Below are 72,089 nucleotides of genomic sequence, written 5' to 3'. Positions count from 1 at the left end.
TTAGTCTGCTTGCGATTGCTCTTGTATGTTTTTGTTTGTCTGTCTTGCAAATTGCTGCATTGTACATGTCATATGTGTGCCTGCTTATGTATGCTGCTATTGTCTGTCCCTGCTCTGTTGCACTTCATTCTGCTCTGCTTATTGTTGCTAATGTACTTGTCCTGCTTTTATTGTTGTTTATGTCTTTGTCCTACGTTTATCTTATGTTTTAAACTGAAATTGTTGTTTTAAACCTGCGTCTTGATTTTAGGATGCCACTTTACATCTGGCCAGGGACAACAGATGAAAACTAGCCTCTTGGCTAATTCTGGCATATTTACAGCAATGTTCATCAATATGCACTGTCCCTGACAAATAAAATGAATAAAAAAAAAATAATAATAACAAAACTCCTTGTAAGTTTACTATTATTATTATATTTATATTATTATACGCCAATTTTTCTTTTGTTCTTCTTCTGATGTCTTGGTATCTCCTTTTCACTTCATCCACTGTTCGCCTGTTTTTTCCAACAGCATTAACTTTTTCACCGATTTTCTCCCACACGGCGTTCCTTTGCACGACCGTCAGATTCCTTTGCTGCAGCTCATTGAAATGTTTATTCGCTTCCTCTACCAACACTTCTAATTCCAAAGGGTCCAATTTCACTTTGCGCTTTCGCTCTCTCAAACTCGCCATGCTGAAAACCATGAAACACGCTAAACCCTCATTTAAATAGGCGTTTCTCCAACACGTTTGCACCTGTTGTCATTAACGCAATCACTCTTAGTAAATCACCCGCAAACCGCGGTTCAACCCCACACGCAAATTTCCAGATTGCGCACGCAGATTAGTACAAGCAATTTGGGATCTTAGTAGATCCGGCCCTAAATGCAGACAGCTCGACACTAGCTTTTAATCCTTGAGATCCCCAGTTCATTCCTACAGTGTGAAATATATATCAGGTCAGGCAATACAACTGATGCTGTAAAAAAATTAGGTTACCACACTGTTTGACTTGATGTCAGAATATCACCTTTCAGGACATTGCTTGATGAAATTACACATTTGATCAAATTAATTAGGCTGATTGGTCACCGAATAATCTTTTACATCGCTATACACCCCTGATTGTCTTTTTCTTTTTTCTGTCTGTCTTAGAAAACACAAAGAGGAGGAGTTGGTCATTTGCGGAGGTGCACGCTGTTGAAAAGACACTAATGGCCTTCATAAACTCTGGTATAGTACCAGGACAGTCGGAGTGTGTTGCCTGTATTAAGGCATCACCAGAAGCGCTTAAACAAAGAAGCTGGACGGCGGTAAAGTTCTGTGTTAAAAATCGTATCACTGCCATTCAGCGTGAAAGTGCAAGAAGAATTTACTGAATGTGTGTTGACACGTGATGCCCTTTGCACTAGTTCTTACATGTTCATATTTATAAAATGAAACCAAACAATTTTAAGTAGTTAGCTTGACTGTCATTCTGTGGAAAAGACACTGGTGGCCTTCATACAACCAGGAAAGTTGGACTGGGTTGCCTGTATTAAAGGGGACCTATTACGCTTTTCGCGAGTTCACTGCCCCGCTAACATTATGGCGTTTACCCATTGTTTTGGGGGTAGTCACACTGAGCCGTGGCTTGAGTCGAGTTGGTACGCTGTGAGTGTTTTTACATTACACCGCACGGTTCAGTAAAATAAGTTGTTTACCTGTTGGAGGTGTGTCTGCAGCTCTTATCAAACATTACTGTGGCTGTTTCTGTTTGTATTATTCCCCCCTGCGTTATTTCTAACTGATCCGGTGAACAAAGAGCTTCACATATCTCCATATCTCGTTATGTCGACAGATTTTTAGTGTAGCTTTTAATGGTGGTTAAAGTACCAGGAAAGTTGGGCTGTGTTGCCTGTATTAAGGCTTCACCAGAAGCACTTAAAACAAAGAAGCTAGTTGGAGGTAAAGGTCTATGTTAAAAATTGTATCAATGCCATTCAGCGTGAAAGTGGAAGAAGAATTTACTCAATGTGTGTTGATACATGTGATGCTCTTTGCACTTGTGACTGGGGATGAATGTTTTACTGCAACTAACGATTATTTTCATCATCAATTAATCTGTTGATTATGTTCTCGATTAATTGATTAGTCGTTTGGTCCAGAAAATGTCAGAAAATGGTGAAAAATGTGGATCAGTGTTTCTCAAAGTCCAACATGATGTCCTAAAAATGTCTTGTTTTGTCCACAACCAAAGATAGAGGACTAAAGAGACCAGAAAATATCACTCTCTGGTTTCACATTTAAGAAGCTGGACTTTTTCTTTAAAAAAATCCTTAAAAAATTACTCAAACTGATAAATTGATTATCAAGTTTGTCATACCTGGAGATCATTTGACAAACCGGTATTCAATTTTGAAATTATTTTATTTGCAACATGTTCAATCATACTAAGTAAAAGAGCAGCAAATATATATAAGTGAAATCATCTTGCTCAACTTTTGGCTATTGAAAGAATCTTGTGTCGTGTCAATGAATTGTATGGTGTTAAGGGTAACAGTGTGCTGGGGTGATAACATCTTTAATGTTAAACCAATATGATCAGGTGGAGCAGCAAGCCTCATTTCTTAAAGAGGACAGGTAAATTATCCATCATGTTTATCAACTGTTTAATCATGTGTTTGCCCAACAATTCTATTTTAGAATCAGAATCTGGTCTATATTTGAAGAAAAATCTGGCAACGGACAGTCTGGATCATTAGATCCAGTGTTTATTTAATCTAATATTAAGGTTACAATCCAACATTAGTTAGATTAAATGCTTGTCATGAATTGTGCCTTGCCTAACAGTGGAATTGATTGTTTGCCAATACACACAACATGACTGGTCCCCAGGGGGGGCAAAATTCAGGTTTAAAATTTTTGAGGGAGTTTTTGATGTTTCAAGTCATTTTCATGTTAACAAAAAATTATAATGATTTTAGCAGTTAAAATCGTGTCTCTAGACCCTTCAGAAAAGGTGGATCTCACCGGGCTGCATTGGTCATTGGACCTCACGGTGTAGTAAAAACGTGTGTGTGTGTGTGTGCATGTGTGTGTGCTTGTGTGTGTGTACTTCTACAGCTATCTTTGGTAGGACCAATTTTGAGACCTTGGGAGTGAGGAGATTTTGGCCAGTGCTAAATTTTGGTACATCCCCTTTCTCCTGGCCACGTTATTGATCATGTAGGCAGTGACTGGATGGTCTGTGGCCTAAGGTGAGGTCAGGGACGCTCTGTCTCACAAATAGAACATGCTTCATTTCCCTCTTATTACAGGCTATTAGTGGCCCAGGCATAAGAGATGCCACATTTGTTGCCAGGGACAGGAGGAAGATAGATGCGCATCTCATGTTGATCCAGCCGCACTAATGCCTCCCATTAACATTGAGCCCTGTTTGTTCCACAGGAGAGCACTGCCAGAGTACACAGTGATGTAGCAACAGGTGGAGCAGAAAGCTTTACTAAAATGGAAAAGGAGTATCAGATTAAATGATGGGAAACAAGAGCATGGAATTAATCCCCATTGTTTCAGGATCCTCTTTAGAGGCACTCATTTTAAAATAAATGTGGATCATTTGTCTTTGGAAGAAGCTTAATTGTATAAAGAACATAGTTTTTCACATTATACCACAATAGTGAGAAGATCTCTCTCTTCCAACAAATGTTTCTAGGAGGAAGACTTTTTTGCTTGTTTTGGAATCCCCAAGAAGACAAAGACCTTTAATACAATGGGGATGTGGAGAATAAACAACATGAATAGGGGAAATCGTCAGCAAAAATGTTGCATCATTAAAAAGATGAATGATGCAAAGAATGACCAAGCCACTAAAGAAAAGCGAGGAGTGTGGTATCTGCCCATGGTGTTTATCATCCCCAACAGCCAGACCAGATAAGTGCAGTATTCGACCCCAGTGCTAAACATAGTTGTTTATCTGCGGTGCCAAAATCCATTGTAATGTACTGTAATTCTCTTTTATTTGAATGCTGAATGAAGAGAAATGTAATTTCAGAGGAGATCGGGGAATGGAAAATACACTGGAGGATAACTAAGAAGTCTGGTGAGTGCTAACTTTGTTAAAACAGACACACACACAGACACACACACACCCTTGCTGCCAGTTATTGCTTGCTATCTTGTAGCTAATGTCTGGTAAGGTATTCTGGCTGTTTGGGGCAAACAGACCTACGGCGTCAAACTCAGGCAAATGACTTTCCTGGTTCAGTTCAAGGTGAGTACCGACCGCGAACCACAGCTTCCAAGTGCTGTCGTCACATTCACGTGACCTCCATGTACACTCAATGATCGCATCAGAAACAACAGAACACAGATCATAAGCTTAAAGGAACAGTTCACCCAGGAATGTAAATCCAGTCATCATCTCCTACCTCCATGTTGATATAAAGTCAGGTGAAGTGTTGTAGTCCACAAAACATTTCTGGAGCTTCACAGTAAAACAGAGTTGCAGCATTCTGCTAAACAACTGAAGTAGCTGGAGACTCGTTTTAAAATGGAAAAAAAACAAAGAAACATCAGATGTCTCCATACAGCTTGTCTGCCGTAATCACAGTCAGATCTGAAGAGATGTTATTTAGATGCTTTATTAACCTCAAATCTTCACTGTAGCTGCTGAGATAAAAGTGTTAGCGTGCATGAGCTCGACCGCACGTCCAGGGTGTAGATAAGGTCTTTTTAAATCAACATTTTTAAATCGTTCTCAGGTGTTGTTCCTGTGGTGGACTGACACATTTATTTGAACGAAGTATTTACAACAAAAACACCACAAACAAAGAACTTTTTGAGTATTTATTCTGTCAGTTTATTAAGTAATACAGTTCTCTTGATCACATGGACAGAATCTTCAGAAAAATTCAAAACTTCACTGATAAAATAAATTCATACAATATAAAAAGGAATCCTTCACATTCATGTTAATACATGAACTCTGAGTGCAAATTCTAAAAAACATTCAGGGGTTCGTTTCTGCTTTTTGTTTTCAAAAAACACAGACATCACCAGCGTCATTACAGAAATGATCAATCACTGAATCAAATCTGAATCACATCGGAGCATCTAATTTGTCTGAGATTGTTGTCACAGCTCGGCTCAAAAGGAGGAAAAAAGCTCCACTTTGTGTCGTTTAAAAAGGTCCAGTGTGTTGGATTTAGTGCCATCTAGTGGTGAGGTTGCAGATTACAACCAACTGAAGACCCCTCACCTCACCCTCCCTTACGGTGGCCGCTAAAAACACTTAGAACATGAAAGTCCCTCTGTAGAGTCAGTGTGTGGTTTGGCTGTTCTGGGCTAATGTAGAAACATGGCGGTGAACATCCATTCATCCATCCATTCTCTACCGCTTATCCGGGGCCGGGTCGCAGGGGCAGCTGTCTGAGCAAGGACACCTAGACTTCCCTCTCCCCAGACACTTCCTCCAGCTCCTCCGGGAGGATCCCAAGGCGTTCACAGGCCAGCCGGGTGACATAGTCACTCCAGCGTGTCCTGGGTCTTCCTCCGGGTCTCCTCCCCCGGGTGGGGCATGCCTGGAACACCTCCAGATGCCCGAGCCACCTCCGCTGGCTCCTCTCGATGTGGAGGAGCAGCGGCTCTACTCTGAGCTCCTCCCGTGTGGCGGAGCTCCTCACCCTATCTCTAAGGGAGCGCCCTGCCACCCTGCGAAGGAAACTCATTTCGGCCGCTTGTATCCGGGATCTTATTCTTTCGGTCACGACCCAAAGTTCGTGACCATAGGTGAGGGTAGGAACGTAGATTGACGGGTAAATCGAGAGCTTCGCCTTACGGCTCAGCTCTCTCTTCACCACGACAGACTGATACAACGACCGCACTGATCCGCCTGTCAATCTCAGGCTCCATCCTTCCCTCACTCGTGAACAAGACCCCAAGATACTTGAAAGACAGGGCGGTGAACATCCACAGATAATTCATATTGTTAGAGCTGAACATGTTTCTCCAAAATGTTTGGACACGTCCAGAAGATGTTGGAGTGATGTGTCCGCACACTCTCCAACACTGCTGTTGTGACTGAGATCATTTACTTGTAATGTGAGGTGAGATGAAGGAGCCAATCAAATTCTTCCAGACAAATTTTCTCCACCTCTTCGAGCATGTGGTTGAGTGCTGTGTTTCCCACATTGAACGCTTTTCCTCCTGTAATATTTCTGTTTTTATACTTGATTTTAATTGTGTTTTTTGTTTTTTCCTCTTGCTTCTCTATTTATGTACATCCCACATGAATGATGAGAAATCTTTAGCTAGGAATCAAAAGGAAATTTAAAGAAAATCGGGAATGAGAAACCATCTTGGTCTTTTGCTCGAACAGATGCAAAAATGCCCTAAATTTACTTTGAGTGTGACAGAAGGAAGTAATCTGATGTTTAGTGGTTCAAATAACTTCTGACTCTGATTGGCTGACCTTGATATTCTTACCCAACCAATTTCACTCCTTGTGCCTAAACCTCACCAACCGACGAGAACTGGCCATTCAGATACGGAGAGTCATTACTTTGCCCTCCTGAGAACAATATTTTGCTTCCTCTGGCATATTTTGATGTAATGCTGTGTTTAATCTCCAGCTGCAGTGCATCATTGATCTCCTGGGTTAGGGTTAGGGTTAGGCAGGACTTACATTGTCAAGATCTCAGGAAGTTCAGCCTTCGCTTCCTCGAGTGAGGACTGTGACTGTGAGCCTGCTGCCCCTCCTCCGACGGATGATGACGTCATCAACATCTGACAAGACTGCACTCCATCTCCCACATTTCTAGCATCAGGTGTGATCCTGGTTCGGCCTGCAACAGCCCAGCGCACACTTCTGGAAGACCAGGAGAGAGCAGTCAGGTGAGCTGATGAAAATTAGTATCATAACCTGTGTCATACTTGGCACTTTACTGGTTTTTTCACTTCTGGTTGGACGCTAACTGCATTTTGTTGTCTCTGTACTTGTACTGTGCACAGTGACAATAAAGTTGAATCTAATCTAATAAACCAGCTCTGGGTTCAGACAAAATATGGGAGACCACACCAAGATTTCGTTTAATTAACAAAAGAGTTTATCGTACCAACTAAACAACTATATACAAAAATAAAATAAAGTATGTAGGTCAGTATTATCAATGGTGTTTGAAGTGTATGGATGTGTGTGTAAGTGTAGTGCAGTGTAGCAAATACATCTAACCAAACAATGATGACTTGATAGCCAGGTTACATAGGGAGGAGGAGCCCTGATGTGGATCAGTTTCAGGTGAGGCATCTCCTCAATCCTCACTCCTCCTCAATCACCTGCACAGAAATGGGTTAACACACAACAAACTGGACAGGGGTCATGGTTTGGATTTTGCAATGAGCGCAAAAAGGTAAGGGGATTGTGATCAGTGTACACTGCAATCGGGGTACCAGAGCCAATGTAAACATCAAAATGTTGTAACCCCTAAATTAAAGCCAGGGCCTCGTTCTCAATAACTGAGTAATTCAACTGACAAGACTTGAACTTTTTTGAGAAAAACCTACTGGCCTCTCCTTTTTTCTTTTTTTCCTTCTTTTTTTCTGCACAGAACCAACAGAACACCAGAACCAGGGTCAGTTTTATACCTCCCAGAAGTCCCCTTCTGTTCTCACTCAGAACCCGCCACCTAAATACACCTGATTTTATTCATCAACATCCATGATTATTCCCTGAGGAATTAACAAACAAACCAAAAATTGGATAAATAAAACCCCCATCTCTCAACCAACCAACCACCTGTCCAACCAACCATCCAACCATCCAACCAACCTTCCAACCAACCAATCAACCACCCGTCCAACCAAACACCCATCCAACCAACCTTCCAACCAACCGACAATTTTCCTTCTTTTATAAAGGTCTAATTTATATTGTTCAAGTTCCAACTGTCTGTGCTGCATTCTTCTTTCATGGTCAAACTTCAACAATAGGAGTTCCTTCTGTTGTTCAAATGTTAAACCTGCAGGGGTCTCAACAGGAGAAGACATACTGGGTTTAACCAGATCACCACCAGACAGGATTCCTTTTTCCACCATTTTACTTTTCAAAAAGATTTTCACATTTTTTTGTCACTTCGATATTAAAGTGCTCAGCAAGCTTCAATAATTGGTCCTTCGTACATTGCTCCAATACTTCCTCAATAAAATCCTCTACTAAAGATCCCATTTTGTTCACTTACCCAAAAGTAGAGGCCAGTCAACAGTGCATGGTCCAACTTCAGAAAATGACACAAAAAAAACGAGTTCAATCCCCCAACTATCTCACCCAAACTAACTACCTCAACCCTAGTCTTCGAGCGGTTACTTGTGAGTGGTTATATATACTATATATGTATATATATATATATATATATATATATATATATATGTATATATATATAATAACGAATAACCACTCGCAAGTGAGTCTTTTGCGGAAGATGGCGAGTGACTCTGCTGTCCTGCCATTGGTCGGAAGTTCGTTCCACCACTGGGGAGCCAGAGCAGAGAAGAGTCGCAACTTCGCTGAGCAGCCTTTGTTTGCTCTTAGCGATGGCGGTACCAGCCAGCCAGCTGATGTAGTAGAGTGAAGTGCTCGCGCTGGGGCATGTGGTCTGACCAGTGTTTGGAGGTAGATGGGTGCAGTTCCGTTGACGGATTTGAAGGCCTGCACCATCGTCTTGAATCAGATGTCGGCCACAACAGGAAGCAAGTGGAGGTCATGGAGGAAGGGGGTCACATGAGAGAATTTGGGTAGATTGAAAACGAGGCGCGCTGTAGCGTACTGGATAAGTTGCAACGGTTTAGTCGCAGAGGCTGGGAGTCCAGCCAAGAGCGAGTTGCAGTAGTCCAGGCGGGAGATGACCAGCGTTTGGACCAGGAATTGCGTTGCGTCCTTTGTGAGGAAAGACCAGATCCTGCGGATGTTGTAGAGGGCAAATCTGCAGGATCGGCCACCGTGGTGATGTTGGGGGTGCTGGATAGTCCGTCGTCGAGGATTACGCCCAGGTTCCTCGCAGTCAATGAAGGCGACGCTGTGACGTCCTCGACAGTGACTGACAGGTCCATGTCCCGGGATGAAGAGGAGTTCAATTTTACTAAGGTTGAGCTTGAGATGATGCGTAGTTGTCCAAGCGGAGATGTCTGCCAGACATTCCGAGATGCGTGTTGCAACATGGGTATTGGAGGATGGGGGAAGGGAGAGGAACAGTTGGGTGTCATCAGCATAACAGTGATAAGAGAATCCATGTGATGTGATTGCAGAGCCTAGTGATCTAGTGTATAGTGAAAACAGAAGTGGTCCTAGTACTGAGCCTTGAGGGACACCAGTTTCCAGAAAGCAGTGTTTGGACAATTCCACGTGACCTGAAAAGTGTGATTTGTCAGGTATGATTTGAACCAGGTTAGAGCAGAGTCAGCGATGCCAAGTTCGGCCAGAGTGGAGAGGAGGATTTGGTGGTTAACTGTGTCAAACGCAGAGGATAAGTCGAGGAGAATGAGGACTGCCGAGTGTGTTCTGTATGTAAGGTGGCTGTATTAGAAGGACCACATACACAGTGCTATATTTCTCAGGCTACTTTATTAGCCTAACTCCATCTTTGTACAGGTACATGTCAACTCCTCTTCTCCTCCCTCCTCCCAGTTCACAACCAAACATACTCTGCCCCTAGTGGCAGGCGGACACAACATTCCCCTCTTAGTTGAAAGATTATGCCTGATATCTTTTAAAGACTAACGTAACTTAAAAGCACTTGGCAAAACCTAGCTTAGTGACAACACTTAACTTCATAACTTCAGCTCTTGTACCATTTTCGTTAAACCAACCAAACATTTTTTTAACACATTAGAAACAGAAAAAATACCACATTTTAATTTCTTAAGTGGCTATTTTTTTCCCCGCTGATGTTGTACAGCAGGGCAATATAAGACAACACAATCTGTTTCCTGAGGTTTGAGCCATCACTGAACTTAACTAAACAGTGTCATAGGTACAGCACATTCTCATTTCACACATAAACAACTGTGCATTTGACTCAATTCTTAACTGTCCTAAACCCAGATAAAAGTCTATCAGCCACGCAGAGTAGCAAGCCGAGTAGCCACTCTAGTACTCCTTCTTAGAGTCACTGGAGCAGTATCAGGTGGTCCTACTGTAGGCGGTTCAGGACCCACAGAGCAGCGAGTCAGCCTGGAAGCATTCCACTTCTTGTTATCGCTTAACAGGAATGTATTTGGTCCAATCTGCCTCTGAATGGACAAAGGTGATGTGAACTTCGGAGTTCCTTTAGGGACATGGTCGGGCTTTCTCACTCTCACCCAGTCTCCAGGTTTGAATGCGGGTGTTTTCGCACCTCGACGTTTGTCAGTGTACTGCTTTGACTTGTTCTGCTGTTCTTCTACTGTGCTTCTCACAGCAGTGCACTTGTTGCTTTTATCCTGAACTGGAAAGATATCCAGCTTAGTTTTCATCTTTCTGTTATGCAGTAGTTCAGATGGTGAGACACCGGTGGTCGCATGCGGTGTTGCACAGTAGTCATGCAGAAAGTCGGTTACTGCAGTTTTCCAGCTTTTCTTCATCTGCTCTGCAGCTAGGATGCATTCCTTCAGCACTCTGTTCCATCTTTCTACCGCCCCATTGCACTGTGGGTAGTAGACACTACTGCGCAGGTGACATATTCCTCTCTGTGAAAGAAAATCAGCAAAGGCACTAGAGAGGAACTGTGGCCCATTATCAGTCACAATATAGCTAGGATTCCCTTCCCTGCTGAAGATGGACTGCAGGGACGAGATGACAGCTTCAGCAGTGACACTCTGAGCAAATGCCACTTCTGGTCACTTACTATAGTAGTCGATTAACGTCATTGCAAACCTACAGGAGGCAGGGGCGTTCTCAAAAGGACCCACAATGTCCAGTCCCACTTTCTCCCAAGGCTTATCTGGCAGTTGGATCGGCTGGAGTGGAGCAGGAGTTGTTTTAGCAGATTTATCATTGAGCTGGCAGGTAAGACATGTGGCAATGATGGATTCCACCAGCTTGTCCATCTGAGGCCACCAGTACAGTTCACGTAGCCTCTGTTTGGTGCGCACGATTCCTTGGTGCGTGTCATGTGCCAAGAGAACCACAGTAGCATGCAGGGACACTGGAACGATGTAGCGATGCTCACCTCTCATAACCAGTGTGTCAGATGCAGAGAGTTCATTACGGATCAGGAAGTATGGTGCCAGGGTGGGATCCACGTCTTTTCTGCATTTGGGCCAGCCCTTGTCAATCTGAGCACGTAAGAGGGTGAGTTCAGGGCATCGTGCAGATGATGTAGTGAAGTCACTTACAGATAGGGTTGATAGTACAGATGCCACCATCTCAGGATCCTCCATTTCAGCTGTCTGAGCCAGGAGTGGCAGACGCGACAGGCAGTCTGCAGCCTGGTTCTGTGATCCTGGTCTGTACTCAACATTGTAGGTGAAGCAGAGCAGTCGAGCTGACCACCGTGCCACTCTCATGCCTGCCCGGCCAATTCCTTTGGTGGCAAGCAGCGTGGTCAGTGCCTGATGGTCAGTCCTTAGAGTAAAGTGGCGTCCCCAGAGGTACGACCTCCACTTTTCAACTGCCCAGACGCACGCCAGAGCCTCTTTTTCCACTGTAGAGTATTTTCTTTCTGCAGCAGTGAGACTTCGTGACGCAAATGCTACAGTGCGTTCAGTCTTATCTGGTTGTACCTGGGTCAGCACACCACCCAGGCCGTAATCTGAAGCATCTGTAGTCACAAAAGTAGGAAGAGAAGGGTCAAATAATGCAAGCACTGGACTGTCCAGCAGCAACTGCTTCAGTTCGTGAAAGCTGCGGTCTTTATCCACAGTCCATTGAAAACCGGAGTCTGCAGCCTCTCTCAGCAACGCTCTCATCGGCTCCACCACTGTCGCAAAGTTCGGGAGAAATTTACTGTACCAGGAGATGAGTCCTAGGAAGGACCGTAGTGCGACCAGGTCATGTGGGGCTGGGGCGTCGCGGATGGCTGTGATGTGGTCAGTGTCCGGCAGGATTCCGTCTTTGGAAATAATGTGGCCCAGAAATCTGAGACTTGTCTGTCTGAACGAACATTTTTGCATATTCAGTTTCAGGCCTGCGTCGGTCAGACGTTGCAGAATTGCATGCAGGTTCCTGTCATGCTCCTCTCGAGACGGTCCAGTAACAATGACATCATCGAGGTAGTTGCGTACTCCGGGCAGACCTCTTAGTACTGTTTCCATCATCTTCTGGAACGCGGACGGAGCAGAGGCCAAGCCATAGGGAACACGACAGTAGCGGAAGAGTCCTTCCTGCGTAATAAAGGCAGTCAGATCACGACTGTCTTCATGCAGTGGTAGTTGGTGGTATGCTGAAGCCAAATCTATGGTAGAAAAAACTGAAGCACCCCTGAGCTCACTCAAAAGCTCTTCGATGTGTGGCAGTGGGTGACTATCAGCAACAATGGCCTTGTTAGGTTCACGGAGATCGATGCATAGTCTGATTTTGCCTCCCTTTCTTGTTGTCACCACTATCGGTGATATCCAGGGTGAGGCGTCTATGTGTTCGATTATGCCTTCCTTCAGCATCATGTCAAGTTCATCAGAAACAGTTTGACGCACAGCAAAGGGGAGACGTCGTAGTTTTTGCTGCACTGGTACTGCATCCTCACGTACCTTTACTTTGTGCACAAATCCTGCAATGCAGCCGACTGATGCGGGAGCCGTTGTAGTTTCCTTCTCAGGTGCAGGTGCAGTAGACGAAGCCTGATCAGTGGTAGCAGGCGCAACATTGTTAAGTTCATGAGTGAGTGTCCAGTTCAACGCTCTGATCAGGTCCATCCCCAGCAGAGCAGAGCCTCCTCGTACCACATAGAGAAAAACAGGAGCAGTAGCAGAGTCCATAGAAACAGTAGCTTCCAAACATCCAAGCACTGGAATATCTTCCTTTAAGTAGGTGACAAGCTCAACCTTTGGTTGAGTGAGGGGGCATGCAGGAAAATGTTTGTTGTATAAAATCTCAGGTATGATGGAAACTGATGAGCCTGTATCCACCAGCAGGTTACATTTTGCAGTCCCTCCTGAAGCAATCTGAATATCCACATTGCATAGTATCCTGTCAGTAGCATTAGCATGGTCTGAGCTTGTCGTTAGCACAACTACTTCAGGCATCACCTCCCTCACTTGTTTAGCAGAGCGGCAAACTCTTGAGAAATGTCCAGTCTTACCACAAGTGTTGCATTTTGCTTGGGCTGCCAGGCAATCAGCTGCATTAGCCAGGTGTGTGGTTGCTCCACACCTGTAGCAGGTCCGCTGCTTCTGCTGCGCTCTCTGTGGTGGTCTGTGTGTAGTAGGATCAGAACTGCGCTTGTTGTCTCTCAAGCGACGCGGCTTCTGCTGCGCGCTTGCATGCACAGCTGTAGCACCCTCTAATACACTGGAAGACTGCAGGCCAGGGCATGCTCCACCTGACATGCGAGTGTAATAGCAGAGTCCAGAGTCAGGGACGTTTCCATCAAAAGTCTCTCTCGCACCGCCGGTGCGTAAGCTTTTTCAACGAGCTGGTCTCGCAGCATCTCGTCCTCCATTGTAGCATAAGCACAGGTAGCTGCTAACTCCCTTAGCGCTGCCATATACTGAGGCACAGTCTCGTCAGCACGCTGTGCTCTCTGCCTAAAGTGATGTCGAGACACGACAGTATTCACCTTTGGCACGAAATGTCCTTCCAAAGCCGTCATGGCTGCATCGTATGTAGTGCCGGTGTCTGGAAGGGAGTAGAACAAACGTTGTCCTTCTGTGCCGAGGGCATGAATGAGCAGGGCCCGCCGTCTAGCCTCAGGCCAGGCATTGCCGTTAGCATGTACGGCTAACAGATAGTTCTCAAACACTTTCCGCCATGTAACGAACGGAATAGGCGGCTCTCCATTGCAGGGCAGGAACGGTGCAGGCATGGGTACAGACATCGTCGCCAATTGTTCTGTATGTAAGGTGGCTGTATTAGAAGGACCATGTACACAGTGCTATATTTCTCAGGCTACTTTATTAGCCTAACTCCATCTTTGTACAGGTACATGTCAACTCCTCTTCTCCTCCCTCCTCCCAGTTCACAACCAAACATACTCTGCCCCTAGTGGCAGGCGGACACAACAGAGTGGGACGAGGCTCTGGTGTCACGGAGCGAGTCACTGTGAGGAGGGCCGTCTCAGTGGAGTGAGCAGTCCTGAAGCCTGACTGATTGGGTTCAAAGAGGTCGTTTTTGGTTTTTTTTTAGACTCTGAATGGGTAACGAGTGGATCAGGGGAACAATGAAAGTTTGGTCAGCAGTACGAAAGAAGCTGAAACTGTCGAATTCAGTAGGCAGGGCTACTAAAATAGCAAAGAACCAAGACTTTGTACCATCTACTATGGATTCAGGATTTAACAAATGGGCTAACAAGGGGCTAATATATATTGATCAAATGTTTCAGGGACAAACATTGAAATCATTCACTCAACTCCAAAAAGAATTTAACTTACCAGCTAATGAATTTTACAAATTCCTACAGCTAAGAGATTATCTACAGAAACACCAGGATTGGGAGAACATTTGCAAGACCCCATCTAAATTAGAGGAAGTATCAAAAAAAGGGGTTATATCAGAAATATATAAAGCACTACAACATGAATCTAATGATAACAACTTTGATATCAGAGAAAAATGGGAGCTGGAAGCCAACATCATAATATCAGAAGAAGAATGGGAGGAAACATTTAAAGAGGGACACAAACTAACTAATAGCCCAACATGGAGGGAATTCGATTGGAAAGTGAAAATGCGCTACTTTAACACTCCCTTTATTACATCAAAATATAGCAATATGACTGATCTTTGCTGGAGGGAGTGTGGAGCTGTGGGTAATTTCACCCATATATTCTGGGATTGCCCAAAATTACAAGATTTTTGGGAGAATATTCAGAAGGAAATTAAACAGATTATGGGTATTAATTTCCCCATGGAACCAGCACTGTATATTTTGGGTATAATCCCTGACAGTATGACAGACAAGAGCTCTAAATATTTACTAAGAATCTTGCTGCTGATAGCAAAAAAGACAATAACAGCTTCATGGTTGAAACCACAGCCTCCAAGTATAGCGCAATGGAGAGACAGGGTAAAAAAATTATTTATCATGGAGAAAATCACAGCAAGACTACAGTTGAAAACAGACATGTTTGATAAAAGATGGTCATTATTAAAACAAGCAATGCCTAAACTCTAACCATCTCCACCTTTTTTTTTTTCTTGTTTTAATTTCTCTTTGGAATGTTGTTTTTATCGTTTGTAAAGTATTCGTTCTTCGTATTGTTTTTTTGGTTTTTTTCACTCGTAAAGAATATGTACTCTGTACTGTTATTTTTCCCATTTATAAAAGTACACGCATAAGTACAAGAGTACGGACTGAGATTTACAAAGATATATTCAACGTGAAAAAAAAGAAAAGACTTTATTTCAAGAAGTTCAAGCAGTTGTAACTGAATATAATATACATCTCCTCAGTGTCTGTTAAGTTTGTGTTTGTATGTATGTATATGTCAAATAAAAAATAAGTTAAAAAAAAAAGGTAATTTTTTGAAAGGTAGGAGGACAGTTGGTTGTATACGGCACGTTCCAGGGTTTAGAGAGGAATGAAAGAAGAGATACAGGTCTGTAGTTGCGGATGTCAGCTGAGTCTAGGGTGGGTTTCTTTAGGAGTGGCTTTAAGTGCCAAGTGAGGGAGGAGTTGATCAGGGTGGTGAGGAAAGGCAAGATGTCGTGTTAGATGTTTTGGAGAAGAGTGGAGGGAATCAGGTCGATTAATACGTTTTATGTTACATCCATTAATGGATTAACTTGGATATCTTTAACAAAGGCAAACTGTATTTAAATGTATGACATCACAAAGGATCTGAATCATAAATTTTTAGTGTATGAAAAAGTAGCTCTGACTTAACATGTGCACTCTTAATCTGCAAGTAGGGCTCACAGCAGCAGGAAATTAGGAACTTTGCAGATGAAGGGAGGATGCCTACAGAAGATACAAGAAGCGTACATGATGGGAGGAAGAACTTTCAAGTAGAGACGGTTCATGTTTGGGCTGGGCAATATGGCCAAAGCTGTTATCACGATATGTCTTTTTTATATTGATCGATGTCGATAATTATCACGATATACAGTATATTTAACAATAATAATGTTGAATTGACAGTTTTAAGAGTATTTTCTTTAGGACAGAACCCAAAACAAACCAGAAGGTTAATTATGGCTTATAAAATACAATTATTTATTGTCAGAATGAATAGATGACAAACATTCAACAGAACCAACCAACCAAATGGCTTTATGTTAAACACTGAATAAATAAAATGATGAATATTTTCAACAAATTGCTTGTTTCAAACGTGTCTCAAACATTTTAGAGGTAGTATACTGAACTGAACATTTATTAAAGAAAATAAAATGAAAAGGTAAATGTTGAAGATGATTATGCAACTGTATTCTTTGAATATTGCACATTCTTGAGCGTGCAGGTAGTTGTTCAGTTCAACTTGAATGCCTCCTGTTCTGTAAGACCTGATCGGATGTGCGACCAGACCACATATCAATGGTGACATCTCTGAGCTGCTCCTCCAACTTTACCCTACACTCTTTTTTCAACCATGCTTATAGGCATCATATCTTTAGCTATACAGTACGTAATTGCGCTGGTTCTGTCTTTGTGTCGCTTCGGTTTCTTTTCATATAGGTAATGGCTGAAAAAGCAGCGGCAACTGTTGGTTTTCGACCGGAAGTTTGACCAGTAGAAGCAGTGGGGCTGGGGTGTTGGCTACTTGAGGGGAGGCTGACGCTAGCATGATAGCGCTAACTCATGCTCTTGGGGTACTGTTTGGGATGGTACCTTTAGAGATGATGGAAGAGGTTGGTGGTGTTTCCAGTTCTTCTGAGGACTGGTCGCCGACACATTTAGCACCAATGGTGGTCTGTCAGACCTCAGGTAGCAGAACTATTTCCAAATAACCAAAGTGGTGTGACCTTTCTTTGGTACAATTTCTTCGTCTTTGTCAGTTTCCTCGCACTCGGTTTCGCTAGTCTGACCGCTCATTGTCTTGTGTTGGCTCAACACACAAGTGGTCACCGTCATTCTGAGTTGTTGTGAGTGGGAGGGGCTGGAAACAATAAATGTCATAAATTTTTCATCGTTGCTGTGGAAAATTTTATCATGAAAATTATCGAGATCATTTTATCCCCCAGCCCTAGTTCATGTTATCAAAAACAAATTGGACAGTTGTCTTGATCATCACCTGTCTGCCTACAAGGATTTGACGGATATATTTGGTGATTTATTCATGCTATAAAACAAGAAGCATCAGTTAGATCACAGAACATACCAATGCACTACTCTATCCATCTCACTTAAACAGCTGCTTTGCAAACAAGTTTATACAGTGGAGAGCATTCTTGAGTGAACAGGATGAGTTGCCATCAAAGATACCGAACATCATTGTGGATGTAGCCTTTAGGTTGTTTCTCACTTTGCAGGTGACAAATGAGAAAGGGAGCAAGAAAGGGGCCCAGGAGCCCCTGCATTCTTAATCCATACTTGTGTTTCTTTGTTTGTGAGAAACAGGGCCAGCAGACGACAGTGCTGATGCAAAGCAGTTTGTCATGCTTAATTTCTATGTGGAGGATGGACTTGTCTTATGCCCTAGTGAACCTGAAACCATGGACCTCAAACAACCTGCTAATGTACCAAGAAATGCTAGCTTAGTCAAATATATGTCTGCACAAAATAGTGTCTAACAACAGCACCATCATTCAGGCATTCCCTCTAGCTAACCTGAGCCAAGGATCTGAAGGACCTAGATTGTTGGACAGCTGGAAACACAACGCTGTACCTTCATGGTGTCCAAAGAGGAGAAGCTTTTAACCAAAAGAGGCATTCTCCCGATGGTTAACAGTCTCTGTGTCTCCTTGGGGTGAGGGAGGCACATCATGTGAGAACCCTCTGGCGAACAGTATGATTGGGATGCTCCACTTCAAACATTAAAACAGCAGCAACTGAGCCTCCTGAGGGACTCAATGAAAGATCTGAAGCAGCTACACATCCCAAGATCTTACATTGCTTTTTCCCTGGCTACAGAGACACAGTAGAGAGAGCTTTGTGTCTTTTAAGATGCATCTTACCCAAAGCCACTGTTAGCCTACTTGGAAACAGTCTGTACAGCAGGGGGAAAATGGGATTGTCCGGGCCAGCTCCATGCCTAGCTCACACAGTCCCTAGTCTTCAACTTTGTGCAGCTGTTTTGGCAGTTGAGATGGCCGACTTCATCATAAGTCAAGACTTCTGACTGGCAGACGTCTTCAAGACTGCTACATTCAAACACCTCATGAGAATGTTATGTCACTGTCCACAACAGAATCACAAAGATCAGAAAGCCTTCTCATCTAAACCAATGGTACCACATCAACTCTGATGATAATCCTCCAGACCACAGGAACCAATCAGTCAGTAGTACAGTTCTCAAAAGCAGCAACTATTTTGCTGGCCCATTGTTTCTAACAAAACCTCAGTGACAGCACATTACTCAGACTGAAAGACTGGGCTAGTACATACAAATATGGATCAAGAGATTCACCCTGAGGTGAGAACTTAGAGTCTGCTTGGATCTCATAGGTTTGAGAGGTTGTCCACTTGGAAGTTTCTAAAGAGGGTAGTTTCCAAACTAATTAAGAAGACAATAAATGTCACAAAAGGTCCCAACCATGTGAGAAGCAGAGGAGTTCAAAGTGCACAAGCAACAACAAAAATCATCAAGGCTGCACTTCATAAAGAGTTCCCTAGACAAAGCCTACATTGTAAGTTGATTATTCTGTCTGGAAAGAGTTGGATTTTCAGCAGCAGATCCTCAACACAGGTGTTTTGATGAAAAACACCCTCTGCTCTTACCAAGAAACACATGCTACATGTCGCTACATTGCCAGTGCGACATCACAAACATGTTGCGCATCATGGGCACCTTTTCACAGACGGGGTTAAGATGGGGCTGGACTGTGGCTAACTAAGGGAGAGCGCCTTGTATCTGTGATACGTGGTTAATTTGTAAAAATAAAAAAGCTCTAATTGGCCTTACCCTATCATATGTGTTAGACCTCCTTAAAAGCTCTGAGCTCGTCAGACCTCAGTTCAAAGAATCATGAAGCTGCCTTAATTTTTTATGGTCTTAGATGCTGGAATAGCTTGAGTCCCTAATTTCTTTTAAATATGGTCTTCTAAAGCATTTATTTTTTCTGTTGTCTTTCAATAATGTGCTCATCATCATTACATAATACTTTTCTCCCTCTTCCTCTCTTCCTCCTCCACTCTTCTTCTTCTCTTTCTTTTCTCCTTAATCTTCATGTAAAGCACATTGTGTTTTCCCCTCAGCATGAACAATGATATTTAAATAAAGCTTGCATTGCCTTGTCAATTACAGCCGGCTGTATGCTGTCGGAGATGTGTGGATGTTGCAGTGATTTCATGGCCAAGAGGTCCATAAAAGTCATAAATGTGTTAATGTCCTGTAGGTGTCTAAGATGTGTCACAGTCTCAGTTCAGCAGGCTCCCAGTGACTCGGGCTAAAATAAGACACCGCTATAATGGCAACTATGTTGTTAAATCTAAATCGGTAGATGTGTATTTGCGTGGGCAGCATGTTTTATAACAAGGAAAGTGAAAGCATGGATTTGAGGAAAAATGCTCTGCGCCGAGGGGAACCGTAATGATAGGGCCGCTGGCTGGAAGATGTGAACGCTGTCATCCACGTTGCACGCCAACCTCTCGGACACAGTGAGCCTGCCAAAGATGCTTGGTCAGATAAATGTGGGCCATGTCACATTACTTTGCTGTGGCAAGCTTTTTTACATGCAATTACAGGCATGCAGAATGGGTTTGCTCAGCATTAAGGAAGCTTATTTAGGTCCTACAGAGCTCAGTTAACTGACTTCCTCTGTGTCGCTCCTCTTAGACTATTTTCAGGATGGAAATGGCTTTTTTCCAGATGGAGCGTGACAAACGACCTCATAGTAGCAGGTCTGTGGGCAGGACAAAGGCAAAGGGGAGAAAATGTATTGAGATATGCCGGCAAGGCCCATAATGTGCTGCGGGTGGAGAAACTTGTTTCCTGTGTCTTTTTTCCGTCAAGCTGAGGGATTTTTGCATCAACATGTGGCTCTAAATAGCTTCATATTCTTTCTTGACTGACATTTAGTTTCCTTTGAAATACATCTTCTCCCTTTGTGAATTTGCTGCATTTTTTTTCACTTGTCCCGTCCCTGCTTTCCTTTTCTTGGAACTGGGCCGTAAAATCAAACTGTATGAGCTTGTCCTTGAAGCAGCAGGTGGCCTGATCTATCAGATGACTGAATGTCCTTTGGGTCAGAGTGTTTCTGTTCCCATTATTGCCTCTTTAAAAACATGCCGAGGACACTCAACATTGTGTGTTATAGAATGCTGTAATGAGTTACACCTTTGTTTGTGGCAAATCCTCTGTCTGTTTATCTGACAAACTTTTACATGTAAGATGTTGATGAAGGTTCTCAGTCATCCAGGTCATGGTAATTCTCAGTGCTGTATCGTAGTCAACTGGACTTGTTTCAGTTTGTTGAAGATGTTTCACCTCTCATCCAAGAGGCTTCTTCAGTTCTAACTAACTGGAGGGGAGTTGTAGCCTTTTAAACTCTGTGTGGGAGTGTCCTTAGAGAGTCGTTAAGTACATGGGCCATGGTTAGGGTTGCTAAGGCTAGGTGAGCCCATGTGTGAATGGTTGTTAAGCTGTCTGGGGAGGGAACTCGGTACTGCATTGTAGGTGGGTGATAGGTAATGTCGTAGGCCACCTCCTCTATGGCACAACACAGGAGGGCCAACTCCTCAGGTCAGGTTTCTGCTGTCTGCTTACTTATCTTATTAGTGTGCTCTAAAATAAAGTGGGAGATAATTATTTCTGAAAACAGTGTTAAAACACTAGTGTGCACTAGTCTAATGAAAAAGAAAGGCCCAGTTAAAGGTATAGTTGGTAATGTTGGAGAGCTAGCAAGATTTGAAAGTGGCACCTCGTCTAAGCTCCACCCCCTTCTCCCCCTCCCGTCAGTGCTCCGTCCAAAGCCCCGCCCCCACAAACTTGAACGCGCATCAGACAGTCCGTCAGCAGGGCAGAGGAGAGCCGTTAGCATTGGGCTAATACAAGCTACAAAAGTAGCTAAGTTGGCTAACGTTACATATTTCATGAAAATAACAAATCCCCCCGAAGCAAAACAAATAATTACCTGTCCAACAGAAAGACAGCAACCTCTGCATCACTTCTGGAAGTGCTACTTTAGCTGCATTTCCTCTGCCATCGTTCTCTTGCTAACTGTGCTAACTCTTCTTCTTCTGCTGTTGTTTTATGGCTGTTGGCAAACAACTGTTAGGTGTGCATTACCGCCACCTTCTGACCTGGAGTGTGTATCTCCTTCTAACTCCATATGGAGTGTGCTGAATATATCCGGCAATGGTGACACGTGAGGAGTGCGCGCAGGGAGGAGGGGGGGACAGAGGGGGGTGCAGGCAGGACGAGACATGAAGGCATCTGATTGGTTCTTTCAACTCGGACCGAGAGGGAGGGATTGGTCAGAGTTTTTACAGGCCTGCAGCTGCCACAGAGGTCTGATTTATTTCGTTCCTTTTTCTGAACACATTATGTATGGACTACTCTCAGGATGGGAAGACCATTTCACCCAGTATAACAAAAAGTGTTTCTGAACAGGATTACCAACTATACCGTTAAGGACCAGACTGCAGCTAATGTTAGCCAAACCACCACCTGTGATGGAAGCTGAAGAACATGAACCATCCTTGCTACAGGTTACATTCAACCCATTGATGTTGGAAATGGATTGGGTGAAGAAGAGGAAAATATCATTGGACAAGAATACGGTTTTCTTAATGGTTCTAATCAAAACTAGGAAGCAAGGCCTATGTGTGATATATGCGGCAAAAAATGTGCTGCATAACACACATAGGCCAACCAAACAAAAAAGACATTAATACTTCACTGCAAGTTGGCAAAAAAAAACACTTCCAAAGGATTTCCTTCAACAGGCGGCTCAGGAGATTAAATCATTGACTGAGGTTCTTTGTAGAGATGTGACCTAAAATGTAAAAACCCAGCAGGCCTCCTGTGTATGGTGCTGCCACTGAGAAGAAGCACCACACTATAGCAGAATACTTAATTCTGCCTGCTGCAATAGACATAGTGCAGTCTTTGATGAAAACTTTGCAGAAAAAATTAAATGCATCCGCTGAGTAACTACACTGTTTCCCCCAAAAATGTGATATTTCAGAAAACCTTGAGGAGCAGCAGGAGTTTTTCCAATCCAGCTGATGAGAGCACAGATGTCTCCAATTGCGCAATTTTATTGCTTTACATAAGTTACGTGTGGGAAAATGAATTTGTGATGGACTTGTTATGTTGCGTGACTATTCCTCCTGGTACCACTGGGGAACAAGTATTTGATGTACTGAATAATTAATGGTTACAAAGTGCGGGCTGGATAGGGACAGTTGTAAAAGCATAACAAGTGACGGAGCCGTGTTTATGACAGGCAGAAGCAGCAGAATTGAGAAAAAAATGAAGGAGGCAGCTGGAAAGGACATTGTGTGGAATCATTGTTTCAGTATTGCCAGGCATTGACATGCAAAGGAATACCTCCTGAACTTTACAATGTTCTTTTTTAACTTAATTATAGACAACGCACTAAACATCAGCTTTTTGATCAGATATGCACTGACATGGGGTTGGAACACATGCACTTACTGTTTCATACAGAAGTACGCCGGCTCTTCAAAGGCACAACATACCAGAGTTTATGAACGTAGAAATTAAATGAATGCTTTCCTGCTCGAGAAAAGTTCCCTCTTGCCAAAAAAAGTAAGTAATTAAAACAACAGTGTGTGTGTTCACTGTAGTGAACCAGTGCCACAGTGTGCGTTTTTAATAGAAATAATGGAGCTCTACTTGTCAGTGGCACACATTTGTAGGTCTGGGATTGGATGACAGGAAGAAAAATATCAATTTTCAGCAGACTTTAATTTTTACCATGACATGATGAATGTTTTGCGCTCATTTGGGTTAATGCTGAACTTATCCACCGCATGTCTGAGGTCAGATGCTCTGTGGTGGTCAATCATTTTCAACGCTTTTCTCATTTGGAACATTTCATCCAGTATGTGTGGTTAAAAATGTGTTGTACTTTAGTCCTCTTCGTTCTGTCTGAAGCCACGTTGGGTTTCCAGGATGGGACCATGGTGCCGTCAATCACACTCACACTGCTCTCATGACTCTGCTGAAATGCTTTGGTTATTTTGGTTCTAGTTTTCATACCATGTGCGAGTCACCGCACTGTGGGTGGAGGCCCTGTCAGTGTATGGTCAGTCTGACACTCTCCCAAAACGAGACACACCTCTTTTTCCATGTCCTTATGTGACCCAATGACCTCACACAAAAGACACATACACACACACACGCACACACACATTTTCACTTGCTCTTTCACAATGTAATACACACCCACTGACCTCTAAGCAGTTGTCCATGTCAGTCCTTGCTTAGATCCAGAGCTCACTTCAGTTAACGACGATAAAAGAAGAATAAAACCTCCTCCATGTATTTATGATGTGACTGTAGGAGGAACCGATTTACTACTGCATCACATCCCTCAACATTGTTTGAAGTGTTAAAGTAATCCCTCTGGTAACCTTAGTGAACCAACCCTGGTGACACTGCTGAAAAAACATGGTCCTCCAAGAAAAACTCTTTGTTCATCGTGTTATTTATGCGCTGCACAACCAGCACTCTGAAACACTTGTCTGGCTCCACTCTCTGAGTTTAAATCCTCTAAAACGACTGTCTGCCCCCAGAGCTGCTCTGCTTCTAGAAAACATTGTGAAAGTCTGACCCTGACCTTGAAATCAGGTCTTTTGAGCATTACAGCACTGTTACATGTACATATAATGATGTATGATTTGTTATGTTCGGCGGCATAACCCTGCTGCTGTGTGGAGAATATTCTATATTAGCGATGGTCAGGCCTACTCTTGCACTTGTTAAACCTCATTCTAGCTTCACTGCTCTCTCTGGTAGTGTACGTGTGTGTTACTGTAGCTGAGCTGTTAATTAAGGGATTGCAGCATCAAGTTAAGACTGTCAACTCGTCAACTCTTGCTCTGTGTACACAGGCTGTGACAGTAAGTAGGCCCAGAACGCCTCCTTCTGGTTAACACAACTAGTACAGGACAGAGTCAGTGTTGAGGGTGGTTTCATTAGATTCAGAAAATGAGTACATTACCCTTTAGAGATCAGGGGTAGTGTAGCAAATTCAACTGCAGCATGTCACTGGCTATAGGCTATATGTGTATGTTACAGCCCCAGTGTTGTGGGTGTGTTTGTGTTGTGCTTTCACTCAGGTGTCGCCCTCTTTCTCCCCCTCCTCCTTGCCTGCATGTGGAGGTCCACACCTGATCCTACTCACCATATAGGCCTGCTGATATAAGGTGCTGCTGGTGCCAGTGAGCTGGGGCGGCCGTGGTGTGTAGGAGCCAGGGTGACTGAGCTAATGACCGTAGTTTTTTTTGTAAATAAATCATTTTTCAGTTTAAATGTTTCTTTTCCCTCTTTACTCCCCTCATCCCCCGGCTTTACAGGGACGTAACAGTGTAGCAAGTATGTGTGCAGTTAGAGGATTTACTTTGTTATTTATCCATTCATCACAGCCTTGGCTACGTTTCACTTATTTCAATTGAAAAGAAACCTAGGATACGTACATACAGTGTGCGTGTGTGGCGCAGGAATTACCGTTGGGCCTGAAGTAACGTGTCGTGAAAATGTCACACCACCCTCTGTCTCACTACTGGCCCACAACAAAGTTTAGTGGTACAGCTGAAATAGATCAAGTTATGACTGAACACCAAATCGGGAGGAAACAATAGAAAATGAGAAATAAATCTTCAGACACATAAGTATGAAATACATTAGTGCCAGGATCATTATAAATGACTTAAAGATGACAGCTGGCTTCTGAGAGAGGAGCAATATTTCCATAGGGAGAATGGTCTCATATCAGTGAAGACCAGCCACTCAACACCTCGGAAAGTTATCCTGACTATTATTGCATGGAGTCTAAATGATGGATGATGGAGGGACTGGGATTTAACTTCCATCACTCACAGTTACAGTGTATTATATTCATGGTACTTGTGGGTTATTAAAGTTCTTTACAAATTACTTGTTCACCATCCACTTGATTACTCTTGCCTCCATAACTTATATAAGATTCAGCTAACGTTTGCTGTTTGATTGTCTCTTAAAGTATCACTATCTAAGATGCACTATTGTGTCTATCAAACATTTTTATCAGAGTGTGTATGTCACTGCACATTTCCATTCTAGCTTCGATGTAGCGCCCTAATGTGCTGACTAAGGCTAAGGTCAGTGCCACCACACACACACACACAGTAGTGTAATCACTACTGTACTAATGTTACACTTGAGTGACACAGAGTTGATTACTCACCCTGGTCAGCCCCAGCTGTAAAAGTCTGAATGTGGATAGCAACACGATCGGGTTGACAGCTATTGCTGCTGGAACCTGCAAGGCCCTCTCAGAGGTAAAAGAAAAAGGTCCACTCCAAGCTGCTCCCCATAACAAATACAATTCAGAGAGTGAGGGGGTCACACAACTGCACTGTAATACTGATATGGTTAATACTGCAGACATGTTTAATAAGTGTTCTGTTTTCTGTTAGGCAGCTGTCTCTTTGAACCAGTTATGCTCTTTGCCTTTGTAGGGCAGCATATATCACGGTCCTACTGTGGCAGTCTGGGTTTTTGTTGTTTTTGTGTTTCTCCCCCTGTCTGCCTTCCCTCCTCCCCTCTCCCTCACCTGTACTTTCCCTGTGTGTGTCTGTATCTGTGGGTGTGGCAGCAGTGTTGGCAGTAGCGGAGAGGCCCGCCTGCAAGTCATCATCTTCTCATCATCCTCTGCTATATAACAACGGTCTCATCTCCACTCCGGCGACAGATTGTTCCAGTATATACTGTTTATTCTGTTCCACGACTCCTATCGTGTATATCCACTGTGCGCTCATTCTACATGAGCTTGCCATCTCATGGGATTTTCTTTGTTCTACTTCATGTACGGAACCTCCAGTGCCTCTCCACTCTGGCTTCCTGCTACCTGAGTTTCTCCTGTGCTGCCCCTGGACAACTCTGCCTGCCTACCTGCCTGCCAGCCTAGCTCATCCACTAGCTGTTTTTGTACCGGACAGCAACACGCCAATTTGGCTGTCCTTTTTGCAGCTAGATCCGCGAATTTAGACAGACGGCGGTATATTGGGGGTCTGTTTTGGTCTGCCTATATGACGCCTCGGAGGGTACACTTTTTGCCGCCTCCATTGCTATGTAAATCCAAGGTGTCTGTGCCGGCAATTGCGTGACATGGGCGGATGATGATGTGCACTGTTGTGCGACCCACAGCTGGGAGTTTTAAAAGCAGGAAACAGCTGATCACAGCTGTCACTTCATCACTTCAACCGCGGACGTCAAGTTGAGCAACTGGAAAGCCGCTGAGATCCAGGAGATGCTAACCATCACAGCCGAGAGAATCGTCACGTCACATGTTTACACCTACCCCAGTGGCGGCTTTTTTGCAAAGGAGGAATATTACACCTCCGTTTCACATAGACAAGACGGCAGTTTGCAGCCTTTACCTGGCTGCAAATGTAGCCCCCCCTAAAAGGGGCTACTGTTTCCCTCCACGAACTCTCTGTGCTGGTGACCAGCATGAGGAGGAGGTGCCAGGCTGTTGTGGCTGTGTATGGTTCTTCTGCACGCCACTGAGGCTCCTGTTTGTTAAATTAATAAATTCTTAAATTGCCAATATGTCTTGTTTCTTCAGACTTTAATCATCCAATCCACCAAACGACACCAAACACGAGCCAATAGCAGAATAAGCTGTTTGGCAGAGAAGATTTGGCAAATTTTTCATGGGCGCAACCCACATACTCGGCTCCTGCTGCTCATCCCACAAATGCATGTTCCTTACAAATGTGGCACCATTTAAAAGGGAAATAAACAGGCTTTCCAACGGTATAAGATTTATTGCCAAGAAGCATTGCTACAATAAAGAAATAATCTACCAAACACAAATTTCCTTACTTTTTGTGCAATGTTTATATATATATATAAATATATATATATATATATATATATATATTCAGCTAACTTGGTGAGTGAATTGTCATGTTTTACTCAGTAATGTTGTGGAACCCATATAGTTGATTTACACTCCATGGTAAAGGCAATAATCTATGACAAATAATATGGCAATATCCTGACGATACCCTGAAAACAAAAAAAAGTTCCCACTTACAGTCCAGTTTCTTAAACCATGCTGAAACTCTTATCTGGATGGAGGTTGTTTTTGTTTAAAACATCATTTTAAAATGGAAACACATTAGAGTGTATGTAAAACTGCCAGAAATTTAAATCATGCAGTGATTGGAACGTCTAAACATAAGTAATGGCAGTGCGTCATCATTGATTACCAGATGTATGATAATGTACATTACCTGACATCAAAACAGGCTTTTTATATTTTACTGCAGTCTACTCCTAAATTGGGCACAGACACTCAGTCAAAGTCCGATTTAATAAATCAGCAGTTTTAAAAACGTGTAACTAATTAAAGCTGAAGCAGATGACTCTTCAGAGAAGAAGCTGATTATTGAGTCTCATTCCCAGGCGTCAGTATTTGATGACCTGGGCAGACAAGCCTGACCCTTACATGGAGCCAGGAACACTTGTAGAAGTTTGCTGGATGAGTTTGTGTCTGAGTACATGGAACTATACTAATATTACATTTAGTCTTCAAAGGGAATGAAGGTATATACATGTTATTGCATAAATCAAAATACATATTGACCTTGGCAGACACTGTAGGATGGTGCGTCTTCTTTTTGTTGGAATATAAGAGAAGTGTGTGTGCACGTCATCAGGGAGGCAGTGAGGATTTGGATTTGCTCTTGCAGATAAATGATTGGTAAACAGGAATAAAAGCAATGCTTTGAGACGGCTTAGGTTGACTGTTTTGTCCAATTGTTTTTGTAATTTTCTTTTTTTTTTTCATTTACATTGTCGTTACAATTCAGCCAACAACATCAATGAAACTTATCAAACTTTTCATTGAAATAGACTGACATTGACATCCTTAGAGCCACATTCAAAACAAAGCTTGAAAGAGGAACAAACCTTGACTATTTTCAACCCGCTGCACACCGATAGCCTTAAAGTGGGCATGACTGTCAGTTTCAGACAAGTTTATCAAAAGGATACATCCCCTGCTCAGTTCTGCCATCATAATTATGGATTTTAGATTTCTGTCATCTTCATTTGATTGTCTCACTGGTGATTGTTGGCCTCCAGTAGTGATTCCAGTACTAGTGGCACAGATTGTTGTTTCCTGTTACATGGAGACAAAGAAATCCAATCACTACCTCCCCTGTCCTGGTCCCCTGAATCTATATCCCTGATGCTCTAAAGCGAGGTGTGGCCTTCTTAGAAAGGGAGGGTTTGATCAGAGATGACCTTTTGGTGCCTCATCTGATATCAGCCCCATGTCTGCTGCCCTTTAAGCCACAGAGGAGAGATGTGCTGATCACATTTCAAGTGAACTGACATTTGCCGCTGCCTTGTGGTGAGTGGCTCATTTAGCTGAGGCCATAGTGTGACACCTCTTGGCTGAACTTGTCCCTGACTGTCACATTTGATACCCCTCTTTTCTTTCTAAATTTCAGTATTTAAATAAGCGGTTTGTTAGCCCCTTGTGAACTATTTCCTTGTTGAGTACAAACACTTCCAGTGTGAGAATAGCTAAGTGGGACATTGAGTTGATAACACCTAGGCTCCAAATTCAATACCATTTAGACTCCATGTCCAGACTTGATGGAGCAATCATTGCAATGACATGAGTTTAAGTTTATCAATATATAATCAGTTAATTGGAATATGCTTTCATATGTTCTGCCCACTGCATAAGCACTTCATTTGAGGCACACAGAGACAGATAGGCAAGCAGGACCATGCAAGTTAGCCACAAACCTTTTTTTGTGGTTTCTGGGAACATTATGGTTTATTTAAATCATAGTTAGAAACCAGTTTTCACACTTGTACAACATTAACTTGTAGTTTCATGCACGGAATTCAGCAGCATAAACCTACTATGGTATCAAACATAGTAATCTGGCACGTCTTTTTTCAGTGGCTAAAGCAACAGGCTTCCCGATAACCCTAAACAATACTGACAATTTACCTGTTACCATTGGAGAGTGTGAAAAGTTAATCATTTTAGCTGTAAGTGATGAGGATTACAACAGAAATGTTGTTGAAGTGATATGCTTCATAAATATGTTCCTTTTAAGCTTTTGTAATATAATGCAGTAACAAACTTTTACAGGCGTAACCAGTGTGGTGTCCTGTTCTGCACAGGAAAAGTAGAGACAGGAGATCTTTATATTCAGAATTCATCTCTCTCTTTAATCCTTCATATACACAATATCACATCTGCCATTTACATTACAACACAGGTCCATAAAGTAACCACTGGGACATCATAACTTCTTATGAATGTACAAATCTGCTTTTATACATGCTGTAAAGTCTTCATGCGCACTATGACTCACATTCACTGACAGCTGCTCACCAGCTCTCAAACTATACCTAACCAGTAGCTTTAACAATGTAGCTAGGCCTACTGCCTACATTAAACACATTCTTAAAAGAGAAATACAGTACAATAATTGCATAGACATATTTGGATGTTTCACGTTAGCAAAATATAGCAACAATCCATTTAAGGTCAAAAGCCCTATTCGGGACTAGTATTACCTGGGGACCTCATGTGATTTAGAAATTACCCCACCACGTCTGTGTTTCGTGCGGCGCATTGGCACGGGATAAGCGAAGTCTGTGTTTTAACTCGAATTCACGGACATTATCCCCCGGATATGATGTCAAGGCTCTGCGTAACCTATGCGTAACAATCGCACCGGAGCCCTCGTTGGAGCAGCACAACAGTTAGATATGGATATTCTTATTATAATATTAACTGATGAGCCTGTTGAAAGATAGAAAAATCTTCCTTACCGCATGCTGCCATGCATGTAATCATAGACGTCGGTACTGGGGGTGCGGCCGCAGAAGCTCATTAAGCTGTGTCTGGCCCTGCCAATATCTGTCGCGGCATCCAAGCGCTCTTTCTCAGCCTTGAGCAGGCTGAAAACCTGCTGCGCACCATGACGCAGGAGAGACTAACACATTTGACCGTTATGAACGCTCACAGTGACCTTATGGATGAAAACGATGTCTCGACCCTCCTTAAAATCTTCATCCGTAGGTCAACTGACTTGTTTGAAGAAGTTCCACTTTTGGATATGCATGAAAGCCCCGAGTCAGGAGCGCACACTTTTCTTTTTTTCATTCGAGGGTACATATAATGCTGTTACGTTCCTTAAATGGCTTGATATTGCATGCTATTATAAAATAACTTCAAATCAAATCCTTAATAATTGATAAGTGTGCGTGCTTCCCCCGCCCCTCCCAACAAAAATCCCGTCCCCCCTCTCAAAAAATAGTTCCGACGTCCATGAATGCTGTCAGAACTTTCATTTATAATTGCCAACGCAGCCTCCATAATTCTCGACCTGGAAAAAAATAAAAAACGACCCCAAATCACAGAGATGCCGATTCGCACGGGACTAATATTATCACATGACCTCTGTGTTTGACGATATATGGTAGGTAATTTGCGGTGGAAATTTTACTTTACAAATTACGGACATGGCAGATTCGCACGGGATTAAGATCACAGACGACCTCCGCAATTATTACAAATTACTAGAGGTCCCCAGGTAATACTAGTCCTGTGCGAATAGGGCTTAATTTAACCACAATTTACCATTTATTAATTCATTTGTTTGAACAGCTGTTGTAAGGTTCACATGTCAAGGAGCTTTTTGTGACAAGTAGAACAACATTGAAAGTAAGGTCGCCATCTTGTTACATTGTTTACACTGAAGCCAGCAACGCCATTGCTATGAGTAGGAAACTTCTATGTTTTTTACCTCACTAAATCTACTATTTGAAGCACCAAACTTCATCAAAACAAGACAAGGAAGGTCCTTGGGATAGTTTTGTGATTAGATTTCACACATTGCTTTTCCTGAGCAAAACATTAGTTAGTAGAGACAAGAGATGTCAGTTGTGTTCAGCGGTTGGTTCTCTGTCACGCAGCCGACCACAACTAGAGCTCACTAAAGTAGATGCGTGGTACAATTAGGCAACTACACCTTCAAAAGTAATACTCAAAAGCATTACTTTTTCACATCTGAATACATTAAAACACTAACTACAACTACACTACACAACCTTTGGATGTAGAGAAGAGGTGAAAAGTTTCCATCCACTCATAAAGAACATGTGCATCATGTCAGTCTTCAGCTCCAATGATTCCTACAGCTCTCATGTTTCTGTGATGAATGAGTGGAACACAAACTACTTTGTCACAAAAACATTCATGAAGTTTGGTTCAGTAATGAATTTATTATAGATCTTCTGAACATGTGATCAAAAATACACATACAGTAACTTTAATGATCAAGTTAGGTGATTATAGAAAGTTGTATGAATCAAATGTTCTGTGTAGCATCTTAACATCCTCTGAGTGGTTCTGATTGATACCAGCTGGTGACTTTTCTGGACCCATTTTAATAGGGCTTGTCTGATACTGCCATTAGACTCAGCCACAAACACTACAATGGGAAAGTCTAAGGAGCTCAGCGTTGATCTGAAACAGCACATTATTGATTTCAACAAGTCAGGAAAGTCACTTGGAGCCATTTCAAAGCAGTTACAGGTCCCAAGATCAACTGTACAAACAGCTGTTTGTAAGTATAAAGTGCATGGCACAGTTGTGTCACTGCCACCATCAGAAAACACAAACTATCACCTGCTGCTGAGAGAAACTGGTCAGGATGGTCAAGAGTCAACTAAAAACCACCAAAAAGCAAGTGTGCAATGAATCAGAAGCTGCTGGAAGACAGGTGTCAGTGTCCACAGTCAGGTGTGTTTTACATCAACATGAGCTGAGAGGCTGCCGTGTTAGAAAGAAGCTGCACAAAACTATATTACAAATGTCTTCGTACTCACAGGATGAAGCTCATGTTTATGAGATTAAAGTCATTACAAAGCAGTTATGGGAGAAGTAGGCTATTTCAGATTTGGTTAACTGCCAACGAAGTACACTAATTGCATTAAAAAAAAGAAAAATAATGCTTTTCTCATGTTTCAGCAGGTATATGAAGAGTAGACTTAGCTAAATCTAGAAAGGGCAGCAGTTAGGAGTTGGGTTTCCTGCAGTCAGACCCACTGAGAGCATTCCCTGGCTTGTTTCATCACAGATCAAACACTTCTGAGGAGAGGCATCACATGATTCTTACTGAAATTTCCCTGGTGTGGCAGATTTTAAACATGACCAATAATTCAACACCACTTGACCTGTTATGAGAAAACACAAGTCTTGCGCAATTCATGGTAGAACTCAGTGGGAGAAGGTGTTCCCTCTTTAAAGAGGCACTCTCCCACCATCTGGCTTCCATCTATGGTGACTCATGTTTCAAAGACTCCCCGGCAGCCAAGTGGTCAGTAGGGCCCTGAAGACAATTAATAGACAAAGACATGCAACATGTCCCCACTCTGTTGAGTATGGAATATGCACTGCAGCTTTACTCAAGCTAGAAGTGCACAGATTTACCAACACATTCGGCTGCAACTCGATCCATCGAAGAAGACTCGAGGACCTAATAGAACCTCCATCAGCTTGGATTGTCTATTTCAATCAGATGAACCAGTCGGGCCATCTGCAGCCGTGTTCGTGGCGACAAAACCGGGTGTTTTTAGGAAGACCTCAGGACATACAGCAGTGTTTGTGACTACCAAAACAGGTAGCTATTTGAAGCCAAAACACTATGTTTGCCTTGTATTTACCAAGTGGTTTTGTGCTTAGCTTAAACCTAACCAGAGCAGAAGCACAGCTTTGTGAAAAGAGAAACTAAATTAACTGGCGCCACTTTTCCAGCCTTTAAGGTACTGGTTTAGCGGCCCATGGAAACCCACAGACCAATTGTGTGCGCTGTAAATCATCGCACATGACGTAACTTAGCTAATCAAATCACTGCCTTTGGACAAGCGGGGCGACTGGAGTGAGTGAAAAAATACACACAGAGTACATCTCATCTCACTTAAATTGTTTCCACGTTTCCCTCACTTGCGTCCTTTCCTTGCATCTCGTGGAGAGATGCAAGAAAACCACGGGAGGAGAGAGGACCGAGGAAATTTGATTTAAGAAAAATGAGACCTCCTTTCCTCTGCAGCATCACGTGAAGCAACGTCCGTTTCTGATGACGGCTGCAGCTGATCACAGCTGGATCAGCTGTCAGTCAGCTTTAACAGCTGTAGAGACGTCAGATGAATTCAATGCCAAAATGCCATTATCTAAATATATTTAAATTATAACACAGGACTAAAACTGAATCGTAATGCAAGTCAGACATTGTGAGGCTCCGGACCTGCACTTGAGAAAATTCTCTCTCACTGGACCTCTTTGAATTTGAATTGAACACCCCATTGAGGGGGGACAAATCTCTGTTTTCCCCTGGAAGGCGGGGTCCCGCCCTCCATGTTTTAACGGAGTAATAAGTAAAGAGTAATTTACTACACTCTCTGAGTAACTTGCCCAACACTGCCCGCAGGAAACCCACGGAAGCACAGGGAAAACCTGAAGAACATGCAACTCCAAACACAGAATCCCAGGATTCCAACCCTGGACCATCTTGTTGTTAGGCAGCAGTGCTAACCACTGTTCCACTAGGGATCATAACTGTGTGTGTGCTGTCATATACTGTTTAATGGACTAATGAACTGACCAGTTACAGTATGACACAAGGACAGCTTTTGATTGTAAAAATATCCATACCTAACTGCATACATGTTGCATGGGCTACATGGCTTACACAGATCAATTACAAGATCGCTTCCTGAACAGATTTCGACTAGTAGATATATTTTTATAAGTTTAGCTTTTGAAATTGTGCTATAATCACATAGTCCCATCACAAAATCCTGTGGTTGGTGTGCTTGCTTTCAACCACAAACAAACTGTACCACAGTTCGCTTGGAAGCGGATAGAGACCAGCCTTTCTCTGTGATCTCTGCCTGCTTTTACTGTCCTGCATGCCAGTGCATTAGTTGTGTTCACATAATACATCCAAATGAACCAATCATTAAGGCGAAACAAGAGGTGTGAATACACCCTGGAGAAAAGCAAGTGAACAGTTTAAAAGTGCCATTTTAAAAAGTCTTCAAGCAGTAATCATCCTTGTCAAAATACAAGCAAAAATACTTACATAAAGTGATGCATCGCAGCTAGTGTGGAGCAGCTGAAAGCATTGGTCCATCCAAATGAAGAATAGTTTATTAACGAAGCAATGACTGTCACACTTTGCTCATGTAATGACACAAAAAATGACATCACTGGCCTTTTACTCTGGGGTGGCTGTGCTTGAGTTATGTCTAGTTAAGCGTGTAACAGGGTTGTGCAACCTAATTGCTTATATAATAGGTCATTTAAACTGGTTAATTGGTTTGGTTGTACGTGCCGGCAGTCAAGTCCAGAGTGTTAGTTTGTGTCAGTGGGTTTCCAGGTCGAGGGGCTGAGAAAGAGGTCCATTAAACCCAGAAATTTCAGGCTCATCTTGTTATGAATCATAGGACACCAGCAGTGTTGAACTTCCTTAGTTGATTATTTACTTCAGAGGTGTAATTTGTAAGAACTGTTCAGAATTCAAACGTAGCTCCAAAACTGTAGGGGCCAGCATATACACTTACCGCTGCTCACTTTTCTGGACTTCCTCCTCTTTCCTGTAGCTATCTTTGGCTGTTGCAACTAGCTACCATTAGCTCAGCTAGCTGTGGAGCTATGTGGCCCTATCTCAGTGTTAATTTTTCAATTTAGTTTTAGTCTTAGTCTTGTGTCAAATGCCCTTATTAGTTTTAGTCATATTTAGTCAGCTTGAATTCTTTTTTGTTTAGTCACATTTTAATCGACGAAAAGTCTTGGCATTTTAGTCTAGTTTTAGTCGACTAAAATCCAAAGTATTTTAGTAGTCAATAGTCTTTTTTTAGTCCTTGAAAGCAGATTGACAGTAATGTTAATCACAATTAATCTAGTCAAACCACTAGATTCATTTTAGTCTTTTTCTCACTCATCTCACAAGATTTATGTCATTATTACCTGATGAAGTAGCTCCACATGTTGAATGATTGGGAATGCTACGTTGCTAGAGGAGCAGCTGCAAAGACACGTGTTGCTGCTTTGTGTCGGCCCGTGCCACACCGATGTGAACCAGAAACACTGCTGACCTGATGTCTGAAGTAAGATAGGTAATAGGTTGCCAAAGATCCCACCAAATTTTATTTTTTTAAGCAGGTAAATCGACCCAGATGAAGCTACGACATCTCAGGAATAATAAGTTTTATCAAGCACGACTACATTTATTGAAACACGGGTTAACACGTGAAATTACTCTGTAGCACATTTCACCAGAGAAGCTCTGTTTGTACTCGCCGCACTTACAGTAGCACAGAGTACCGGTGTTGTGTGCTCCTCACTCAGGCGCACACACACACACACACACCCCTGGCAGTGCAGTAGGAGAAAAAAACTGACGCGCATCCAGTGAAGGCACTTTTTGGATTGTAATTTAAAAGCCTGTGACGAAAAAAGTTTTTACTTGATTAAGTAGATTTCGTCTCGTCTTTTTTCGCCAACAAAAAATGCGTGTTAATTTCGTCACAGTCAGTGTTTAAGGGCATTGATTCCGTCTCGTCTTCGTCTCGTTTTCGTCATGAAAAAAAACATCGTTGACGAATATTTTTCGTCTCATCTCGTCTGATGAAATTAACACTGCCCTATCTGACAAAAGTCTGGCCACACCATGACCTCGGGTGAATGGGAGAGTCAGCAAAGGCAATAAAATGCCTCCTGAGGTACAAAGTGGTATTAGGAGACAGGATGGGCCAGGGCTCGCTGGTTAGGGATTCCCTAAAAACTTGCTTTTTGCCTGGATGGGTGTGGTTTTGCAGCGGTAGTGGTGCACGCTTTTGCCTGACTGCATATTGTTTTCCAGTTATTTTGTGAGAAGTTTTCTGCTGGAAAGCCTTTTGGAAAAGTAGGTCTTAAGAGCCTAAGTCCTAAGATTTAGTATTAAAGTACTTATGATGTAGAGACTTAAATGATGTGCTGGCCAAGTGGACAAGGTAGATGACTTTTGTGTCAGCGACCACAGTTTGTGTTCCGTGTGCAAGTTTAGTTTTGTTTTATGGCTTTTTACCATTAGACTTAGTGACCTTATTGTTTTCCAGGTATTTAAAAAAATAGTTTTGATTTTCAGCCATTTGGTATTTGGTGCATTAAACTTCTTTGTTGGGTTTAGGAAATAAACTACTATGTTAGATTTTGGTAATAAAAAATCTTTTTTTATCAAAGATCCTGGTCTGGACTTAAATGAATAAGTCAGCGTTCACCTTTTGTTAGAATGGCCTGCACTGTAATGGGACTGTGATAATGGGAAGTTCAGAGTTTATTGTTGTATAGTAGTTCTTCTTACTGTATATTACCTGATTCCCACAGCTCTAAGTGCAAGGCCAATGCTCCACCTACTGGCTGACTGAATTAATACCCCTAGTAGACAACAGAGAAACTGATGCTCATCAGCTGGCGTGTGGCTGGAGTTTTAGGGAGCTAATCCAGGTGGTGTTGTGCACTACGATGATTTACTCACCCAGATAACTTTGGTGTCATTTGGCATCGTTCGGACAAAATTTGATCCAGTGGAGCGCCGTGTATATCCATATAATGCGAGTGATCCGGGCACCGAAGCGCAGCCTCTATGAGCATTATCTGCCACGAAACTAGTTCATTTCACCAATATTTTGTTACGATATGCTAGTGCTATTCCCCTCTGAGTCCGGCTCGTCTGTTATCAACATCCGGGGTCTGTAGGTTGACCTACTACCTCTGACCTGGAAGATGTCGTCTCTGAGCTGCGCGCGCACCCGCGACAGCCGGCTTGCTTACCTGTAGCTGCTACTGCTAGTTTGACCCCGGATGTTGAGGCAGCTTCTGTGTTTATGTGAAGCTGTGCCCATATATGTGATGAAGGTCAAACACTTCGGTAGTGATGATGTCAGCAGATCTTTTAAGCAGTAAGTGAAACGATGTGAAACTTTTTTCATTTTCATTCCATGTCATTATTTATTTTTTTACCGTGGTGGCAATCAGCAGAAATTATTTTGTTAGTGATTACGCAGTTCAGATGTTTCATGATGTGTTTTACTGTGTCACCATTTTGACTTTATCAAACACTTTGCAGCGATGAACCATTTTCATCTGAATTACTTCAAACTGGTTCAGTGCTTTGCTCCCCTCTTCATTACTTCTGAGGTATGTAATCAGATTATTTCATTTTATATCGACTAAAATGAAAACAAATATCAGCTGTTTTTTTTCCTGCTATTAATCTCCAGATGAAACATGGACAGCTCAGCTTCATATCTCTGTAGCCTGCGGAACTAGTAGAATTCACAATATCTTAATACAATTGTGACAAAACAAGTTACTTACTTGGACTAACTGTCATGATTTGGACCAGCTACACTCATACGTCTTGAGCTTCTTGTTTTCTAGTGTTTTTTGATAGTCACTAATCTCGCCGTCTCTTCCTTCTTGCCAGTGAAAGAAGACCCTCTCTGTAACCAGCTGATGCCACACTGTGACCCGGTCTCCAGCACTTCTGCCACCAGCGTCCTCTCACCTCAGAATATCCGTACTCGCTCACTCATGCCCACCACCTGCGCCACTGTGAGGCTTCCCTCTACACCAGCAGAGCCATTCTCCAGAGCCTCAACCTGCCTTCATCATTACAATATAGTGTTTCAACAATAATCCTTTAACCTTCCTCAGTCTTGGTGCCAGCTAACATCCGCTGCCGTGCGTAACACTAACATCACAAACAAGTACAACAATAAGGGAATGTTTTTATTCATTTTAAAGGAAAAGCAACCTCTGAACAATTTAATACAATCCCAAAAGTAAAGTGTTAAATTTGGTTTAATAGAAACATACATTAGAGCAAAAGAATATCTGTACAACAATAAGTCAAGATCAAGTTGACATGGTTTCACTCAGCCTGTCAGCACTTTAAATTCATAAAAAGTTACGATGGCCAGGTTGAGCTTTGTGGAACAGGAGTTGTGAGGCTTTCCTTTGCTGGTCGTAGAGTAGTGTCTGTCTGGGCTTTTGTTTCGGGATGACGTACCACATGACAACACCGGAGGGATTGATGGAGACTGTAAACACCGTGGTAGCGTTCAACCCCGTCACTGTCGAGCCAGTAAACACATCATAGGCCTAAAAGCAAGGGAAGAGCATTGTCAATGTGACATTTGTTGAACTGAGCCACATTTACCAAATCATGTGTTCATCTTGTGTCCTTATCAAACACAAATTTATAATGGAGTCAGGATATTTTACATTTTAATAATACACTTAAAAATGGCATAACGCATACAATGGCACCAGTGCACTGAACCAGTCAACTCACTGGAAATTAAAAAATTGTAAATTATCCCTTTTTAAAAAAAATTACAATCTCTTAAAAAAGAGCTTTCATATCAGTGCATATTGGGTAACATATATGATGATACCAATATATCTGGGACAGGCCAATTTGACTGATAAAATCAGCTCTACCCACAGCTATCTAGAAGCACATTTTTAGTTTGAAGTAGCTGCAACCAGAGAATATTTGACTTGATAAACGAAGCCAAAACAATTAAATGATTATAAAAACTGTTGATTCTTTTTTGTCGATCGACTAATCCGTTAATGGTTTTCGGTACAAAGAGCAAAACACAGGGTAAGATATTGGGGGTGTACGAACCTCATAGTTGCCAGCATCATAGTCGAGTTTAGCCAGAGAGGTGTGGTACAGGTAGGGCATGTCTGTCCGTCGACTCAGGAACACAAGGGCGCTGGCTGAATGAGACAGTGGCCTCCAGTAAACCTCAATTTGACTCTTCTCCTGTGCAACAACATGCGCGCGCAAAACACACACACACACACACACACACACACACACACACACACACAATGAACAAGCAAAACATGAGCTTCTTCTTTAAAAGACACAGCCTTGTAATGTCTAGTGCTCAACAAATCCCAAAACTTCCCCCCACCTCACTGTTGCAATTCAACAGCGTTCACATTAGTATATTGTTGTTATGTTATTTCCTGGCCTTATTTGTTCACTGTGAATAAACCTATGTCTGAAATATGATGAAGACCTGCAACAGGCGTCTTCCCTGGATACCCATGGGGTCCTGGTTGATGGCAATGACCACTTTGTTTTGCAAGATGGCCCTCTCACTGTTGGCCAGGTTTCGAAGGTCATTAGACATAATGAGAGGTGCAGCCATGATAGCCCACAGAGCCATCTGAGAGCGAGCCTGGTCCACACTGAGACCGAAGTTCCCAATGATGAGCTGGGGAAAGATGAATGAAGAGATAAGAGACATTAATGGAATCGGTCATCCGCAATGAATATACAGTAAGACATAGGAGAGCAGAGGGGGTGGGAGGTTCCACATTAGTGTCATACAGCACGCGAGCATCTGTGAATGCAAACATTCTGTTGTTTCAGACTCGTGCAGCACCATCTTCATGTGTGAACACAGCAGCTTTGTGTCAATGGAAGGCCTAAGCAGTGAAAAAGATGTGTTTTGAAACACATCTTTTCTGCCTCTGTTGTGGCTCTGTTGCTACCTCTGCTGGCGGATCGGAGGTGGAACGAAACTGTCCCCTATTCTGCCTCTGAAACTGTAATACAGACGGTGAGGTGGAAAAATGGAGCCATATTTCCACCTTGAAAAGTCAGTTTGAAAGGGTCGAGAGGCAGCTGCAGAAGTCAACTGAGCTAGAGAGTGAATATTTTACAGAAGCACCATTGAGAGCATTCTGAACACAGCCTGGTACAGAAACTACACACTGTCAGATCTCTGGTCCCAACAGAAAATAGTAAAAACAAAAGGATCACTGGTGTCTCTCTTCCTGCCAGAGCTGACATCTAGAAAGCCCACTGTTATGCGAAAGGCCTCCAGCATAATACCAACCCCTCCCACTCAAGATTTGAGTCTGAAACCAAACAAACCTAATATAAAAATACTATAAAGAAAACCTGTTTACTAAGGTTCTTTAAACTTGTTTACATGGACAGCTGTTAGAGTTCTGATTGTCTCTATGATCAGTTGTGACATAGTTTAGGGTAAAGAATCAATAACATAGACAAATCAATCTCACCATGTCAGGGTCATTCCATCGTCCAGGCCCTGCAGCCGGCTGCAAATCATCCTGGTTGTTAGAGAACCACTCAATGATGCCTTGCACACTGTCCCATGAGTCCTGGATGTCATAATAATTCCTCCACAAGTGACAAATATCCCCCAGCAGAGAGTAATTTACCTGGTTGGAGCACAGAAAGAGACTGTAAGGGTGCTCATTCATAGAGACGTGCAGCTACATGGCTAAAAATCTTCATCATCACATGCCATATTGTAATTGAGTTGCCATATTGTAAGTGAGTTTTAAAATCAGTCGACACGTTTTCAATATAAATGACTTGTTTCAAGAACTTTCTGTACAGTGACTGCCTTTATCCAGGCCTGTTTTTCAAAATATGGGCACAGTTTAACAAAAAACTTGGTTTGTCAGTGTTGTAGTGATGACACTCACATTAGGTGGAAGTCCTCCCACGTAGACAGGCCAACTACAGGAGTAGACAATAGGTCTGCCTGTAGCATTTAAAGCCTTGGACATTAGAGGATAACCTGTGTGATACAAAGAAACACTTTAGTTGGTTAGTCCATGTCTCTTCGGGATTCTTGTCCAAAAAGTTTGAGGTTTTTAACGCACTTCAATAGGTTGATAGATGGTCTTACCTTGCATTTGTTCTACAGGATTTGAGTTACAACCATCAAACTTCAGATAGTCAACCCCCCAGCTAGCAAAGGTCTGGGCGTCAATCTCTATTTTATCCAGTGTGGTTCCAGGGAATCCCATACATGTGTGAGTGCCCATGTCTCCATAGATGCCCAACTTCAGTCCACGGTCATGGATATACCTCGCCAGTTTTGCAATGCCCCCTGGAAACCTGGAGGGAGACAAGCATGCATAAGCTGGTATCACTGTGTTGGTGTTGTTCCTGGAACACCTGAATTAATGTTGCTCCAGGATCATCATGGCAACTGACCAATCAAGTTTTTGCAATGTCATAGCTTTGGGGTAAGAGACTGGAAAAACAGCACATGGAACAAGTTATCCTGTTAAAGGTATAGTTGGTAATGTTGGAGAGCTAGCAAGATTTGAAAGCGGCACCTCGTCTAAGCTCCACCCCCTTCTCCCCCTCCCGTCAGTGCTCCGTCCAAAGCCCCGCCCCCACAAACTTGAACGAGCATCAGACAGTCCGTCAGCAGGGCAGAGGAGAGCCGTTAGCATTGGGCTAATACAAGCTACAAAAGTAGCTAAATTGGCTAACGTTACATATTTCATGAAAATAACAAATCCCCCCCGAAGCAAAACAAATAATTACCTGTCCAACAGAAAGACAGCAACCTCTGCATCACTTCTGGAGGAGCTACTTTTGGCTGCATTTTCTCTGCCATCGTTCTCTTGCTAACTGTAACTCTTCTTCTTCTGCTGCTTTATGGCTGTTGGCAAACAACTTTTGGGTGTGCATTACTGCCACCTTCTGACCTGGAGTGTGTATCTCCGTGCTGAATATATCCGGCAACAGTGACACGTGATGAGTGCGCGCAGGGAGGAGGGGGGGACAGAGGGGGGTGCAGGCAGGACGAGACATGAAGGCATCTGATTGGTTCTTTCAACTCGGATCGAGAGGCAGGGATTGGTCAGAGTTTTTACAGGCCTGCAGCTGCCACAGAGGTCTGATTTATTTTGTTCCTTTTTCTGAACACATTATGTATGGACTACTCTCAGGATGGGAAGACCATTTCACCCAGTATAACAAATAGTGTTTTTGAACAGGATTACCAACTATACCGTTAAGCCTGTGTTTAAAATAGTTAAAAGGTCTTTTTTAACAAAACATGTTGTCCTAAACCTAACAAAGTATTTTATTTATTTAAATTTAACCAAACTGCAAAAGAAAATTGAAAAAAAATGTTAATAATAAGCGAACTTATTAAGTACACAGTATAACAATATGTTCCAAATGGGATACGAACACCAGTGTCTTGGGTAAATGTCCTGCACTGAACCCATTCAGCCATGACAGCTTTCTCTGTAATCTAGTAAACTTTCCCAAGTTGAAATGGTGGTCCTGGAGCATGATGTTCTTAGGAACAAAACCAACACGGCAATATTAAATAAACAGGCAAGCACACACTGTTAGTGATGTTTCAGCTACACAGGCCCCATGTACATGTAAAAGAAAACCATTTCGGTTTTGCCGTACTAGACGCATGTCAGAGTAGGCTTCCACAATGGTCCAGAGGGTGGCATCATATCCCCCCATAGCTAGATAGCAAACAATTCAATAACAGCAGTTCCCAACCTGGGAGTCAAGACCAATAAAACCTGAGGGTTCACAAACTCATTTAGGGCTGGATATACTCCATAGACATGGACGACAACAGCAAGCAATTGATTATGCTTATATTGCTTTGGGTGTCTGCAAACAGCAAAGTGTTCACACATGTTTGTCAGCTACAATTGACTCAGACATTTGTAAAAATGGGCAGAAGCAAATGTTTGTCAGGCAAACCCTTGCAGCCATGTAAACATGCAAAACCTTTTCCCTGTTCTTCAGACAGCTGTCTTATCTTTGGGTTTTTTTCTTTTGAGAATTACCTGCTTATCGTAATTATTCTAAATAGTATTGCATATATATTCTATTATTCAATAAATATTATTATTATTATTATTATTAGTAGTAGTAGTAGTAGTAGTAGTAATAATAATAATAATAATAATAATAATAATAAGATTCAAATGTAATGATAATGAGAGGCACAGAGTGGGGTGTATTTAGCCACAAAAGTCATTTTAGTGCTTTGCATCTTTTGTGGTCAGGTTAAAATAAAACAAAAATAAGTAATAAAACCATTTAAACATGGCATGCTTCACTTTTGGACAATGCATGCATCCATGTATCTTATGTCTTTGCTGAAAAATGTTGTCGCTTTCTCATGTGACATGGTATGTTAACATTTTAGCTTTGAACTGTTAATTAAGCTTTGTAAATATTATGAATGTGTTATGGTTTGTGAGCTTTAAGAGAACGCTGTATAACATACAGTTCTTTTGTTTTCTCCTAACTAAATAATTGACATACGAACACCAATGTTGTGATCCAATTTGCAGTTGTAATTTTTCCAAATATATGATGCTTAAATAGACAGAAGGGCTGGCTTTAACTTAGGAGTCACAGAGATGATTGGTGAATGAACAACACATGGTTCACACATGTGATTTCATAATCATGCCACCAATGATCATAGTATATTATTTAAAGTCACCAAAAATAATACTTAGTTAATCCTGACTTGGGATACAACAGAATAAATGTACATTGCTGTGACTGGTCAGTTTCTTGGCCTTTCCCTTTAAAAGCAGACTTACCTATGGAAAAGACATGAATATTATTAATAACTAAGAAATCATGATGATTGACATACCTTAATTGTTACATGAATTAATGTATTGTTCAAACATTATGGTAGGAGATATTATTAATACATGTGCTTTACTGATAGTTCATCAACATTTATGATAAGTCATGTACTCTTACCATGAATGTTGATGAAGGTTCTCAGTCATCCAGGTCATGGTAATTCTAAGTGCTGTATCATAGGCAACTGAAGACGGTCGTTCCAGTTTGAAAAAACTGTCAACTGTTTGTCAAACTGGACCGACCGTCTTTGAATAGAGGAGGTGACCTAAGACATTACTTATCACCCACCTACAATGTAGTTCTGAGTTCCCTCCCTAAACAGCTTAACAACCATTCACACCTGGGCTCACCTAGCCCTAGCAACCCACATGAAGGCTGGTTGGATCAACAAGCCACAAGTGGCCCTAACCCCTCTGAAAGTCAGAGCTCACACGTGTCCTTAACAACTCTGTAAGGACACTCCCACACAGAGTTTAAAAGCCTGCAACTCCCCTCCAGTTAGCTAGAACTGAAGAAGCCTCTTGGATGAGAGGTGAAACGTCCAGTTGCCTGCGATACAGCACTTAGAACTCTTACCATAAAGTGTTACCCATCTCTCCATGAATGTGCATTAATCAGTGCAAACTCAGAATGGCTGATTCTGCTTTTTGGGATTTTTGAAAATGAAACTTTACTTCAGGTGATCACCAGCACAATACAATTTAATGATTTAAAAAGTAAGTCTCTGCTGTGGTGATGTGATGGCCAATGATTGCACAGTAATGAATGCTTACAGAACACAGACATGCTGAATCTGCAAATGGATGGAAGTAGACAAACCTGGAGGGTTCAGGCTGCAGCTTCCCTTGTTCATCTCTTAGTCTCGACATCCAGCAGTCGTCTATGATTATATACTCATAGCCCAGCTCCTTCCAGCCATCCTCAGCCAGCCGGTCAGCCATGTCTCTGAACAGACCCTCACTGTGGACAGGATGGACAGAGAAAAGGTGGACAGAGTTTGTCAGTCATGCCGGAAATACATCCATATAGTTTTTGACAAATCTGATTACCTGCATTTTTTGCATTTACAATAAGATACTGAATATGGTAAAAGATTAAGTCATTGGCCAAGACAGAATTTTTTTTTTTTTTTACACAGCAACTCATGTTATCACTCATAACAAATACAATATTTATTCTAGTCCTAGATTCCTCGGTCCAACACATTTCTACATGCTGTTTATCACCACACACATCTCTGCACACTAGGTTTTTTTTTTGCCATTTCAAGATTTTGTGAAACCTAATCTTCCACCGCTGCACATACAGTACATGATCCAATACTCCAAATTTGGTGGTCATGGGTTAGTGGTTCATTATTTAGATATAACAAAAAAATGAACAGTGATCATAAGAAAATGACTTTGTTAGCTTGAAACTAATGAGAAAATTAACTGAAGATCTTGAGCTGAAACTGAAACCAACCGATCTCAGCTTCTGTCCAACTCTGAGCAACCCTAATAAATGTAATGGGTTTTCACCTATAGACGGCACCACAGACGTAATATGGTTGTAAATCAGTAGTCATGAGTCCAGGGCCGGCCCTGGGCATAGGGTGTATAGGCGAATGCTAAGGGTGCCATCATCCACGAGGGGCGCTGCAAACGGGGGGAGAAAAAAATAAAAAAGCGCTATTACTACTATTATTTCGAAATATTATATAAGCCCACAGCAACATAACTTCATAACAAAGCCTATTAAATAGTGGAGAGGCCTTTTTTCTGGGTTCCTGGCTGGCTCATTGCACTGTACCTGCCCTCTGTGAGGGTGGGGGGCGGGGTCGAGGGCCGAGCTGCCTGAATCTGACCGGACCGTGACCCCAAGACCAAGAGAGAGATTTATTGATACTGTAGCGGAACCACAATGTCCAAAAGACTGAAACCATCCGGCGCCCAGGGAAGGAAAAGAAGGAAAGAAGAGGAAGAAAAACGTGAAAAAGAAAGAGGTACAGTAACGTCAATGTGATGAAGTGAATGAAATGAATAGTTTAATGATCGTAGCTACCACTGTTGGAGCAGAGTGTTAGCTTGCTAGCTTACTTTGGATGATAGTAGCATTGTTTAATAATCAGTTAATAGCTGAGTCGACGTAATTTAATGTTACTCCACGTTAAATTCATCAGGGACATTTGGAAAGTTAACGTCAGGCCTGTTCAGGTGTTATTTTAACCTGCTGGCTGTGTTTTCCTGCTTGTATGTCAGTTAAAATGCTGTTAGTTTTCCATCCCCTTCATAAGTAACAGGGCAGTTGTAAGCCTTTGGTTTATTGTGTCACAGTTTATGTTTGTTAAAGTTTACATCAGTGTTAAAGAGCAGTTAATGTGTATTACTGTTAATACTCCATACCTTAGCTTTCCCATATCATTCATAGGCTACATATATAAATGTCACTGCACTTTACTGCTTTTTGCACTCTGGTTAGACTGAATTGTATTGCAATGACGATATAGTTGAATGAATCTCATCGTATTTTCATTATTAGTCTATATTATTCTTATGTATAGCACACACCAAGCATCTGTTTTTTATTAAAATGTAACATCCAGTGGTCACATATACTTCTCTTCTCTCTTCAGATGCACTTTTAAAATATTTCACCACCACCCCCAGTGACACAGCATCACTGTGGGTGCATATCACCCTGAGAGCCAGGGCTCCATGTAGCACACTTAATGTCTTGAGTTTGAATAGGACTGAGATGAGGGGGTTCACCTGAAGATATTTGCGATCAGGGAAGTGGTACAGGAGTCTCTGGGATTTAATCCTTCAGAGTGCATGTTTGCTGACACTTAACACATTCCCTTGAAGCTTTTGAGAAGAAGTGGTTGTGTGAAGGGACAGAACAAAATTTGCCAATGACAGTAACTTCAGGTTTAATCTACGCTGAGCTTGTGAAATAGCTAGTGGCAATGTCGAGGCAGCACAGGTCAGGAAGAAGGGATGGTTTGATAGACATGCTAAAAGTAGAGAGCTCCTGCCTGGTGACAAAGTGTTGGTGTTGCTGCTGATTCCTGGCTCTAGCTTGCAGGCTGTGGACAAAGATGGTCTTGTAGCTCCTCCAGATTGCCTCTGTCACATTAACATGTTGACACCTTACTGTGAGAGGGAGAAGACACAGCTGGTAGCTAAGTCCAGTTCAGAGGCAGGTGAGGTTACTCTTGCTCCTGTGTTCTTCTGTACCGACTTTCCAAAAGGGAACAGCTTAACAAAACCTGTTATCTGCTCCCACGGATGAAAGATGGATGTGTGGATCATGTTGGGGGTGCCAGGTTTATTACAAAGTTCGACTTCTTAAAAGGAAATTAATCTCAGCGTGTGTCACCACGGATGATTTCCTTCAGTATAAGGTTTTTGGCATGCACCGGCCACTTTTCAGCGATGTTTGCTGAATATAGCTCTGTCTGGTTTGCTGATCCGTGAAGCCAATCTTGATGATCTGGTGGTTTGTTCTGAGGCATGGGTTGAACATATAGAGAATCTGCACTTGGGTGTTTTGGCGTTTGGAGGAGGCAGGTCTGATAGTGAACATGTCAAAGTGTGAGTACAGACAGGCTACGGTGACTTACCTCATCTGTTATCTTAAGTGTTGGGGAGAGGTCATGTCAGCTCAGGCTAAAGTGAAGCGTATTAAATCTTTCCCTGTTCAGACCATCTGAAATTAGCTCTGTCGTTATTTGGCAATGGTTAATCCAGAGGCTTTTGTAAGAATCTATCTGCTCTAGCCTTCCCTTCAACTGACCTATTAAGTCCAAAGGTGAAATGTAAGTGGTCTGATGCCTGCCAGTCGGCATTTGAAAGCACAATTGGTTGTTCCATCCCTTTTCTGCAGCAAAACATCCACAGCCAGCTTCATAACTCAGGTTTTTACACCCAGCCAGCATGTCCATGTGGGGCCCACAAGGGTTAAATACGGGCTATGTGGGTACTGAGTGGGCATGGGCTTGAACTGGGCAAATTTTGCAGGTCCCATGTTGTTTCACTAACATGGGCCCCACATGTGCAGCCCATGTGGGCTGGCTGTATGAGCCCCATAAGGGATGTAAGTGGGCTAAGTGGGCATGGGCATAAACAGGGCAAATTCTAAGGGCCCCATATTTTTTTCAGTAACATGGGCCCCACATGAGAAGCCCATGTGGGCTGGCTAAATGGGCCCCATAAAGTATATATGTGGGCCAGGTGAGTCTGGGCTGGAGCTGGGTAACGTGGACATGGGCCCTATAGAGAATACAAGTGGGCTAAGTGGGCACGGTATGGGACTGGGAAACACTACGTGGGACCCATTTGGTTTTAGTTACATGGTTGCCACATGGGAAGCCCATGTAGGCTGGCTAAATGGGCCCTATAAAGTATATACGTGGGCTAAGTGAGTCTGGGCTGGAGCCTGGTAACATGGACATGGGCCCTATATGGAATTTAAATGGGCTAAGTGGGCATGGTATGGAACTGGGAAACACTATGTGGGACCCATTTGGTTTTAGTTACATGGTTGCCACATGGGAAGCCCATGTAGGCTTGCTAAATGGGCCCTATAGGGAATATAAGTGGGCTAAGTGAGTCTGGGCTGGAGCCTGGTAACATGGACATGGGCCCTATATGGAATTTAAATGGGCTAAGTGGGCATGGTATGGAACTGGGAAGCACTATGTGGGACCCATTTGGTTTTAGTTACATGGTTGCCACATGGGAAGCCCATGTAGGCTGGCTAAATGGGCCCTATAGGGAATATAAGTGGGCTAAGTGAGTCTGGGCTGGAGCCTGGTAACATGGACATGGGCCCTATATGGAATTTAAATGGGCTAAGTGGGCATGGTATGGAACTGGGAAACACTATGTGGGACCCATTTGGTTTTAGTTACATGGTTGCCACATGGGAAGCCCATGTAGGCTGGCTAAATGGGCCCTATAGGGAATATAAGTGGGCTAAGTGAGTCTGGGCTGGAGCCTGGTAACATGGACATGGGCCCTATATGGAATTTAAATGGGCTAAGTGGGCATGGTATGGAACTGGGAAACACTATGTGGGACCCATTTGGTTTTAGTTACAAGGGTGCATATGGTGAGCCCATGTGGGCTGACTAAATAGGACCCATAAAGTATATATGTGGGCTTAGTGAGTCTGGGCTGGAACTTGCTAACATAGTATGCTAACATTCCCCTATAGGGAATATAAGTGGGCTAAGTGGGCATGGTGTGAAAGTGGGAAACACTGGGGCATGTTTGGTTTTAATAATGTGGGCCCCTACAATTGAAGCCTATAAAGAATATGAAGCCCCTTTTAGACAGAATTTGTGTGTAAAGAAAGTCTACCTATGAGCCTTGGTTGATTTACCTCTGATACTACCTCAGAGCCACATCAATTCAGTGCAATCCTTCCACCTCTGAGCCAGATACAGATGATGGGGTAGAAAATTAGAGTCATGTTTCCACCTTGAAAAGGCAGTGTCAATGGTGCTTCAGTTTTTCAGATACTGCCTCAACACCGAGGGGTAGAAGAAAAATCCAAGAACGCTTTGCTGGGACTAATCTTGGGCTAACACAGCTTGCCTAGAAATGTTATCTTTTCAAATAACAATGCAACATTTTGAAAATCAATTGGAATGTCTTCACATCTTAGCATAATGTAGAAAGGAATAGGTATCATTAGAACAAGAATGTCAGAAAAAAAATGCTATTTATAATTTAATTAATGTTAACCTGTGTTTTACAGGTTGGTGTAAAACACACACACGCACGCACACACACGCGCACGCACACACACACACACACACGCACGCACGCACGCACGCACACACACACACACACACACACACACACACACATACATACATACATATATCCTACATATATATACACATATATATGCGTGTGTGTATGTGTGTGTGTGTGTGTGTGTGTGAGAGAGAGAGGGGGGGAGGTGTTAATTTATTTTGAAAAGGTAAAAAAAAGAACGTGTGCTTTCGGTCGGACAGTTTCACTCCACTGTAACTGTCCGCTTCACCAAGTAGTCCTACATCAACTTAAGTTCGTGATGGTTAAATGTCATTTGTTCATGCCTCATACCGACAAGTTATAGTTCAATCATAACCGTCATATCATACGAGTTGCAAATATTCGAAATTTAAAGATTAGACGGAGAAGTTAAGCGGGTTCCCTGCGGATGGATATGCTGTTTGAAAACCAGCTCCCTGGCTTAACCGTTTGGCGCGCAGACTGCTCCTCGTCTCCTTTCCTCTGTCGCGGCTTAATTAAGGTAAGACTAATGATTTGTCAACACGAGTGGATATTTCCAGTTTGTTTTATGTGTGCAGAATGTAGTTTACTAAAACTTGGAGGGAATGAACACGCTTAGCACGGCTTCGCTAGCTAGCAAAACATGCCTGGGCAGCTCATTTACAAGCCAATTTAGCCGATGTTGCCTCTCATGTTGACTTTTTCCGACCATGGGGTAGCCTACAAAACATGTTAAATCAGAAAGCATTGCCAGTAAATAAGTAACATTGTGGCTTGGTTGCTTGTCATTTATCCCCCTACCCCTCGAGCTGAGACTATAGTGAATCTGCTTCTGTGATTCACATTCATTTTAAAAAAATTTAAAAATGTTATTGATTCATTTTATGAATTTGATTGTTTGTGTAATTTGAACCTTGATTTAACTTATGGCTGCACAGTGTACAAAATAAAATGGTTTGAAGCATGTGACATTTTTGCCATTACAGTGTTGGCGTCTACATTCAGCATAATCTAGAGACCAAGACTTATTCAGTTGTGTTTGGATTTTAATTTTCAATTCAACTCTGAATTCAATGCATTTATTAACCACTAACCAATGTATTTAAATAAAGTTGATTCAAATTTGGCTATGACCATCAAACTTATATTCAACACAGAACATTATTATCTCTTGTATATGTGCTGTTGTATGTATGTATGTAAAAGGAAACGTATTATTTTGGCCGATAAAGCACATGCTTCTTTGGTGTATTTTATTTTTTTAGTATGGTTCTTTCATTGCATGCAATGTTGCTTTTTATTGTATGTTTTTGCAGGTCTGAGCATCTGATGTTTTGTGGGCATCACTAGTCACCAGAGTATTGTGAGGGGTTCTTTGTTATAGAATAGAATAGATAGAATAGATATACTTTATTGATCCCAAGCTGGGAAATTAAGGTGTAGCAGCAGCATTACACACAGAGACAAGTGACGACACAGGGAAATAAAAAGAACAGCCTAGACATATTAACATAGGAATATAGAATGTAAAATAAAAAATGTATATATATATATAAAAATATGTATAAAAATGTATAAATGAGCAGTGTTGACATATACACAAGCAGTATTAGTTGTAGTGCAAAATAAAATATAAGGTGCAGTGAACAGAGAACAGATGAGGTGCAGAACAGTGTAAAAAACATATAAAGTGCGTAGAGACTGTATGTTATGACCAGAGTTTTAGCTGTTATTGTACAGTGTGATGGCATGTGGCAGGAAAGATTTCCTGTATCTGTCCCTTCGACAGCGGAGCTGAAGCAGCCTGTGAGAGAAGGTACTCCGCTGTCTGTCTACTGTGTGATGGAAAGGGTGCTGATCATTGTCCATGATGGATAAAAGTTTCTTCAGCGTTCTCCTCTCCACCACGGTCTCAAAAGAGTCCAGCCTGAGACCGAGTACAGAGCCAGCCTTCTTGATGATTTTATCAAGTCTGTTAGTGTCTTTGCAAATAACAATGCCACATTTTGAAAATCAGGTGGAATGTCTTCGCATCTTAGCATAATGTAGAAAGGAATAGGTATCATTAGAACAAGAATGTCAGAAAAAAATGCTATTTATAATTTCATTAACGTTAACCTGTGTTTACAGGTTGGTGAGTTACCAGCATCCACTGTAGATCCCTGACAAGTAGAGGCAAAGTCCACCGTGGGAGAAGGGTAGAACTCTGAGCAGCGAGTATCAAGAGGTTCCAACAGATCCAGAAAAAGGTAAATGAACACTTGGACATATTTTGATGACACTAAGGCAAATGTTTTGAGGGGTTCTTTGTTACTCTTTTGTTGTGGAGTGTTGTCAATGTAGTATTTATTGCCTTCTTTCTCTGTGCTACCTTTGCCAAATAGAGTCTAAATGCCTCTCTGCATAGACAGTGAAGCCTGCAAGTCAGAATACTTGCTCAGTCTTGATTTGTTCTGACGACCCCCCTGTAACTTATGTCCCTGGGATCATAGTGCCAGACATGTGCTTTTTGCAAAGTAACTAAACATACCCCAAATCTGAAATCCAAATATCTGTCCAACAAGTGACTAGACAAATAGTCAGGTATATACGTGTAAGTGTCAAAATATTTGTCTGTTACAGATCAGAAAAATGGATTACTGTGGTAGTTCTCGAACCAAACGAAGACGCATTAAAGCCAAAGTTGCAGAGCACTTGGAGATGTTGGAAGACTTGCGTGCCAAAAACGAAGTGTCTTCAAATCTGGAGTGTGTCGCGGAAATGAACAGCCAGATTCCTAATGAAGAGTTGGACTCTCAGACTGAGGCTGTTTACATTGAAAGTGGCCAAGAATCAGATTCTGAGATGTTCTACAGTGATAGCAGTGAAGAATTAAATTTGGATGGCAGCACTGAAGAAACTAATCCTTGTAATGCTCTGAAAAGGAAATTGGCTGATTGGGCCCCAAATCACAATATTTCACACAGCGCATTGTCAGAACTATTACATATTTTAGTGCAGTCTGGCCTGGATTTACCCAGAGATCCAAGGACTCTTTTGTCAACCTTAACAACCTGTGAAGTCAAAGAAATTGGACATGGTAGCTACTATCATTTTGGAGTGTCAAATGCAATTATTTCACAGCTGTCACATGAGTCAGATCCTTCAACAGACACTCTAACTCTCCGTGTTAATATAGATGGATTACCGCTCTTCAGAAGCTCCAAAATGGAGTTGTGGCCTATTTTGGCCAAGATCAAAGAACTGCCAAGGTCTAATGTTATTATCATTGGTCTGTATGCAGGCCCAACAAAGCCTAATTCTGTTGAGGATTACTTAAACGATTTCATTCAGGACCTGAAGGTTATAACAAATGAGGGGTTGCATTACAATGGAAAGCATTACAATATTGCCCTGCCGGATGCCTTCATCTGTGATGCACCCGCCCGTGCCTTCTTGAAATGTACCAAGGGTCATTCTGGTTACAACTCCTGTGAACGCTGTACAGAGCATGGGATTCACATGGATAATAAGGTGGTGTTTCCTGATTTGAAAGCACCACTTAGAACAGATGCACAGTTTACAGATATGATAGATGAAGAGCATCATCATGGTGTTTCACCCCTACAAGAGCTTGGCATAGGGATGGTGTCAAGCTTTGTGCTTGATTACATGCATTTAGTTTGCTTAGGAAATGTTAGAAAACTTGTAAGTCTGTGGATCAAAGGACCTCTAAGGTGTCGGATTTCTGCAACCACCATCACCATTATCTCTAACCATTTAAAATCATTTAGAGAACATCTTCCAAGGAATTTTTCTCGAAAGCCACGGTCACTTATGGAATACAGTCAGTGGAAGGCCACTGAATTCAGACAATTTTTGTTGTACACCGGCCCTGCTGTTCTCCAAGGACGCTTACCTACACGACTGTATAAGAACTTTATGCTACTGTCAGTAGCAATGAGAATTCTTCTCAGCCCAGCCTTGTGTTCTGAATACTGTGACTATGCAGACAAACTATTGAAATGTTATGTGACAAACTTTGTGAGGATATATGGATCAGTGCACCTTGTGTATAATACCCACAGTCTTATACATCTGGCTGATGATGCAAGAAAGTTTGGTGCCTTAGACAGTGTTTCATGTTTCCCTTTTGAAAACTATCTCGGCACATTAAAGCGGATGGTAAGAAGGCCCCAAAATCCTCTTCAACAAGTTGTAAGACGTTTAAGTGAAAAACCTATCCCCTTTGACAGTGGAAAGGAAATGAGGAATACGCCTCAACAACCACATCTGTATGGTCCAACTCTCCAAGAGTTCCCTGCTCGTGTACAATACAAAAAGTATAGACATGAGGGAAATATTATTTCATGCTCTCAAGGCAACAACTGCTTTGATGTTGAGGGCAGAGTTGCTGTTGTGAGGAATATTGTAGAGGTGTTATCAGGAGCTATGTACACTGTGTGTCAGTTTTATGAGAGACAGGGATGCTTTTACAATTACCCTATTGATTCATCTTGTGTGGGGATCAGAACAGTGACACAACTCTCTGACCAGCTTCATGGTGTGCCTGTGACTGCCTTAACAAAAAAACTCATACTGCTTCCTATGCAAAAGGAGTATGTGGCTTTTCCACAGTTACATGATGAGTGATTAACCTTATGAACCTTGCAGCATGTCACTCTTCAGCATTGTGGAGTTCAGAGATGAAGAATCAGGAGAAGGGAAGGCTCTAGTGGATATAATCCCATCGTGCTGGTTTACTGATGAGGACAAGACGGAGTGTTTTTGGCCATCAGGCCTAAGTCTTAATATTACTAAGGCAGTAAAGCACCAAGTCCAGCCAGATGTGTCATGGAGGACATACAGTGTACGTGTTATTGGAAATGCAGGTAAAAAACAGATTTTTGGGGTGTGGGATAAGTGAAGCTGTATGAGATTTGGATTACCCTATATTTCTTTTTTTTTGTCTTTTTAAGATACATATGTAAATGCTCGGCGTAAACTTGCACGAGCTGAGGTTACATCTGACCTCCAGACGGACACTGATGTTCCACAGAAGCGACCAAGAAGGTAATGTAAATGTACTTAAACCTGTTACTGTCCTCAGTGAAACTTTATAGTTTACCTTCACAGCTCATAAAGGATGAGTTTGCATTTGGTGTTAATTGCTGTAAATATGTCACAACTGGCCAAACGATTAATTTTCATCTTTTGTGCCAGGCAAGTTGCACAGTTTCATCATGAACCATAGAAAACAACATACTGTATACAACAATATTGATATACAGTATAACATAGCGATAGGCGGGAAATTCAGGCACACATTTCAAACAGCCCAATGTTAGTACTGGTACACACAGGAGCGCTGCATCAGACAGTCCGATTTTGATGACACACGTCTTTGTGTTTATGGTTTGCTGAATAACGTTAGATGTTTTTTTTCTTGCCGATGTTATAAAACACACACAGGCTGCTACACCTGTGCCGAGCCACATCCACTGTGCTATGGCTCAGCTGATCGGTGTTCAGATGGCCGTTAGGTCTTCCAATGTTAAACTCTTTTTATACAAAATGCAGCCAAACACCAGGCTGAAGAGAGAAGAACAGCAGAGCTCTCCTCTGACAGCTCGTCTGTGCATCTCCAGGTGAGACGGCTGGAGAGAGCAGTGCCGTCCTTTTCTTTCTTTCTTTCTTTTTTAGCGGCGCCGTCTTTACAGGTGAAGCACGCGTTGATGTCTGCCCAACAGGAGTTCCCCTGCCTATCTAATGCAAAGGCCTCTGTGATTTTGGCCGCCGCCCTGATTAAAGTGTGTGTGCGTGCATGGGTGACGTTCAGATGTAGCATCTTGCACAAACCCCCGGTAGAAAGGCAAAGGAAGCCTGTATGTGGAAAGATGTCGCCTCCGAGATGTAGAATGTGTATTATAGAAGACAAACTCACATTTCAGAACTGCTGATTTGTATCATCAGAATAGACATGTCCTAGGATTTTCAGTAACCTTTCATATTTAATAGAGGGGGAACAATGCCTGACCGTAATATTCTCAGCTGTCAGGATGTGCTGTGTAGTTGCAACATCATTTATATCTGAAGCATAAAATATAATAAAGATATTTGGGCTCCGGAATGAATAGAGCGAGGAGACTAGAGAGAACAGGGAGCCACCAAAAAAAAAAGACTGACAGACACAGATGCAGCTCCAAAAGATGACCACTCAGAGAGGAGAAGGAGGAAGAGACAAGAACAGCAATGTATACAGTTCAGAGAATTTAAGATTGAAGGAGAGCAATAAAATGTAATTTCAAATAATAGGACATACACGACCTGTAGTCCCCCCCCAACAAAGTAAAATTTCCCCCCACTTTTGGAAAATTAATTTCAGGCCCAGGTGATAGGCCATTATCGGCTCAAATTTAATTGTGCTTCCTTAAACTTGTATGTGTATGCCTGTAGTACTTGGGCCAACAGACAATACTGACACATTTTAGGGTCCAGCAAATTCTAATGTTTACAATCTGTATTAACTATCCAAAACGAGACCACTCCTTCAATAATGCATAATTGATAATCAATGCTAATATTTTCCCTGTGTATTTACCAAGACATTGCTATGTGTAAGTAACTTGTAAATAACCTTTACGTGTTCCAAGTTTTTTATTGTTTGCTAAAGCATCTTTTACCTGAATGTAGGCCATCCAAAAGAACCCAAGTTCTTTCAAGTGAGGACGAAGCAGAGTCTTGTGATGAGGACGAAGTGCCACCTTCTCCTCCCCCTGAATTTGGCAGACCAGCAGTAGGATATGCGCCTAAAATCACCTCGAGAGGGAGTGGCTCCAGTGTGGCCCAGATTGTTCGAAGCCCCAGCGCGACCCCGAGTGTTCGAAGCCCCAGCGCGCCCCCGAGTGTTCGAAGCCCCAGCGCGACCCCGAGTGTTCGAAGCCCCAGCACGACCCCGAGTGTTCGAAGCCCCAGCACGACCCCGAGTGTTCGAAGCCCCAGCTTGACCCCGAGTGTTCAAAGTGCTTCCTCAAGTGTGAGCAGCCATAGTGACATTGAAGGGGCCATGTTTGTAAAGTTGATAACTCTCCTGGAAGAAGTGAAGGACACTCAAAGAGTACATGGCAAAATGTTGAACACACTACTGAAGCAGAAAGTGGCCGTGCCAGTACTGGAACCACCTGAAGGGGCAGTTTTTCCTTTAAACACAATCCAAGATGTACAGGCCATGAACGAGAAGCTCTGCAACTCAGAGTTCATGTCTGGAGTTGTAAGTTCAAACTCTGATTCACAATTAATTTTATTTGTATTTGGCACTGAAATATAATCTAAGCTGTTAACTGATTACTCTTCTTTCTTTCCTGTGCCTTTCACTCCGTACACTCAGATTGCTATGGTGGGAGAAATAGGAGGTACGTCATTGGATGATGCCACCAGAAGAATGATGGCATTCCTCATGTCCAATCAATTGGCACTCCAGTTCAACCTTTTTGGACGCCATGGCAAGAACAAGTTCAGAGAGCTGCGTCTTTTTGATGTTGTATACGGTAAATTTCAGTTAATGTTACCTAATGTAACTTCCTTTATCTTCTTAGCTTAAAATGTTGAAATTTGTAGATGTGTGCTGCAGCTTACAGCTGGCCTAATTGGTGAAAAGGGGGCACAACAAATCTGAGGCCACTGTTTGCAATTTATGTGGTTTTCCATATTCTCTTCATGGTGGCACATGAACTTTGTTATTCTGTGCTACAACTTGGTGATGTTTTTTTTTTTTTTTTAGCTTTGTGTAATTAGACAAGTGATGATAGACCTTCCTATACTTTAAAAAGTTGTACTTATACTTTTAAAAGTTTGTAATCATTGATAACCTTCTAGGGTTTTTTTAAGGAACCCAATACTTTTCTTCATGAAGGTAGCATGAAATTGATCAAAAGGTTTTGATAATGTTAAATACTACTACTTCTATTTGAAGTAATTGGGAGTGTAATGGTTCTTGTACGGAGAGTGAAACCATAACCTCTCTTGGAATTTACAGACATCATATGAATGCCTCGGGCTGATTTTCACTAGACTTTCACTATACACAAGTATTCATTGCTCTATTCTTCAAATACTCTATTGATCAAAATGTGTAATCATGTCATTTTTACAGACCTTGGACATTCTAAATCAGGTTCATTAGATCTCTCTAGTTCAGGAAAAAATATAGTCCATTTCATGAAATACTTGCCATACTGTTTGATTGGGTATAATCTGTGTATATTGGCATAATTTTCATTTTTATAGGTGACAATAGTTCCTTTTGCAATGATAAATAATTTCCATTCCATGATTGGTTCTGTATATGTACAACATTCTAAAAATATGGTTAAAATGGTTCTACAGCAGCAGTTTAGCAATAAAGAGATGCAGTACATTTATTTTGCCAGTAGGTGTCCCTTCTCATTGTCAAGTTTGACTGGAGTTCTTCATTTTTGTGAACCTACCTGTTTTTTGCCATAACACTAATAATACACTAATAATAGTTTTTCTTACAAATGCCTAATGGGATTTAGATTAGACAATTATGCATCCATTGGACTGTGCTTCTTTGAGGGAAAAAAAAACATTGCAGTGGCTACAACCTTTAGAATGGCTGTCTGTTTTTTCTGTCTGTCACAATGGTTTCATAGTGTAAAAATTAGGCTAGAGTTATTAAGTTGCCTCTTGTGATTTATTTTTAGGAGCGCTCAAGAGGAACGCATTGACACAAGGAATTACACAGAAGGATGCAGAAAGGGCCCTCTCCAAGTGGTTCATCGGAGCCCGTGACAGAGGCGGAAACAGAACAGTAAGAGCTCAGAGAGACCTTCAAAAAAAGTTGGAGAGTGGGGTACTCCGCCAAGAAGAAGAGTCCCTGTAGGTAAAAATTTGCACCACCCAGGTTTTGCTAAGGTGTTGTGGACTTGAGTTCGTTAGATTTTGGACTTGTTCGAAGTCAAGGTGACTGTCACCTCAGTGTTTTCTGCCCCATTCTTTTCTCTTTTTTAAAAAAAAAAGAAGCAGCTCAAATGTTTTATCTTTAAAACAAGTTTTATTTAAAAAAAAAAGTGCAGCTCAAATGTTTTATGTTTAAAACAAGTTTTATTAAACATTCAAAAAAAAAGAAGTGTGGCTCAAATGTTTTATGTTTAAAACAAGTTTTATTAAACATTCATCCAGAAATATAACTTTATGTTGTGGTTTTTGTTGCTAAATTGTAGCACTTTTTTTGTAACTAAAGAGGAACAATGCAAATTTTTTACCTTTTATTATATTTAAATTATTTATTTAACAGCTTGGGAGTAATTGTGATGGTTAAATGACTTGCTACGGGGAGAATGGTGGCTTTCTGCCTTCCACCTAGCATCTCATGGCCAAAAATCAACCTTGCAGGAACAGCCTCTGACCCCGTGTCCCAGCTCTCATCTCGACGGCACCACATTACAAACGCGCCCCGTAATCTGTAATCTTTTGTTTATGACAGATACTGTAAGTCTACACAAACATACACATCGTAACGTTATCCAACGCTCCACGGATTGCGTTCTGGTCGGCTTTGTTGAAAAAAAATGCACATGGCCAGGTGGGGGAGAGAGGAGAGTTAGCAAAACAGCAAAAAGTGACCAGACTTGCATACTACCCCTTTAAATATGACTATCAAACCTGAAATATGGGTTATTAGCCTCACGTAATGAACAAAGGCCATGTGAGCAAAGGTGGGGCCACTTTGGATAAATTGCCCAGTTGGGCCTCGTGTACAAATTCACTTCAATTGCGTCTAAACTGGTAAAATCCCTCAAGCCCACATGGGGACCTACAGGTGGAGATTTCATGGGTCTGATAGAACTTACCCAAGGGAGTGGATCGGACTATGCGGACACGTAACTCATAGGCGGCCATATTGCGTCAGTCGACTTGCTCTCACTCTGGCTGCAGTAGATGGATGATCCAGTCCTCTGCACTAAAAAAAAACTACTTAACTCTGAAATTTTGACCGTATACAGCTATTACTTTAACTATTTGCATAATGTTACTATAGTGTTACTTTCATAGAAAAGTACATGAATAAAATTATAATTCATAACAAACCAAACCCTTTGAAAATCGGTCAAAAACTGAGCAAGTTCTGGCTATTTTAGTAGAACATGCACCATAGGCTTAATGCTCTGAGGGAGCCAGCGGACCGAGCCAAGATGGTGGCCGTGTGGCGATGCCCTGTCATTGGGCAATAGCGCTGCTTGAGCCATCTAGTCGTCTTATATTTATCTGTGGAGCACACCCACTTGGGCCCCACCTAAAACCCAGCCTGAGCTCACTTCAAGACAATGTGGGGGCACACACATGTGGGGCTTACATGGGTCTCATAAGAGTCTCCCTCTTGGGTCCCACTTAAAGCCCAGTCAGATCCCTCTTAAAGTCACACAGGTGCAGCCTCAATGGGTCCCAGGTACATTGCCCAGTTGGGCCCTATTTAAGATCAAGTCTGAACCCTCTTCGTGCCCGTATGGGCAAACATATGCCCATACGGGCACGGGCCTACATGGGTGCTCTGTAAGCCAGCAAGTTGGGCCCCACCTGAAACCCAGTCAGAACCCACTTGAAACCCATATGGGCAAACAAAGGTGGGGCCACGATGGAAACTGCGGACAAACCCACTTGAAACCCATTATGAAGCCTATTTGGGTCCCACTTAAAGCCCAGTCAGTTCCCTCTTAAGGTCACACAGGTGGGGCCTAAAAGGGTCTCGGATAAATTGCCCGGTTGGGCCCCATTTAAGGTCCAGTCTGATCCCTCTTCGTGCCCATGTGGGCAAAGATATGGGGCCATCGTGGGTCCTGTGCAACTCACCAAGTTGGGCCCCACCTGAAACCCAGTCAGAACCAACTTGAAACACATATGGGCAAACACAGGTGAGGCCACCATGGAAACTGCGGACAAACCCACTTGGGACCCTTATCTGCAGCCCAAATTTAAACCTTATGGGCCCCGCATGGACATGCTGGCTGGGCAGCAGAAGCAGAACTACCTCTCTGCGTGGCTTCCTACCCTGACCAGTTCCCTCTGTTCCTTTCCCCCTAGCAGCTCTTTACCGTATTCTCTTTGTGCTCTCAGTAGCTGGTGGGCACTGACTGGTTTCCTCCGCAGCCCCTTCTCTTGTTAGTAATTAAGCTTTGGTGTCTCTTCTCAAAATATCCAGGGTAAGCTAAATCAGAAAAATTGCCCAATTGATCATACCTGATGCAGTTCACTGGGTCATCTTGACAGTCAACGTCACAGCGGAAGCGTTCCCAGGCCATCCATCCCATAGGTGGAGTCTTCAGCAATCCATTGTCTAGGGCAACAGTCAGTGAGATCAGGGCGAAGAGCTGAGTTACTGCGAAGGGTCCCATTTCTAAAAGAAGAAAATAGCAAATTGAAGATTTACTTAAAGCGCCCATATTCAGGTTCATACTTTTATTTTGACTGTCTATTGGGAAATGAATACATGCTTTAAATAAAAAAAAACAAACACATTATTTGCTCATACACCTCTTACCCTCTGTCTGAATACTCATTCTACTGCCTGTCTCTCTATCTAAATTGGCAGTGATCATTTCAGTGACTTAAAGTTTAAAGTAACTATGTTAATTCATTAAAGGTCCCATATTATGAAAAACACGTTTTCTCTGGTCTCTACATATATAAACTGGTCCTCCCTGAGCCTACCAACTCCCAGAATGAGGAAAGCAAACGAGTCCTGCATCTCTCTGCAGCCCACCCACTGGTAAAACGGGGCTCCTACAGGCTGTTCAGATTCAGCTCCTGTTGTTACGTAACGACAGGAGTGATGTGCATAGGCCGAAAACACTTCCCCCTCTCCCCGGAGATATCCGAGAGGGGGGCGTTCATCCCCGAGGTGAAGTTCGGTGTGTCCAGCAGTAAGATAGCAGTGTTTCGCAATGTCGTCGCTCAGAGCTAGACACGCAAATTGCTCTGTTGTTGGTTGTAAAAATCAACATAAGTGCCTATATTCTGTCCCAGCTGCAGAAGAACAGAAGAGACAGTGGTTGTGTTTCATTTTCCCAACCATACGGGACCCAGCAGCTGCACCCGAGCCACAGGTAAGTGTCGCCACGTTTTGATAGTATTTAAAGTTGCCTACGAGTTTGGTGAAGTCAGCTTGAAACTGGCTAACTAGTTGGCTCCGCTTCGGTCCGCTATGCAACGGCATTTGAAGCGAGTTTAATGTTAATAATATTACGAGGGAGCTTGGTTGTCACAGTGAAAAGTCTGGAAATGTGCAGACTGGAGACAGAGACTATGCGAACAGTGTCCAAGAGTTTGGAGACTGTGTTGGAGACAAACACAGCTTTCGCTAGCTGTTTTTAGATGTTACCTGTTGCAGGTCAGTGGGGGATGGGAGCCGGGTGGTTGTGTTGGGGAGTCCTGCTGCAGCCGCAGAGTCTGTATTTTTCTGAGCCTCTCCTTCTGGGTCCGATTCTGGGTCAAACTGGTGTGGTTGAACGACAGCATCTCGGCGAGCCATAGCGATACATCCACCGTAAACATTAGCGCATGCTACCGCTAGCGTCAGCGGCATCCTCTCCCTGAGAGGGGCGTGTAGCAGGACGGAGCTCATTAGCATTAAAGGTGCAGGCACAGAAACAGCTGCTCTCAGTAGAGCTCACCTGAGCGACTTTCAGAAAGCTGAAATTCAGGATCACTGATGGGTTTGGGGCAATAAACTTCTAATACAGTGTTGGTGGACCTCTGACAGCTGTGTGAAATTGATGAAAAACAGTATAATATGGGACCTTTAAGTTTAATTTAAATTAGTTTTAAAAAGTGATATATGTGATATATATATATATATATATATATACATATATATATATATATATATATATATGAGATACCGGTTGTAAGGTGCTGTAATCTAAGACATACAGAACGTGTAATATCTGTTTTCTTCAAACTACAAACACAGGGGTCTGTGGGAAATTTTAACTCTCATGCAACACCTTCTGAAAAGCAGCTGTCCTTCTGATGTTAATGTAAAGACTTATTGAGTCTGCAGTATATTCATTCAACTCAACTCCCTGCAGAAATGTAACCCAATCACAAAGCATGCTTGGACATAAGCTAACAGTCAGAGGTTTTTAACTTACTTTGACATATAAAATGTGACCTGTGAATATGCTTTAAGTTCTGAAATGGTTCCAAAGGAGAGAAGTTTGTATGGATAACGAGAGATCTATGTGAGATTTTGAGGTTCTTTGAACAGCATTAAGATCATTCTATACCTCTATACGTCTCCGTATTACTGCATGACTTATGTATCTTGGCCAGATAAAAATAAGAAAGAGTAAGAGCCTTCGAGCAGCTGAAGTTTGTTTACCAAAACACATACAGTGCAGTAATACTGTGATAAATGTTATATGCAAAACCATTCTGGAGATGGGTTAGGGTTAGGGAAAATGAAAATGTTTACCTGGAGCTTCAGCTTGTACTCTGTCGATCTAAAGAACCTGTGTCAGTATTGTTATTGCAGGAACATGACTTCCTGGTTTCTTCCCTGAGCTGCACCGTCTGTCTCTTCCTGGTAAGGTGAGCTGGTGTCATGTGACTGCTCTGTGTCACGTGATGAAACAGGAAACCGGCTGAACAGGCAGACAAGTGTCAGCGGACACAACACCAGCATGGAAACAGAAACGAGGGGAGATGGATGGAGCTAGTTAATCTTGGAAGAAGCAACAGAAGGAAATCAAACAGTAAAAAGGAGAAAATAGATGATAGAAAGAGTGGAAGAGAAATCCACTTGGCTGAAATAAAATTCACTGTGGGCAAGGACACATTTGGAGTTCTGAGGATAAACTTGACTCTTAGTCCAGGTGATATTACACCAAATTTGAGATGAATCGCTCACTTTTTCATCAAAGCATGAAACTTGGTACAATACATTTTCAGATATAGAGCCATGGCAAAAGCGTCTCATGACTGAATTATATATTTTGCAGCATATCTCCTGAACCAAACATGATGTATGATGTATGTATGATGACACAGACAAGGTGATGTCTACCCCTATGTTTTGATGGTAAAGAATTACAATTATATCATATACAAGAACACAGCCTCCAAGACCGACAGAGATCAGTCTGACCACAGGGGATACAGTACAGAGGAGATATACAGCACCTCTGACCAGGACTATGTGCTCTTCTCATTTCTCTATGTTGGGCCTCCTCAGCCTCTCACTCCTCCGTCCTTCTGCCTGTGGCCGTCATCTCCATCATGTGCACCGTGTGGACAGACGAAGCTGATGAGCGAGGTTGCACAGACATAACAGAGGTGTGACTGACACACAGCTGTAATATACAAAACATGCTGGAAGCAGGACTCTACAGATGTTCCTTTGTATTCATAAGTTGTATTATAACTGGCTATCCTTCACTGTAGAAACTTGTAAGGTGCTGTTCTAACAGCATTTCTTGATGACATTTCACCTTCATATTATGTCACATTGTGAACTGGATCATAAGTAAATATACAGGCTGTCGTGAACACTATTCTGCTCATCTGACGGAGACAATATAATATAGCCCTACATTATAAGACAGCAATGGACAGATGATTCAGATGTGTGCTGTCATATATAATTGGCTTACAATCAGACGGTGTACAGTTGTATTTTTCTAATTAGTTAGGAAAATATCAGTAAGAGAGATGATCCTGTACTAGCTGGTTAGCATGCTAACGTCAGTTAGGTCATCTCTGTAATCAGGGGCGCCGCTAGGGATTTTGGGCCCCATGAAAAGAATCTTTACAGGGCCCCCCAACACAGCAGCGAAATTTTTTGATGCTATTTTAGCATATAATTTCATCATCATAAGGGGCCTCTCTGGGCCCCCCTCAATCATGGGCCCCTAGAATCCGTCTCCTTTACCCCCCCTTTTCGGCGCCCCTGTCTGTAACACAGCACATAGACATCTTTGACACAATGTCAACACTGCACCTAATAATGTTTTAAACTAACATGTAAAATATTGTTTGACTCCTTTAAAGACTCTTACTCAAGTGCTACTCGTATGGGTGACCACTTCTACAAAGTCATATTTTAACACTATATCTTTACTTAACTAGTAGTATGACTTTTTGATCCCTTCAACAACACTGATTGTCGGGTTTGGCTGAAGCATGGTGAGCAGCCATGCTGTCCAAAGAGAAAGACAGAGGTAGAAGTCGTGAAGATCAACTACAAATCAGGTAGGAAGCATACTGAATATTGTTTCTGTTGAACAAGATTTAGTTCTTGGCATTTTTGGCCATGGCAAATTAATTTTGCCGTTGAGGTGAATAGGAAATCAGAGAGAACAGAAATAGTTGTTGATGCTGTGAGAAGAGTTACTGGTGAAGAAGTGCAGGGGCTCTCTGAGACTGGATTAAGTGGGTGTCACGGCCGGCTCAAAACCATGACAAATAATGTGAGATGACACAAGAAGTTAAAGCAAGGAAACCATAATTTATTTGAACTCACTAAAAACCAACATATGAAAAAATGGTATGAGGTGTAGCAGTCAGTAGTGCTAGTGTGTATGCATGATTGTCAAAATGGTGAGTGGTGTGTTGTAAGGTGGAAACAGAAGCAAATAAACAAAATAAGGAGCGTGGGAAGTAGAAAGCAGTGTTTCCCCTTTGTCCTCTCTCTCTCTCCTTCCAGAGCTGGTGAGGTGTGCTCTTGTAGTACTGGGGACACCGGGCCCAGGTGTTCCCAGAAACCAACGACGACCCCAACCCCTCCTGCTGGGCATCTGCAATACAGAAAGAAGGCAAGAGGCCTGACCGTCACATGGGCTAATAAGGGTTTTATAAGAGTTTATAATTATTCTGAGGGTCTGCTCAGATAAAAAGAATACATGATGACCAAAATGACAATGCTTTCAAGAAACAGTGCTTTTGTTAACTGATGTATCTGCTCTAATGAAACATGAAACACCAAACAGAGCCACGAGTCACAGAAAGACTTCTGTTAAAACGCTCCCAATGCAACTCTTTCTCAAAGTTCATTTACTGACACAAAGTTTGAATTCCTCTGTATTGTGCAGTTGGAGTCCCTTTGTCCTTATCTGTAGCTGGAGGTTGAGACACGATTCACCATTAAATACAAGTTTTGCCACATTCCATCACCTACTACATGTCACGTGTAGGTGATACAGCCATGAACGTATCGCCTGCCTTTCCTGTACATGTTATCTGTAGGTGTGTCAGAGAAACTGTTAACTTAATGCTGCATTGGTGCTTCATCAAGAGATTTAGAGCCTTGCCTATTTTTACACAAAACACACACAGTTCTCAGCAAAAATAAGACCTGAAAAAGATTTGTAGACAGTCATTCCAGCATTTCACTAGTTGCAGTGTCGTCATCTGTAGAATATGTCATAGATGTGAAAAGATTGTACACAACTGCAGTATAAAGACAGGGTACAGGATGAACTTAAGAATGGCAGCCCTCGTTCTGCTGGGAGAGGAATTAAATCAATGGTGGGAATTCAGGACAAGAAAAAAGGATTGTTTAACTCGGATATATCTGACTCCGTCCTGGCAGAGGGGTTAAACCAGTTTCACTTGAGATTTGACTCACATGATTTCACTGATGAGCTATCTGAGTTTAGGGTTGCTTCAGAGGGCAGTCAGATCCAAACTGATAAAACTGACATCTGGAGAACCTTTGAACAGACAAATGTGAGGTAAAGTCACGGGCCTGACTGCATTAGCGGCCGACTACTTAAAAAACTGTTCTTGAGTGGTATCTTCACATTTATTTTTCAGCCGTCTTTATCACAGAATAAAGTTCCCATGTTATGGAAAGAATCCCCCGGTGTTCGCCCTGTGGCACTCAGCTCAGTGGTTATGAATGTATGGTGAAAAGGAGTTTGCTAGCTATTTCACAGAATGTAATTGACCCACTCCAATTTGCATATCAAGCAAGGAAGGGGATAGATAAGAGGATGCCACAGCGACGCTGCTGAATTTTGTTTTCAGCCACCTGGAGGGCATGAAGACACATGTACGTTTATGTTTTGTTGATTTCTCGTCAGCTTTTAACTGTATACAGCTCCATATTTTAGCTCACAGGCTCTCTAAAATTTCTGACATCTGACATATTGACACAGCACTATCTGTTGGCTGGTAGGCTTCTTGACTACGAGGTCACAGAGAACCCGTGTTAATGACACTCTGTCTGAGGCCCTGCTGTGTTTAACAGGATCACCAGGGTGACCGTTATTTTTTGTGCTGTATACCAATGACCAATGAGTCAAGGTTCATAATAAAGTTTGCAGATGATTCAGTGATTGTTATCCTCCTGCAGGACCATGAGATGCAGCTATGGTCCAGTCTTGGACAGTTTCATCAAATGGTGTGATGACTCACTTGCAGCTCAGTGACAAAAACTGAAACTCGCCTGGTACAGCACCGACTTTTATTAACGGCATAACTGTGGAGTCAGTAAGTCAATAAACTGTTTTATTTAACCCTGTTCCAATGTCGACAAATCGCTCTTAAAAAATGTTTTATTCATTGTGTCCTGTGAGGAGCTACATCCAGCTGGAGAGGGAAGCTAAAGGGGAGCGACTGTTCAGTTGAAAACATCAGATAGCGTAGCTGCTATCAGTTATATCAGAGCTGGAGAGTATATCTCATTGAAAGAAAAGTAAAGAACAGCACTGAAGGCATTTGTCAATGAGAAACATCTGCTTCTATTGACTAACTCGGTACGGCTGCATACAAATGTCCAGACATTCCCACTCTTGAGGGCTCGCAGACTTTGCAGGGCCACTTCACAGGAGGTTCCTGAGTGCTGAGGGCTGTCCAAACCCTCAATTCATCCAGTCCACAACGCCCTCAAACAAACTTTCTGCAGACTTCCACCGAGTCTGCTTGGGGTGCCGACTTCACTGGATTTCAGTGATTTAATTAATCGTAGTATGGACGTGACCTTGTAGAACTTATTATGAATGTGCACAACAATTACTTTATTAAAACATTATTAGAATCATGTAGGCTATAACATTCATCCACATCATGATACATGAGTATGTAGAAGTGCAGAGGTATAGAGGTAATCAAAATGTATTTGATTATTGTAGTCCTAAGGTCTGTCAATCACCGGCTTATAGATAGATAGAGAATATAATAGAGATAATAATAGAGAAATACTTGCATGTTTGCATAGTGAAGTTGTATTATGTGGGAAAACAAAACAAACCAAAAAGGTTCAGACATGTCAGACAGTTTAATATTGGATCATAAAAACAAAGTTAAAACATGTTCAGACACTGGTTATGTTCTCATATTATGTAGCCAAAACAATACATACTGCACATTTCAAAGTCATCTGTGTTGCAGAATTATCTACTGAAGTTAGCAGGCTAACGAGCTAGCCCCGGCCCGTCCTGTCTCTCAATACCACTCCAAGCTCCCAGTCAGGACTGCGAAGCTGTACAGCTAACTGAGCTAACTAGCTAGTGGCAGCTAGAGGTAGCAGCAGTTTGTGGTTACTCTGGTGAAATGCTGCCCCCTATTTGTTTGGAGTATGAATTCAAGAGGTGACCAACTCTTACATGTTGTACCTGTAAAGAATCTGCTGTTAAATTCAAGTTAAAGTAAAAATATTATACAAATACTAACATTATGGTGTTAACAACAGTCTGGTCGATTATCAGATCTGACCAGATCTTTGGCCATGATGAGATATCCTGAGAGTTAGGCTATCTAAAAAACGAAGCAAGTAAAAAGTTCAATATTTGCCTTCAAAATGTAGTGGAGTGGAAGTAACAGAACAATGGAAATACTCCAGTAAAATGTAAGTAAATTGTTCTTGAGCACATGATTTGCATTTAGCAAGTTAAATTACATCAGTGAATATGATGACTGAAAGAAAAATAACACCACAATCATCCTTTCAAGTAGAGTCACTCAAAACAAGTTACTTGAACAAAAGAAACACTGGAAACTCAGAGTGCACTGACATCAGTTGTCATGATAGGCCAATGTGAGATTATCGTGTGTTAAAATGGATTAGTCATAGCGAAGGCGTAGGCCACCGGCACCTGCAGTCCGATGTTGACAATGTGCCATTTACCCATCCCTAATGCTCCTATAACCAATCCTGCAATGGTTCCCAAAGTTCCTGGCCATGAGGACCACCTTCCAGCCACAGCTACTGCTGCACCCACAGACACGCCTGCTGATCCCACCACCCCCAGCAGTGCCCCGGCTTTCCCCCCCTTTCCCAGGACTGGGGCTAAAACCTCCACCCCAGCCAGTAAACCAAGCACCACCAAAGCTGCCCCTGCTATGACCTTCACCTCTCCAGCACCTCGTCTCACCAGCGGCCCCCCCACTGCAGCCCCCAAACCCAGCTCACACAGTCTGGCCACAAAGAAAGCTGCGTTCAAAGCTTCCAGAGAGGACTGGTGGTTCATATGAGCACTGATGTCTTCTCTGGAGCGATTCTGCCCTGCCACTCTCATCTTCATGGCAGATGTTACCACCATCTGCCCGGCATGTAAAGTGAGTATGGCGATGACGAATGTTGCAAACATTCCCATGCACCCAACCAACATCCAAAACTTAAAGTCAGAAGATTTCAGGAGCAGATAGGCTATGACTGCAACCAATGCCAGAAGTACTACAAACACAGCCTGGTGGTCTCCATAACCAAGCACCCCAAACCCTGATGTTACCATGGCAACCACTGTCATTGGTATCCCTGAGAAAGCCAAGAAGTCCACATGTTTGATCACCACAGTGTTGATCCAGTCTTGGATGGTTCTTTGCTCCATCTCTGCCTCTTCACTCTCCATCTTCTTCCTCTCCATCTCCTCTCTCTGCCTTCGCTCAGTGAGCCATGATGTTCTGGGCTCCATCCCACTGGTGCTGCCTTCCTGCTCCAGCATCAGGATCTTCTGCTCTATCTGCACAGCCACTCTCTGTCTCTGCTGAGACTCTGTGATCTCAAACTCTTTTCTCTCCTTCTCCCAGGCTAGACTAGATTCATGAGTGCAGCAGGCTTCCGCCTGCTTCCAGAGGAGCTTAAATAAAAGGTTCAGGGGTGGTTTAAGCACAGTGAATAAGCTCAGCGCCGTCAGAAGGCCCATCATGCCATAATTCTTTACAATCCACTCGATAGTAAGCCCGATTGTGGCTCCGCTGAGAGTGGTTCCAAAAGCCCCAGCAAGTCCTGCTGATACCCACAAGCCAACAGAGTCTGTTTGAGATGGACAGCAGCTCCATGTGGTCACGATCACTGAAGTTACTGCTGCTGCCAGAATCACTCCAGCTACTACTGAGGTCATCGCTGTGGTCAGTGCTGCAGCTCCAATAAGGGTCCCCAGCCCCAGAGCACCTACTGTCCTGACTTCCTCCATCACTGGTTTCATTGGAGCGGCAGCAGTCATTATTGACAGGGTCTGGTCCACTGGGTCTTCTGTGACTCCCAGTATGCAGCCTGCCACTGCTCCCAGTGCAAACCCCACAGCTGCCTCCTTCACAGGGCTCCTACCTCCTGAAACATGACAAGAACAAAACTAAATCAGAATTAGAAATAAAATTGCATATGTAACAGTTGCTCCCTCTAGAATAGAAAATATCACTGTGCAGATATTAACAAGATTTAAATGACACCATGTGGGCCTGCAGCATGTTTGAATGGAGCTGTATTGGATGTATGGATGTATTGCTTAATATCCTTCTAAACGTAAAGGACGCATGGAACTATGTGGGCAGTTATGGTTACATAGTCTGATATGAACATATCTACTTTCGTACATAAAGGGGCATAGATGAGCCTTTATAGTGAAGGAAAAGATGGAGCCACTGTGTCTGATGCCATTGTGCCTGCTCTGGTTGCACTGTGCTCTTCACCATCACAGTCTTGAACCATAGTGATGTAGCATTTTACAACACATTGTACTTGGATGTTAGCGACCGATAAAGTATTATTGATTTCCTTGATTATCTTTTGCATGATGATGTGAAGGACAATTTACCTTGTAAAGTTACTCTTCTGGACAAAGGTTGAATTTTATTATGTTAAGTGATTTAGAATAGCAGAATTTCAATTTCTTCATTCAAATGTATTCGTTCATGTCAGCATGTGACTAACGCACAAGGAGCCTGCAGTCAGGAATCATGACATGACATCTCTGCTGGTTGAACCTGATCAACCAGTCTGTTGAGCGTCTATCTGTTCACTCTCTGCATGTGACTTTAACAGAAAAAAAAGTAAAGGTCTGAATAGTTTTCATGACATGACCCTCTAAATGCAGTACAAAATGATATGTATGATTAGGGTGTATGAAATGAAAGCAATCACAAAAGAAGCACTTTTTCACAGCGAATTGGTTTTCCTTAAGTTTACACAAGCAAAGCAGAGAATCATACATTTCAGCTGTCAGTCATTAAGTCTAGACAATCTTTACCCAGTTTAGTCCGTGCCATGTTGTCCTAGGATGGGTCTTAGGCTGAAAAATCCTCCTCACCTGGAGTGAGGCTGTCAGCAGCCTGTGAGTCATGAACTGTGTCTCAAAGTGCCTGTTTATATGGCAGCAGCCCATACAGGACACACCCACTACCGGTTTCTCCATCACGTTTCCTCTCTCCAAGGGATTTGATGTCTGGTAGTGCATGTAGTGGCCATTTGTCGGAAAAATCAGATTAACTAAAACTGATCAAAATCAAAGAGGGCCACTTCGGCACCATGGGGGTGAATCGTACGCAGGCAAAGAAGTCATGTCCATTCAAAGTTCGTATATTCTCCTCTTCTCTTCTCCCCTCTCCGTTGATTTATTTACTCCAAAACAAGCAAGCAATACAAAGAAAACAAACAAATCCTGTTTCTTGCATGCCTCTCTCGCGCTGGTAAAAAAACATTTGCCCACCCAGGTGCATTCTGGTCCTCCACCTGCGTTCCTACATATATAACCTCCAGTGCCCAGTGTTACCCAATTTACAAAGAAAACAAAAACTAAATAAGCAAAACAAAAGGATAATATTTACCTTAAATTATTAATAATAGAAAATAGTGTCACGAATTGAATCAAAATAAAACTATACTAATCAAACATTATCAATAACAAATAAACAATTAAATAGCTCCAACAATGCAGTATTGGGTATACAGTGTGAACAGAAGGGGGCTGAGCACACAGCCCTCGGGGGCGCCGGTGATAAGCGCTAACACAGAGGAGGTGTGACTGCCAATCAGAACTATCTGGGGTCTTCTTTTCCTGTGTCTTGTCGGCTCTGAATAAGGTCCACCAGTCTAGTTCAATAGCTTCATCTGGGGTGTTAGGAGTTATCCACATCTCTGTAAAGTGTGCACTAA

General features: G+C 42.4%; 3 protein-coding genes across 7 annotated transcripts; 1 reads left to right on the top strand and 2 right to left on the bottom strand.

Annotated features, from left to right (window-relative positions):
• Positions 1-38,228: 38,228 nt before the first annotated feature.
• LOC311259664 (alpha-N-acetylgalactosaminidase-like) lies at positions 38,229-63,284 on the bottom strand. Of its 2 annotated transcripts, none has more exons than XM_084356940.1 (9): positions 63,192-63,284; positions 60,956-61,112; positions 44,772-44,912; positions 41,200-41,411; positions 40,994-41,088; positions 40,562-40,723; positions 39,550-39,747; positions 39,147-39,287; positions 38,229-38,614 (listed from the first exon to the last, which is right to left on the bottom strand). In XM_084356940.1, exons 2-9 carry the CDS (start codon positions 61,108-61,110, stop codon positions 38,411-38,413), a joined length of 1,308 nt encoding a protein of 435 aa, XP_084213066.1. In that variant the 5' UTR covers positions 61,111-61,112; positions 63,192-63,284; the 3' UTR covers positions 38,229-38,410. The 2 variants fall into 2 exon arrangements, with proteins under 2 accessions (XP_084213066.1, XP_084213067.1); XM_084356941.1 differs by lacking the exon at positions 63,192-63,284 and adding an exon at positions 62,097-62,331.
• LOC311259665 (uncharacterized protein) lies at positions 50,168-58,846 on the top strand. Of its 4 annotated transcripts, XM_084356943.1 has the most exons (8): positions 50,168-50,240; positions 51,851-51,969; positions 52,343-52,799; positions 54,374-54,591; positions 54,679-54,772; positions 56,393-56,969; positions 57,087-57,246; positions 58,423-58,846. In XM_084356943.1, exons 4-8 carry the CDS (start codon positions 54,375-54,377, stop codon positions 58,599-58,601), a joined length of 1,227 nt encoding a protein of 408 aa, XP_084213069.1. In that variant the 5' UTR covers positions 50,168-50,240; positions 51,851-51,969; positions 52,343-52,799; position 54,374; the 3' UTR covers positions 58,602-58,846. The 4 variants fall into 4 exon arrangements, with proteins under 4 accessions (XP_084213069.1, XP_084213068.1, XP_084213070.1 ...); XM_084356942.1 differs by lacking the exon at positions 52,343-52,799; XM_084356944.1 differs by lacking the exons at positions 50,168-50,240; positions 51,851-51,969; positions 52,343-52,799 and having other exon boundaries at positions 52,809-54,591.
• A 5,485-nt stretch (positions 63,285-68,769) lies between the features above and the next one.
• Positions 68,770-71,262, bottom strand: LOC311259407 (uncharacterized protein; the record flags this gene model as incomplete). The annotated part of the gene is made up of 2 exons (XM_084356550.1): positions 71,185-71,262; positions 68,770-70,268 (listed from the first exon to the last, which is right to left on the bottom strand). The coding sequence occupies exons 1-2, from the start codon at positions 71,201-71,203 to the stop codon at positions 68,770-68,772; spliced, it is 1,518 nt and encodes a 505-aa protein (XP_084212676.1). The 5' UTR covers positions 71,204-71,262.
• Positions 71,263-72,089: the final 827 nt, after the last annotated feature.

The sequence above is a fragment of the Pagrus pagrus genome, assembly GCF_965226575.1.
Source record: "Pagrus pagrus genome assembly, chromosome: 7".
In the NCBI taxonomy this organism is placed as follows: domain Eukaryota; kingdom Metazoa; phylum Chordata; class Actinopteri; order Spariformes; family Sparidae; genus Pagrus; species Pagrus pagrus.
This window is presented reverse-complemented; position numbering and strand designations above follow the sequence as displayed.

Excerpts from the sequence above, each read along its gene's own strand:
- LOC311259665 (XM_084356942.1), top strand. The coding sequence starts at position 54,375 with ATGTCACTCTTCAGCATTGTGGAGTTCAGAGATGAAGAATCAGGAGAA. Across the intron at positions 54,592-54,678 it reads ACGTGTTATTGGAAATGCAG|ATACATATGTAAATGCTCGG; the intron begins GTAAAAAACAGA and ends TGTCTTTTTAAG. Across the intron at positions 56,970-57,086 it reads CAGAGTTCATGTCTGGAGTT|ATTGCTATGGTGGGAGAAAT; the intron begins GTAAGTTCAAAC and ends CCGTACACTCAG.
- LOC311259664 (XM_084356940.1), bottom strand. The coding sequence starts at position 61,110 with ATGGGACCCTTCGCAGTAACTCAGCTCTTCGCCCTGATCTCACTGACT. Across the intron at positions 44,913-60,955 it reads GACCCAGTGAACTGCATCAG|TGAGGGTCTGTTCAGAGACA; the intron begins GTATGATCAATT and ends TCCTGTCCACAG. Across the intron at positions 40,724-40,993 it reads TGGGAGGACTTCCACCTAAT|GTAAATTACTCTCTGCTGGG; the intron begins GTGAGTGTCATC and ends TGCTCCAACCAG.